Source organism: Anarhichas minor, unplaced genomic scaffold (genome assembly GCF_050575085.1).
Source record: "Anarhichas minor isolate MPS153535 unplaced genomic scaffold, ASM5057508v1 ptg000114l, whole genome shotgun sequence".
Lineage (NCBI taxonomy): Eukaryota > Metazoa > Chordata > Actinopteri > Perciformes > Anarhichadidae > Anarhichas > Anarhichas minor.
The window spans coordinates 153,018-225,106 of record NW_027466560.1 but is presented as its reverse complement, the minus strand read 5'-3'; the positions used below and the strand labels follow the sequence as shown (position 1 = coordinate 225,106).

At 40.2% G+C, this 72,089-nt stretch overlaps 3 protein-coding genes and 1 long non-coding RNA gene across 4 annotated transcripts; all 4 read right to left on the bottom strand.

Annotated features, from left to right (window-relative positions):
* Positions 1–11,450: 11,450 nt before the first annotated feature.
* LOC142940105 (uncharacterized) lies at positions 11,451–18,326 on the bottom strand. Its single transcript, XM_076083009.1, has 10 exons — positions 17,861–18,326; positions 16,497–16,587; positions 16,219–16,360; positions 15,918–16,022; positions 15,410–15,497; positions 14,928–14,946; positions 14,660–14,734; positions 13,244–13,346; positions 13,032–13,153; positions 11,451–12,149 (listed from the first exon to the last, which is right to left on the bottom strand). The coding sequence occupies exons 2-10, from the start codon at positions 16,571–16,573 to the stop codon at positions 12,014–12,016; spliced, it is 867 nt and encodes a 288-aa protein (XP_075939124.1). The 5' UTR covers positions 16,574–16,587; positions 17,861–18,326; the 3' UTR covers positions 11,451–12,013.
* Positions 18,327–19,739: 1,413 nt separating this feature from the next.
* LOC142940066 (uncharacterized) lies at positions 19,740–65,242 on the bottom strand. The gene is made up of 11 exons (XM_076082953.1): positions 65,232–65,242; positions 65,048–65,184; positions 64,747–64,919; positions 59,254–59,429; positions 48,527–48,621; positions 36,948–37,217; positions 24,510–24,779; positions 22,231–22,321; positions 22,056–22,116; positions 20,851–21,026; positions 19,740–20,736 (listed from the first exon to the last, which is right to left on the bottom strand). The coding sequence occupies exons 1-11, from the start codon at positions 65,240–65,242 to the stop codon at positions 20,664–20,666; spliced, it is 1,533 nt and encodes a 510-aa protein (XP_075939068.1). The 3' UTR covers positions 19,740–20,663.
* On the bottom strand, positions 25,629–27,275 carry LOC142940112 (uncharacterized). Its single transcript, XR_012950375.1, has 3 exons — positions 27,087–27,275; positions 25,865–26,218; positions 25,629–25,736 (listed from the first exon to the last, which is right to left on the bottom strand). It is a non-coding gene; the product is annotated as an uncharacterized LOC142940112 (long non-coding RNA).
* A 3,221-nt stretch (positions 65,243–68,463) lies between the features above and the next one.
* On the bottom strand, positions 68,464–70,469 carry LOC142940065 (B-cell receptor CD22-like). Its single transcript, XM_076082952.1, has 4 exons — positions 70,163–70,469; positions 69,975–70,053; positions 69,809–69,866; positions 68,464–69,714 (listed from the first exon to the last, which is right to left on the bottom strand). The coding sequence occupies exons 1-4, from the start codon at positions 70,467–70,469 to the stop codon at positions 69,628–69,630; spliced, it is 531 nt and encodes a 176-aa protein (XP_075939067.1). The 3' UTR covers positions 68,464–69,627.
* Positions 70,470–72,089: the final 1,620 nt, after the last annotated feature.

Genomic DNA, 72,089 nt, shown 5'->3' with positions numbered 1-72,089 from the left:
CTGTTGAAGACCTCTGCTCTAAGCTAAATGCTAGCGTCAGCATGCTAACATGCTCACAATGACAATGCTATTATGCTGATGTTCAGCAGGTTTATCTGTGTTAACAGGCTAACATTTGGTAATTAGCAGTAAACACAAAGTAAAGCAGAGGATGGATGTTGCATTTCATCATAAATCAAAGCGTATGAAGGATTAAATCAAAAGGCAGGGCATCACCAAAGTCTGTATGATTCATCTTCAAGGGACCACGAATGTCCGTAGAAGGTTTCATGTCATTCCATCAAATAGTTGTTGAGATATTTCAGTTTGGACTGAAGTGGTGGACCGAGTGACCCACCGACCGACATTGTTGTCCCTAATGCTAAGCCGCTAACATAAGAGCAGGGACGTATCAGAGAAGCAAACACTAAATGTACCGCTGTCCCAAAGGCGAGGCGCCAGTACAGTGTCGCGTTTTTTGATTTTAGCAGGCTGAATAAATAATGATTGATTAATATAAAAATATGTAATGATAATTAATAATTCAATTATGATTCATAAAACCATGAATTAGTACAAAAAATGAATAATGATGGTACTCGCCTTCTGCCATAAGACACACAAGTAACAGAATTTAACATTACATTAAATTTGGGACGCCACCCAACTATTGAAAAATAGGGAAAACTTATAATTAATCAGTTTAGTCTCAATCTCCGGGTTGCTACGGAGTTCTTGTAATGTTGAACAGTGACTTATTATTTTATATACACACAAATCAAATGATCAAGTTCTTTATAATGAAATATGTATTGGATTAACGACATAACTAAATTACTAAACAGAAAATAAATATATACCCAATAAATTAATAAGATTTATGGAATTAATAAAGAATATATTGAAGAGTCTCTCTTCTTTTACTAACACACACATACAGTATATACACACACTGGGCCTTTCTCAATATGCGTACTTCTCTGTACTTGTGAACTCGTGGACTTTTGAAACGTCATCAGTCTCAGCCCAAGTACTGTTCCAATTCAAAGTTCACATTAAGCCAAGCACGGTCCAAATGCCCGGATGTGGCTCGCTCCGCCCATTTGACCGGGTCTGCATCGGAGTTGACTTGTCTGTACTTGGGACAGCCAAATATCCCAGAATGCATTTTGCACCAGCAACAGGAAACAATGGCGGAGGAGAAATCACACAACTGGAAGTTGAAACTTTCTAAATACTACTGTTGTTAAGTCACAGAAAGTAATTTTAGGATGTTTTGAGGCGAGAAGTTAGTTGTTAAAGCATCAAATCTGTAGTCGGTTTGTAAAGATTCAGCCGATTTAAAAATATGCTCCGACGATTTCGGAGATGTGAGGTGTTGCGAGCGGGACCGGCAGTAAACCAGCACCGGGGGCTCAGCGCTCATGTTACCCGCCTAGAACAGCCTGATCTCGGCAGTAAACCCCGCCAGCACCGGGGGCTCAGCGCTCACGGTGCACGCCTAGAACAGCCTGACCTCGGCGAGTCTTTTTGAAACTTGCCGCTGGTATTGACGTCTCTGTAGCGTTTTCCTCGTCGGCAAAGAGTACAGCAATCCGGATCTGATCCACATACATATATATACATACATACAATTATTTATATATATATATATATATACACACATATATATACACACACACACATATATATATATATATATATATATATATATATATATAATATAATACACTTATATAATGATATATCATTTTTTATTTTAAATGAAAATGAAAACAGCAGGGTTGTCATATTTAGTTTGATTGTAAAAATACTTTACAGTAAAAAAAACGGATTAAACTCATAAGCAAGACCAGCTGAGGTGGTGATGTCATCAAGTAAGCTGCTGTTCCAATTGTCCCTACTGGTTCTCTGGACTTGTGAACTTGGGTATTGAGAAAGGCCCACTCTCTCTCTCTCCACAGATTGTTGATCTGAGATAGTAGGCTCCTAGTTGTATGGTAGTTGTTAGTTTTAGATATTATTTGACTTGATCAATATTATTGGAATCTAATAAACTCTGTTTTACTTTAACGAGCAGCTTTCTGTGATTACTTTGTGCATGTGTATTGTGATAATAGCTGGACATGTGGTCTGTGTTCGAATTCAAACCTTCACCGTTGTTATGATGTGGTGTGTTCATGGACCCAAATGCAGACACAGGACAGCAGAGTTCTTTCACAAACCAAGATATTTATTTCGCTCAGTCAGGAGGAAAAAACAGAAAATAGCAAAAGTCACTACGGAGGCGTCTCCACGCGCTCCGCACGGGTCCAACCGTTCACTCTGAATGTGGAATAGTACTTTGACTGTGGACATTGTGAGTGAACACTGTGATACTTAGGCCAGGCACCAGGATGAAGTGACTGAGGGGGCTGTTAAAAATTGCAAGGGCATCATTTATTTCATAAAATTAAATGAATTGATGTAACTATGCAATAACCTGAGAAACGTTAAACAACAACAACATCATAACGCTACTGATTAAAGAATACATTAAGATAAGAACGTAGCACTATACAGCGCTAAATATCTTTTACATTTTGAAACAGCTGTTAGCAGCTCCCTTTCTTTAACACCTTTGCTATATTTCTATAGATACAAGAAGCTTAAACAATATCCTTTGGCTTGTTTCAAGTACAACTTTTGACAAAAACAAATACAAATCAGGTTTTTCCGTTTCCTTTGGAGTTAATGCAGGTTTGCTTCCAGTGGTAAGTCACTACATTTAGGTTTACTTGATTATCTCGATCTTCTGCCACGAGACAATACTACACATCTACTCCAAAACCATTCAGAGGAAAATGTGGTACTTTTCACTCCACTACATTTATTTGATAACTTTAGTTACAAGTCAACTAGCAGATTCAGATTAATATTTAAAAAATACAATCAACAAATTTCTGAGAGGAGATGAGGATTTATTGATCCCAGGGGCAGAAATTCACACGTACAATTTGATGCAAATACTTTTGGACTTTTAAGCACATTTTTTGAATGCATGATTTTTACTTTTAGGTAAGTAAAAGATGTAAATACTTCCTTCACCACTGATACTACTGTAGTAGTAAACTCGTTAGCAAGACATGCTAATGCTTGCAGCCGACATTAGCACACAGTTCAATTCTGTCCTTGCACTGTTTCTCTGCAAACTCTTGAGATACCGAGTATCATCTTTACTGAATCCAACACTTGACCTTCTATAGTTACAATGGCTACGCTTTTTAAACGCTCAGTTGCGTTTCTATGCGTCACTTCATCTGCTGAGAATCTTGACAGACCGCGAAACGATACAAATCAGTGCAATCAAATCAATTTAAATAACTGCAGCCACAGGAGGAAAACAGTGTGAAATAACTACAAAAATACATTTTAAGGTGCTGAATTCCAAATTTAGAGCAAATTTATGATTGAGAGATTGGCTCCACGCGGCTCTCAACATGGCGACAACGATGCTACAACACTGCTAACAGTGCTGACAGAGCTAACAGCTTTTACCTGAGGGGGAGCCGGACAATGGTCGCTATGCTTCCATGACGTCTCCTCAGGTTGACATTACTCCACCATATCTTCACATAGATAATAGTTGTTTGATGCTATATTAATGCTCTGAATGTCCAATTTTGCACCTTTAACTTGAGAGAATAGTACTTAAACAAAACACTTACTTGTGATGCGCCGTAAGTAACAATTAAGAAAATGAGCAAAAGAATATTGGCAATATTTGACAACAACAAAAACATGTAATTCATCTAAAAAGAACAGCAGAGCAGAGAGTAGTGAAGACTGTTTACAGAGAAATGTACTTGATAAGATGCTTTTCTAGAACTGGCAGTAAGATATTACTCCTTAGTCACATTTTTAAGCTAATTCTGTATTAGAAGGCTATTTATAAATCACAAGCTGACCACCCATTGGTTCACTGATACTAGTTCTCTGCTGGAAGTCTTAACGATGGTTAATACAGTAAGTCAAACCTAACATTCATCCATGTGTGTTTAATCTGCTTCAACACTGTAAAGTAACAGACCGCAGATCCGTGATGTGTTCATGCTCTTGGTTGTTTGCTGACTGTGCTGTACAGTGCAGATAAATCACCCACAGCTTCTTGACATCTTGACCTGTGAATGAAAAACAGTAAAGCTCACAATATTAACTAAGAACAGGTTTAAACAGCAATAAAAGCAACGACCGCTGCAAACGTCGTGCAGCAGAGACAGATTGAACAGACTCACTCGTTGGCAGCACTGGCACTCTTAAAGTTGACCCTTGTGTACTCCACGTCCTCCTCTTCCTCCTTGCGTCTGTGGGGCCGAGCTGGCCTGATGTTGGAGTAGAGAAGATCTTCCTGGTTTCTAGAGAAGCTCACGCTGGCATAGCAAAGCTCTTCCTGCTGCTCCGCTGGTGAGCTCTGCACCAATAAACAAGAGTATTAAGCACCTATTGGATAAGTACATTTGTTGTTGGCCTGTAATACAAATGACCAAATAGTAAAACATCTGCAGGGTTAAAGGTGTGGGGGGAATTGTTCTGCAATTATTTCGTCAACATTCATTCAAAGTTCTCATGTTGTGGCATCAAACCTCAGATTCAAAGTCAAAAAGTGAAGCACAGGTCTTGAGTTCTCTTTTAGTCGTTGTAATACCTCCTGGTCACCAGCAGAGGTTCATGAAGTTTCCCTTCATCTACAAACTGTTAACATGTATCTGTGGATGGAGACCTGTAAATCCCCCAACAATGAAAGGGCCAAAGCCACATCACCTACAGTGTTGATAACAGTGTCTCTGTCTCAGCACCTTATAGTTTAAGACAGAGAAAGGCTGGATAAAGCCGGGGTGGACAAACTTCTTTGATTGTGGGTCGTATACAGAAAACCAGAAGGAGTCACAAGCCAAACAACAGTAAATGTGTCGTTTTCAACCAGTCACACTGCAAGAAAATCACTGATTCTAGACCAGAAAACAACATTTGTACAAATGTATGAAATGTGGGACTGATGTTTAGTTTTATAGTAACACACTTCCTCTTGACTTCAGTGAAAGAGTACTGACTTTACATCATTTTTGCCACTCGCTTGCTGTCTTCCATCTTTTTAGTTCCGCCATGTTTACCTGATAAACTGAAGTAAATGTTTTCATAGTAATAAATGTAGAGCAGTTGTTCAAAATGGCAGCGACATCTAGTGTTTAAACTAAGAAGGGCAATGTACACACAGTGTCATTTATTACAAATGTGCTCAAACCAAAGTCTAGTCTATTTCCAAAAAAATCAAGAAAACCAGGGTGTGACATGCACATATAGGTTCACCATTTTGGAAATGATGACAGTATCCAAATAGGGACATGAAGACTTGAAGAAGACATGATGACTATTCAAACATGCTTTAAAGTGAAGTCTTTGAGACACCTGAGCTCTTCTTCCTCACCTGAGCGCTGTTGTCTGGTCCGTCTCCAGACTGGCTGGTTTGTGTCGAGGACCTCTTTCTTCTGGAGAGAACAATAAATTAACAAACAAATGAATCATCAAATAAAGTTAGTCAACAACTGAGCGATTGTAAGATGCATTAATGCATTACTGAATATAATCACAGTAAAGCTGAACTGCTCACCTAATCAATAGGAAGGCAGCGAGGATTATGATAGCCAGGAAAATAGCAGTGGTTGATCCAACAGCTACTGTTGTCATTGAAACTGGAGAAACTGATCAAACAGAACAATTAGAAACTGATCATTTAAAATGATATTCAGACAGAAGCATTCTAAAGAAAGACGTATAACCTCAACTTGTGCTTGTTTTTCTTGCCCCATAATATGAAATGTATCTCACAAGGTTACAAGGGTTTTATTTGTCACTGTACGACAGGGTTGCACATTGAAATTTAGATTGTAGTCCAAATTTGCTACATAGGAAAGAAAACAAACAACAAAAAAACTATTATATATGGAAGATGAATTAAGGAGTTACCAACAGGACAAAAACAAGACGTTTAACAAAGTGTAACAGAATCTGCTCTATGCAGATGATAAACTTCTTTATCCATTTGTGACTTCCAGGGCGAGTGTGAAGCAGTTGGGTTGAACATCACATCATAGAAATAAAACACGAGTAGAATGGACATTCACATTCAAAACAACGTAGGTGGATGGTCAGACCGGCGGCCATTTGTATGTGTACCATTGCCTTTGCGACTGTTGTAGCGAGCTAACTTCAAAACAAACTGAACAGACTCACTGAGGTTATAGAGTAACAACCTAACACCCCCAAAAAATACACTCTTGTTACAGCGTAAGAAAGCACAATGCTATCAACGGATGAGTTACAACTTTGCTTTGGTCATTTTCTGTAACCAGTGTAGCATTAAAGCATGGTGGAATTAGCAAACAAGCTAGCTAACTAGCATACAGCTGACTAGTTAGCAAGCTTGCTAATTCCACCATGCTTTAATGCTACACTGGTTACAGAAAATTAGCTAAAGGAGGTGTTTGCTTAACTGGGTTGTTAAGATAATGTCTAAGTGAATACCCTTCATAGGATGATTTACCTGCAACAACAGTCAGATTTAAGGAGGAGTTACTACGTCCTCTCATGTTCTGGGCTTCACAGTAATAACTCCCACTGTGTTCAGCTCTGAAGTCAGTGATGTTGAAGATCTGTCCTGATGCTTTTGGTGAGTCTTCATGCTTCTTGTACCAGGTGTAGTTAGCTGCTGGGTTAGCATCACTGCTACAGGTCAGAGTCACTGAACTGCCCTCCACTATCTCAGCAGAGGGACTCACTGACACAGAGGGAAGCTTTGGAGCATCTGGAGGAGACGTGTTAACAGAGATTATTCTAGGTTAAGATTGTGTTCATACAGAAGAACAAGTGGAATTTGAATATAAACTGTGAATGACTGTGTGAAGCAGCATTTTAGACTTTGAAGGTGTTCTGACAAATGGAAGTGTGATGGTTTGAATCTGTGTCTCAAAACAGCATAAAACCCTAAAATGTCCTGAAGCTGCTCAGTGAATTACAGCAGACTGAATGTGAAGCAAGTAGAGCTGAAGAAAGTAGTTATGATCAGTGAACTCTTCTCCTGCAAAGACTGGACAGATTTAAGATGTTTGTTATCTTTAATAAACTGTTTCACTCACATTTCACATCAATAGAGATGAATTCAGATCTGTTCGTCCCCAGCAGGTTCTCAGCTCTACAGTAATACTGTCCAGAGTCAGAGGACTGGATGGAGCTGAAGACAAGCTGAGGTTCTCCACTGAGAGGAGGAGGGTCTGGATTTACATCCTCCTTGTACCAGGTGTAGTTAGCTGCTGGGTTAGCATCACTGCTACAGGTCAGAGTCACTGAACTGCCCTCCACTATCTCAGCAGAGGGACTCACTGACACAGAGGGAAGCTTTGGAGCATCTGTAAATGAATATAGATTATTATAAGTTGATCAATATCATCTTTATTTAGACACCACAGGCTTAATAAAATTTAACTTTTTAAAACTCAACAGTTTGTAGGTTTCTTGTTGAACATTTTAAGCCTAAACTCTACTTCATGTTTAGTGCTCCTTTTGATAAAGAGCAAACAATTTGACAGATTGATTGTGTCTGCTCCTTATTACCTGTATTTTACTCACATTTCACATGAACATTGATGTATTCAGACGTCCTCCATCCCAGCTGGTTCTCAGCTGTACAGTAATACCGTCCAGAGTCAGAGGACTGGATGGAGCTGATGACAAGCTGAGAATTGTCACTGAGATGGTATTGAATTCCAACCTTGTACCACTTGATGTAGTTAGCTGCTGGGTTAGCATCACTGCTACAGGTCAGAGTCACTGAACTGCCCTCCACTATCTCAGCAGAGGGACTCACTGACACAGAGGGAAGCTTTGGAGCATCTGGAGGAGAAAAGAATAAACATACTTAAAGATTATAATATGTTATCATAGAATATTTACCATTTTTATGAATATTTCAGTTTGTTTGTTTCAGACTATCACTATTATGTATCACAGCAGCTGTCCAGAGTGCTGATCCTGGAGCTGTCTCAGGTGAGACTCCTGCTGGTGTAAACTGACAATAAGAAGCCTTTAATCATTTGTAATGTTCAACAACTCCACACATTCTTCTCTTTAGATGCTGCTTGTGTCGTTAGCTGAGTCTGTCCTCTCACTTCTAGCTGTTGTAGGGAGTTATTGATTGTTTCTTCACCCAGCTGGCTGATCACTTCTAGTTATGTTCTGTACATAATTCAGCTGAGTCAGCTAAACAGACTGTATGAAAATCATATTATTTTATCCAGTTTCTGTTATTGTAGCAGCACTCATGTTTTCAGATTTATTACCACAAACATGATGAATGACGAACAGTTTCCATTCTGTCTCATTTAAACATGTTTAATTAACTCCAATAAAACACAAACAAAAGAAATCAAACAACAGACAGTTTATCTGATTATTATTTTTCTTATGTTTCTTCTACTAGTTCTAGTTTTTCTTTTGTTTCTTTTAATAACACCATTAATTCATAAATAAACAGCTGTGTCTACTTTAAGACTTAGAAGACTTCAGTGTGTTTACAGCTGTGATTATAATTGTATTCTTGTGTCAGTGTGTGTGTGACACTTCTACATGTAGACTGAGGGGCCAGGGATTGAACCACCGACCCTCTGGTTAGTGGACCACAGCTCTACCTCCTGAGGAATGTTGTGCTTCATACTTTTGGTTCCTCTAAAGTCACATACAGTGCCAGTCTGGTGCCGCCATATGAGATGTTGTTGAACCTCCACAGGCTGACACAGTGGAGTAAACTTACACACTGAAGGAGAACGCTGATCCTCATATCCGCTTACAGCACAGGAGTAGCTGTCTGATGAACCAAAGATGACGAAATGAGAAGATCCTGTCCAGATGTTCTGTCCATTCTTGTACGAGTAGTAGGAAGGATAACGAGGCAGAACACAACTGCTGAGACACTTCAGCTCCGACCTGGTAGAATCATATCTGCTCACCTCCACCTGGAGACCTGGAAGTGTGAAGAAGGATCAGAAATGTTATTTTATTCAACTGTCAACATTCACACAAGACATTTATATTCTAGTTCTCTAGATGTTGAACATTTGTAGATGATTAACATGTGAATTAACATGTTACCTGTGACGGACAGAGTGACTCCAGGTGAACCAGTATATTTCCCACCTTGTTTGTTTGTTATGAACCTGAACTTGTACTCAGCTGAGTCGCTCTCTCTCAGGTCTGTGATTCTCAGAGTGCACTTCTTCTTCTCAGAACATCTGTACTCCACACGACCTGAATACTCAGAGTCTGTTCTCAGATCCACAGGTTCACCATCTTTCTCTTTAAACCAGAATGTGTTGCTGATATCACGGTGCTGTATTCTAGATGGGTATGTGTAGCTGCATTGTATTTCTACTGTTGATCCTTTTACAGCACAGACCTCAGTAGGAGTGTAAGTCACTCCCCAGCCATCCTGACTCTGTATCACTGAAACACAGAGCACATCAGGAACCACAGTCAGACTCAGAGCAACATCAGAGGACACACTCTCATTAGTAGTGAAGTAAAGAAAGAGTCAACGATGTACACATGATCTCTGCAGTTGGAAGGAACAGCAATGTATTGAACCTGTCAACTTAAACACAGTGAACAAGATCAAACAGCTGAAGTTTAAATATTAGAAGGGTGCAGTTCATGAGATAAAGAGTCTTCTTTGCTCTGTGGTTCTCTGTCTGTGGTCAGCTGCTGCAGAGTGAATGGAAACTGTAGAGAGATGCAGAACACTGAGGTTTGAGAGAATAGTGTGATGTAGACAACAGATCACTGACAGTCAGAAGTCGACACAAACTTCAGATGTGAATTAAATTTCCAAAAATGTTTTTCTAAAACCCCAAAATCTGACTTTGCAGCATCTGTCAGTGAATCAATTATCTGTAACACAGATCAAAGCTACGATCATGGGAGCATCACTGAACGGACCCAAAGTGTCAGGGGCCCCTCTGGCCCTAACTTACAACATGTCACTCAAAGAGACACCAACCAGGAAGAGAATCACAATGAATAACAGCCTCTAAATGTGGTCGAATGAAACGAAACGCTGAACGATTAGAGGAAGTTCCAGAGAGAGATAATGTTAATGTTCATACAGTCATTACTTTCATCCACATAAACACAACTTTACTGTCTTTAATGGAGCACGATTCTTCAGTTCATACAGTTTATGATGTTAAGGTACAAGTGTACAGAGATGCTGCTGCTGTTAAAAACAGCTCTGTGTTGGTCGTCCTGTAAACACTTCAATCTAAAGAAAGAAAAGTCAATGTTGCACCACATTTTATAACATCAGATGTGTTTATGAACTGAAAACACAGCTTCCTCTGTTGTCCTGAGGAGCACTAACGGCCTCACAATATAAATGTAGATGTACAGTACCTTGTACAGAGAGAAGGAAGACAACAAATCCAGCGGCTGCTGCTGTTGAACTCATAGCTGCTCCTCTCTGTTAAATCAGCAGGTAGATCAGGAACACTTTATGTCAATAAGTCACCACAAACATTTCTACTTTAAAAAGGAGGGTGTTGTCTTTGAAGTCAGCTCGTGTCTTCTGGTGTTGGTTCAACGCTGCTGTTTAACACTGACCTGGCTTCCTTCCGCTTCACACTATTAGTATGCATGAACAGACCAATGACGGAAAACCCTCAAGTTGAAATGAAGAAATCATTCTTGCTGTTGTTTTGCAAACGATGCATGAACTTCTTGAAATTGTTGTATAAAAATTACAGTTAGAGATATAAACATATACATATATACATATGTATACTGTATATACGTGTTTTTAATCCTCCTGTGTCTGCTGTGACCAGAGTTTGGCAAATTATTTTTGAACAATCAACAGATCCAGCAGCTGAACAAAACCTGTACGCATCATAAACGTTTGTTTGTCACAGATTTTATTTTCTGTAATAATTCCAAAATCAAATGAGAGAATCCCATTGGCTGTTTGTTGAGGTTAACTTCCTGTTGGCCTAAAAAAATATGTCATCATAACAAAAAGAGTGTGATTCTGTGTGTGTGAAGTCAGGATTTTCGAGACTAACTGAAATGTGGGTTTTATTTATTTATTCTTTTGTCCAAATATTTATACATTTCAAATACTATATGAAAATGACTCTTGACTTCAGGACCAGTGTGTAGGGTTTAGTGACATCTAGTGGTGAGGTTGCAGATTGCATCAAACTGAATACCCGTCCGTTGAAGAACTACGGTTACCTTCAGGTTACATAAAAATGAACAAAGACTCTCTGGAGTCAGTGTTTGGGCCGTAGAAACATGGCGGAGTCCGTGAAGAAGACCTGCTCCCTGTGTAGATATGAAGCGCTCCTTTTAAGCTAAACGAAAACAGAGTAATTGCTAGTTTCAGGGGATTTTACACTAATGAAAAGATGGTTATGAATATTACATTTCAGTTAAAAGATCCCCCAAAATCCTACACACTGGACCTTTAAAGCAGTTCAACAGTGGTGTTCAAGAGATACAGTTTGTCACTGAGCTGGTTTTCCAATATGGTTCAACCAAACACATTCGTCCAAATAAACCCCTTCTGATGACAGATGACGTACTTCCCACAGATCAGGGATCTCCATGCAGACACCTGGAGTTCATCAGGGTTTTTAGGATCCAAATGGAGCTGAGAGACGCCTCACTTCCAATGAATTCAATTCCTTTGAGGACCTTCTTACATCAGAAGTTTTGCAGTATCATGTGACTTAGTCTTTTCTGAGCTTGAGCTCCGGGCGCCGTAATGTTCCTCATGGTGTCCGAGTCACAACCCCCGACGTCAGCGCTCACACACAAACCGTATCCGACTCTCTCCGTCTCACACGTTCAGCTGTCGGTGTTCTCGGGCCTCCCGTCCTCCCGTCCTCCCGTCCTCGTTCCTGCTTCCTTCTCCCATGAGCCCTGGTGCTGCTGGGGTTGGGAGGGGACACGGTTAAGGTTGCCACGGTTTCTTGTCTCGACCTTGTTGGTCTGCTACGTGTTTAAAGCGGCACTTGTCGCCGTAGAAACAGCCTGTGGTCTGCCAGTAGAAGCACTCGTCTCCGCTTATTGGTGCGCACCGTCTGGACCTGCGTGGACAGAACCAGAGGAGAGGACCCCGCGTCACATTCAGAAACAATGAACATCAATACATGATGCCAACAGTGCACTTCTGTGTTACACTGTGATTATAGTCTTTAAATCACTGATTGGTGTCGATGGACGTTGCTCCAAGGAAGTGGGATTTTCTGAAATGTAGTTTGAGTCACTAAATGAGGTTTCAGTTTAATTTGACCTTAAATGTAAAGAACAGTTCACTGTGCAAATGCAAAAAAGAGAGAAACAATGCTTTTATTTATTCAAAATCAGCATCAACTATTTTATTTATTATTCATTTTTCATGTTTCATGTTTAACTCCTAAAGCGTTGTTTTTTTTGGATGTCTATCTTGCGAGGATCATCAATGATCATAATCTTCCCAATACGTCACCTAAAATGTCTCACGACATGTCTAATCCTCACCTTAACGTTAACCAAAACTTAAATGCGGGTTCACCCCAAAATCAAAATCACATAATGTTCCTCTAACCCGCAGTGCTGTTAGTCAATCCAGATTGTTTAGGTGTGAGATGCCGAGTGTTAGAGATTTCTGAAAAGAGACATTGCTGTTGAGTTTTTCCAAATGTCTCTCAACTGTTTTCACCGCTTTAAGCACCACAAGCTGAGTTCCATCAACAAGAGGCAACTCACACCAAAACCATCTAGAAAGATAAATAACGCAACAGGATATGATTTTGGGGGTGACCGGTCCCTTTAATACTAATCTCTGACGCCTAAAGCAACTCAAAGACGTGAAAGCTGGTGATAGAATCCTCGACTTTGTAAGGAACCAAAGTGTTCATCTGCAGAGGGAGGACATTTCTGAAACAAAGCACCACAAAGATCCAGGTTCAGAGTGAGATGCTCGGTACCCTGCGGCTGCTGAGCTCTGCTGTGGTCCTGCAGCGTTGATCCTTTGCATGGGGGACACGGTGCGCTGGGTCCAGCGCTCTGGGTACCTCATCACCAGCTTGCAGCTCCCCAGCTCCACGCCCTGGACAGGAGGACACGGCACCGTAAAGTACACCGAGACATCGACGAGGACAAACGTCACGTCGGGTTCGTTCACCTGCACCTCACTCACCTGCAGCTTCTCCAGGGCTTTGGCAGCAATGTTGGCATTCTTGAAGTTGACGAAGGCACAGAAACGCTCATGAAGAACCCGGACGCTCTCTATCTCACCGACCCTGTAATCATGGAAACACAGAGCCTCTAAAACTACAGCAAAGCAGTGAGGCACAGATCTGCAGGAAACGTCCTTCATGTCCAGTGTTCACAGCTAATATTATTATGAGTACAGTAGTACACCAACCATTCTACTACTTATGGTAGAAATACCACTACAACTAGTAGTACTACTGCTACTCCTGCTGCTGCTACTAAAGCAAGTACTACTTTAACTACCTGTGGGACTATAACAGAGCCACTACTACTACAAGTACTACTTTCACTACCTGTGTGACTATAACAGAGCCACTACTACTACAAGTACTACTTTAACTACCTTTGTGACTATAACAGAGCCACTACTACTACAAGTACTACTTTAACTACCTTTGTGACTATAACAGAGCCACTACTACTACAAGTACTACTTTAACTACCTTTGTGACTATAACAGAGCCACTACTACTACAAGTACTACTTTAACTACCTTTGTGACTATAACAGAGCCACTACTACTACAAGTACTACTTTAACTACCTCAGTGACTAAACTAAAGCCACTACTATTTACCAACATACCTCTGTAACTACTACAGATACTACTACTACTTGGAAATGTTAAATATTGATATTTTTGCTGATAAATATAACTACTAAAGATTTCATGGTGGTTTTAGGTGATACCAGTTTTTCTCATTTCAGTGTAACACAATCGTGTTTCTTCATTGTTGAAGTTGATCAACCTGTGATGCTTCATGCAGATGTCTTAAAGCAATTATCTCAAATATAAGTCACCATCGATCGCTGAATGAGGTAACACACTGATGAAAGTATTGCAATATTTAAATATCTGCAGTATTACGAACTGGGTGTCTGTTGGGACATTAAGTTACTGCTAATGCAAACTGAACATTTCCTGCTGCAGCTTCACATTAAAAGCATTTAACTGGCAAAACAGTTGACATTTATTGTGAAGGAGTCACAGGAAATGCAATGTGTTTATCAGTGAGCTCGACACTGACTGATATCTATTTTGGTCATAAAAGCAGATCACAGCTGCTCACAGAATGATGGAAAAAGGTCAATTATGTCCTCACTTCCTTATTAAAACAACCAGAGTTTGTTCAAAATAAACAGAGTGTACAGTTGGAGCTTTTTATCACCCTTCATAGAACAACTTCATGTGAAGTCCATCTCCTTATTGCAGTGGTCCTGGAACAACTAGATGGGCCTCAGCTGACGGCTTTATTCTGTTGTTCTTTACCCCTAAAGACTGAATTCATGACTCCAGGCTAAACATGCAACGTGTCCTCACACATGTTCAGTGTTTTTACATTTTAAAGACGTCCAAGACGTCTTTCTCTGTCACTTCCAATGTGATGTTCCCGACCCACAGAGAGCGACAGCTCCTGGAAGACAGAGAGAGGGAAGTCAGCAGGAGAGAAGAAAGAAGTTCATGTTTACATTATATTATCATTTTTTTACTACACGCAGCGTACGTATGATAACATTTAAAAAGAACAACTATAAAAAGAAGAGAGGATTGATTTGCTTCATGTTTAGAATGATACTGTTAAACTACTGTCTATTACAGACACGTACCCACTCTGGTCCTTCAGTGCTGGAAGTAAAGAGGAGACAGGAAGTAGACATCATGGAAAGACAAAACAACAAAAACAGAGCATCAATGAGATGTATTTACAACGATGAACCACTGTGGTCTGCTGTAAAGTACACTAATGTGCTGACACAGCACTTACTTACTGTAACATCATATCAATAAACAATAAACTCCCACTGGACTCTACAGTTCATGCAGCATGTCTGCTTTAGTCCAGACTGCTGATACATCTTCATATCCAATATACTGAATATATTCTACTCTGTAAACTACATATTTCTCTGCCCCTTTCTTTGCAGCAGTGTGCTGTTCATAATAGATCGTTTATATCTTACTGTCCATGTATTTAATAATCTTTACACATAAGTGTTGCCGGTCTCTGCTGTTGATGTGTGACGTGACTGGAACAGAGAGCGGTGCTGCCCCCGTGTGGACACAAGCGGGGCTGCGGCTGAGCTCTTACTTTGGGCCTCTGGTGAGGTGACGACCGCCTGAACGGTGGTGAACTTCTCCAGCAGCGCTTCACTCTGCTCCTCCTCGAAGCCCAGCTCCTACAGGGAAAGTCAAGAGGTAAGAACATTAAAGTCACCTCATGGAAACGTCTCTTTTCTTTTTCAAATGCACTCAAGAACGACACGTCATCGACATTTAGACGAGGACAACGCTCGGCTCTAACCGACCGCCTCAACCTGGTCATCACAGCTAGAAAACAATCTCAGCTCTTGTATGTCCAGACTGTTGGTCCCTCTTGACCTGTTAACAGCCAGCTAACCACACGTCTGTATTCACCACAGTTCATTTGGTTTGGATTTAACATGTTGATATCATGTTCTTAAATCAATTATAAACACAAATACAAAAGAAAGAAGCCGGAAGCTGGAACTGGACTGATTTCAGCTCCTGGTTTTATGTGCACGCTTCAGTTCACTTCAATTCATGAAGTTCTTGATGGACGCCTCGGTTCTCCTCACCGTGAGCTGCAGGACGCGGCAGGAGAGGAGTTTACTGGAGGCTTCCTTACAGAGCTGATCCAACTTCAACACCCGCTCCATGGCCGCCTCTGCTTCACTGAACCGCTGGAATGCGCACACACACACACCCACACACAGACACACACACACACACACACACACACACATCGTTTTTTACACTACGCAGGTGTGTTTTAAAAAAATAAATATTGTTATAAGATACATTTTAAGTCCAAATGCTGAATCACAAACTGCAAAATCTAATGTTCTGTAGGAACGTATATGTCTGCTGTGAGCTGACCTTTAACCCCATCAGAGCACACCCCTTACGGAAGTACCCCTTCGGCCAATCGGGAGCCAGCTGAATGGACCTCTGAGCGTCTGCGAGGGCGGACGAGTACTGCTCCAGACACCAATAACAGTAGGAGCGGTTTCCATAGAACCTGTGGGAGTCGCGTAGAGACACTGATGTCAAACCAAAGTGAACGTGAGGAGGAGGAGGAGGATGAAGGTGGGGTGCCATCAGGAGAGGACAGGGTCACTGTCGCTGAGCTGCACAGGTTAGAGGTCATATGTCACCTGTGGTCCTTGGGGTTGCAGTAGATGGCTTCTGTGAACATGTCCACCGCTTGGATGTACTGGCCTTGCTCGAACATCTGAATGCCCTGCACTGGAGAAAGCACACACACACACACACACACACACACACACACACGCACACACACACACACACACACACACACACACTTTTAAACTATGAGGACTTTTTACCGACACTGTGTTCTGTGAATTATTCTTAGTAACCAGAGCTTTGTTCATGAAAAGGAACATCTTTCACAGCTTTGAGCGCAGAGGTATTATGGAATGTGAGAAAATATGTTTTTGTAATTTGGGTGAACCAGCATTTAAAACTTTGCATTAGCAGCAATGTCAGTAGACAATACCTGAAGTTATTCTGTGGTTTTATGTCTCAGTAAAGTTTTAACGACTAACTAACAACAGCTAACATCTATCCCTGATCTATTATTGAAACTTTGCCTCAACACAACATATTAAAGCTACTACGTGGAACTTTCATTTAGTGCTGATTCTGGCGACCCCTGTGGACAAAAGCGGTAGTGTTTCAGAGCACCAGGGTCCCTTTAGAAGTCCCTTTAGGTCTGACAGTCTCAGGTTAATTAACACTACTCATTCGTATTGGAGGATGAGATGAGAACTTAAAAAAGTCAGAATGAAATATGAAATTCACACAATATTTGGAATCTGATGGACTGAATTAACCTAAACAACGTAAATACGTGTTTATCTTCTTCATTAGTTATTAAAAGGGCACAACGTGTATCTAAAGGTCAGACATCGATTCACCTGTCAGAGACTCGCCCCTCCTCTTCATTTATATAATATATAGTTATATAGTATATAAAATTAGAATAGAGCATGAGTGAGTACAGAATTTCAAGCCGAATGCTCATTTCTCTGACCTCCTATTATGCTGGCCTGCTTCACTCAATCTAAGTCAAATGAGCTTAGAGAGACCACAACCCTGTTTGCTATGACACAGGAGTGTTTGTAGGCTTCACTCTGCAATAATTCCAAAAAAATGTCAATAAAAGTGCTGTTTTTTAGGCGAACCTGGAACTTTTTCAACTTCAGCTGTGCCATAAGTGTTCACAAGTATTAACCAGTAACATATACACAATATTTACACAATATTTACACATCTCACAAGTGTTACCTGTATAGACCATCAAAATTATTAAAATAGACCTTGTAGTTTGGGTAGTTTACTCAAGAGAGTAAAAGTATGCAATTTTCGAGCAGAGGGCTAAAAAATAGGGCTAGTAGGCAAAAGGTTAATGGAAACAAGCACATTTCAGAAAAATAAAATGAGAATTTAGTGCAAACAGAAATAGAGAAATACCAGCAGACCCTCATATTCCCACCTGCTCAGACGCGTCCTCCATCCTCTCCTCTCTCTCCAGCTTCTTCCGTTCTTTCTGCCTCTGAAAGGAGACATGCACACGGTGGCAGTGGGATGGAACAGAGACAAGTACGGACACCGGCGGAGAAGCAGACGGGCGGTCGGGTGTGTCGCAAAAAAAGGTAAAATAAATACGAACAGCTTTGAAGAGGGTGTGGACGAATACATGGAAGCAGGGGATGTTAAGTAACAACTGTGGAGTGGGTGTGAAGACAAGGTGGGTCAACAGGTGAGACGATGGAAGGTGCAGTGGAGGAACATATGAGACATATTCATGTTAGTTAGTAGAGGAATCAGAAACACATGAGCTGCAACATCTTATATTTATTCTCACGTTTCTATTTTTGTTACTTTGTGGATTTCTGTTTCATGATTTGGGGATAGTTTCATTATATTTCATTTCACTAAACTGTTGCACACATTGTAGTTTGTTCTGTGTTATGTTTCTAACTTCAGACCTTTTTAAAAATATAAAACACACAAAGAACTTCTAGATTAAGACGAGGATTTATCACCGATACTGTACTTCAGATTGAAATGAACCGTAGTTTAAAGTCTGTGTGATGCGACAACATGGAGCTAATTATATTGTGTGTTGAATTATATTGTAAAATGCTGTCCAGTTATCTGCTATTCCTTTATTACGTTTTTAATCTACAGTTTCCGGTAGCAGTCCATTGGTTCTGGTTCTGTTCCTGTGATGTTCTAGTATCTTTGGTAGATGCAGCTCACGAGCCTTGAGGTGTATTGAATCGTATATATAATATATTGAATTCCTGTTACTCACTTTCCTTTTAGCTCTCCTCCTCTCGGCTCTCCTCCTTGTTCTCTCCTCATCCTCAAACCCAACCCAAAGATCATGAGATGCATGACGTCATGTACTGTGACACACAACGCTTAATTCTGCATCATGTGATGACGACACAGACAAATAAGTAAATGTTGTAATTCTGTAGTTTCGTCAGTAAAGAATCAATTGTGTCTGTGTTTAGTTATTCCAAAATAAATTCAATAATAAAGCTATAAATTAATAATTATAAACGTTAACTTGCAATCTTGACGATCTTGCCTGAGGAGATGAGGCTCGAGGACTCAGTGATCTCTTTTAAATCACTTCTTAAAACTCAGTTTCACAGACTGGCTTCTATGTGACGTCGTCGCTTTTCTGTTTTATTTGTTGATTTTACTAAATTATTTTAATATATATATATAATTTATTGTATTTTGCTTTTGCTGCTTTGTCTGTCAAAAGCACTTTGTAAACTCTGTTTTCAAAGGTGCTCTGAAGTTATTATTATTATTATTATTATTATTATCTTGGATTATTTGTTGATACAGCAGCAGGCAGTCGAGTGAGTTGTAGTCCCACTGACTCACTCATGTTGAAACATCAGTTGAACCATGTTATCCCTCTAATCTCTCTAGTGTCCACCAGGGGGCGACTCCTCTGGTTGTATAGAAGTCTATGAGAAAGTGACTCTACTTCCCTCTTGATTTATTACCTCAGTAAACATTGTGAACAGGGTGAAAGATAGAAGGCAGCATCCTGAGAACTCCATCTGCTGAGACTCTCAACAGACCGCTATGACCTGCAAGGTGAGAGTCACATGACCGGTGGAGGCTTCAGTAGAGGCTAGTTTTGGGGTTTTCTCATGGTGTCTGATAACAGCTTTGCTGTCACTTAACATCGTGACATTCAGAGTCGATGGTTTCACACTTTTTTGAGATGTCAAACTTAAACTTTTGTTATGTTCAGGAGAGCTACGGTCTCTTATAAGGGAGCTGGTTCCCCGTAGTTAAACTTTTACCACCTAGCATAAACATGTTGACAGCTGGAACAATTGACTGACTGAATATCTTTATTTAATCAAATATCAAGTTATTTAAACAATACAAATCAGTACTATCACATACATTTAACAAACTGTAGCCAGAGAATAAAAGTACAAAACCACACTGTAAAAAAACATTTAAAGGTGCTGAATTACAAACTCAGAACAAATGTATGATTGAAGGATCGCCTCCGCACGCCTCTCAATATGGCAACAAGGGTGCAACAGTTCACACAACAACAACAGTGCTGACAGAGCTAACAATGTTTAGCTTGGAACGGTGTTATCAGCTGTAACCGCCGTTTGAGAGCAGTGCAGAGCGGTGCTGATTACTTAACCAGTGGGACGCGCTCAAATGCACTAAAATGCACTGAAGTTCACACCCTGCCGGCCCGGCTCGATATCAACACACAGAGAGAGAGAGTGACTTCATTCTCTGCTCAGGTTGACATTACTCCACTATATCTTCACATAGACAATAGTTGTTTGATGCTATATTAATGCTCTGAATGTCCAATTTTGCACCTTTAAGTTGAGAGACGAGTATTTAAACAAAACACTTACTTGTGATGCACCTGAAGTAAGAAAATGAGCGAAAGAATATTGGCAATATTTTAAACAAAAACATGTAATTCATCTAAAAAGAACAGCAGAGCAGAGAGTAGTGAAGACTGTTTACAGAGAAATGTACTTGATAAGATGCTTTTCTAGAACTGGCAGTAAGATATTACTCCTTAGTAACATTTTTAAGCTAATTCTGTATTAGAAGGCTATTTATAAATCACAAGCTGACCACCCATTGGTTCACTGATACTAGTTCTCTGCTGGAAGTCTTAACGATGGTTAATACAGTAAGTCAAACCTAACATTCATCCATGTGTGTTTAATCTGCTTCAACACTGTAAAGTAACAGAGCACAGATCCGTGATGTGTTCATGCTCTTGGTTGTTTGCTGACTGTGCTGTACAGTGCAGATAAATCACCCACAGCTTCTTGACATCTTGATCTGTGAATGACAAACAGTAAAGCTCACAATATTAACTAAGAACAGGTTTAAACAGCAATAAAAGCAACGACCGCTGCAAACGTCGTGCAGCAGAGACAGATTGAACAGACTCACTCGTTGGCAGCACTGGCACTCTTAAAGTTGACCCTTGTGTACTCCACGTCCTCCTCTTCCTCCTTGCGTCTGTGGGGCCGAGCTGGCCTGATGTTGGAGTAGAGAAGATCTTCCTGGTTTCTAGAGAAGCTCACGCTGGCATAGCAAAGCTCTTCCTGCTGCTCCGCTGGTGAGCTCTGCACCAATAAACAAGAGTATTAAGCAAATATTGGATAAGTCCATTTGTTGTTGGCCTGTAATACAAATGACCAAATAGTAAAACATCTGCAGGGTTAAAGGTGTGGGGGGGGGGGGGGGGGGGGGGGGGCTTGTTCTGCAATTATTTCGTCAACATTCATTCAAAGTTCTCATGTTGTGGCATCAAACCTCAGATTCAAAGTCAAAAAGTGAAGCACAGGTCTTGAGTTCTCTTTTAGTCGTTGTAATACCTCCTGGTCACCAGCAGAGGTTCATGAAGTTTCCCTTCATCTACAAACTGTTAACATGTATCTGTGGATGGAGACCTGTAAATCCCCCAACAATGAAAGGGCCAAAGCCACATCACCTACAGTGTTGATAACAGTGTCTCTGTCTCAGCACCTCATAGTTTAAGACAGAGAAAGGCTGGATAAAGCCGGGGTGGACAAACTTCTTTGATTGTGGGTCGTATACAGAAAACCAGAAGGAGTCACAAGCCAAACAACAGTAAATGTGTCGTTTTCAACCAGTCACACTGCAAGAAAATCACTGATTCTAGACCAGAAAACAACTTTTTCAAATGAACGAAATGTGGGACTGATGTTTAGTTTTATAGTAACACACTTCCTCTTGACTTCAGTGAAAGAGTACTGACTTTACATAATTTTTGCCACTCGCTTGCTGTCTTCCATCTTTACAGTTCCGCCATGTTTACCTGATAAACTGAAGTAAATGTTTTCATAGTAATAAATGTAGAGCAGCTGTTCAAAATGGCAGCGACATCTAGTGTTTAAACTAAGAAGGGCAATGTACACACAGTGTCATTTATTACAAATATGCTCAAACCAAAGTCTAGTTTATTTCAAAAAAATCAAGATAACCAGGGTGTGACATGCACATATAGGTTCACCATTTTGGAAATGATGACAGTATCCAAATAGGGACATGAAGACTTGAAGAAGACATGATGACTATTCAAACGTGCTTTAGAGTGAAGTCTTCGAGACACCTGAGCTCTTCTTCCTCACCTGAGCGCTGTTGTCTGGTCCGTATCCAGACTGGCTGGTTTGTGTCGAGGACCTCTTTCTTCTGGATAGAACAATAAATGAACAAACAAATGAATCATCAAATAAAGTTAGTCAACAACTGAGCGATTGTAAGATGCATTACTGAATATAATCACAGTAAAGCTGAACTGCTCACCGAATCAATAGGAAGGCAGCGAGGATTATGATAGCCAGGAAAATAGCAGTGGTTGATCCAACAGCTACTGTTGTCATTGAAACTGGAGAAACTGATCATTTAAAATAAAATAATATTCAGACAGAAGCATTCTAAATAAAGACGTATAAACTCAACTTGTGCTTGTTTTTCTTGCCCCATAATATGAAATGTATCTCACAAGGTTACAAGGGTTTTATTTGTCACTGTACGACAGGGTTGCACATCGAAATTTAGATTATAGTCCAAATTTGCTAAATAGGAAAGAAAACAATCAAAAATAAAAAAACTATTATATATGGAAGATGAATTCAGGAGTTACCAACAGGACAAAAACAAGACGTTTAACAAAGTGTAACAGAATCTGCTCTATGCAGATGATAAACTTCTTTATCCATTTGTGACTTCCAGGGCGAGTGTGAAGCAGTTGGGTTGAACATCACATCATAGAAATAAAACACGAGTAGAACGGACATTCACATTCAAAACAACGTAGCTGGATGGTCAGACCGGCGGCCATTTGTATGTGTACCGTTGCTTTTGCGACTGTTGTAGCGAGCTAACTTCAAAACAAACTAAACAGACTCACTGAGGTTATAGAGTAACAACCTAACCCCCCCAAAAATACACTCTTGGTACAGTGTAAGAAAGCACAATGCTATCAACGGATGAGTTACAACTTTGCTTTGGTCATTTTCTGTAACCAGTGTAGCATTAAAGCATGGTGGAATTAGCAAACAAGCTAGCTAACTAGCATACAGCTGACTAGTTAGCAAGCTTGCTAATTCCACCATGCTTTAATGCTACACTGGTTACAGAAATGAGCTAAAGGAGGCGTTTGCTTAACTGGATTGTTAAGATAATGTCTAAGTGAATACCCTTCATGTATGATTTACCTGCTACAACAGTCAGATATGAGGTGGAGTTACTACGTCCTCTCATGTTCTGGGCTTCACAGGAATAACTCCCACTGTGTTCAGCTCTGAAGTCAGTGATGATGAAGATCTGTCCTGATGCTTTTGGTGAGTCTTCATCCTCCTTGTACCAGGTGTAGTTAGCTGCTGGGTTAGCATCACTGCTACAGGTCAGAGTCACTGAACTGCCCTCCACTATCTCAGCAGAGGGACTCACTGACACAGAGGGAAGCTTTGGAGCATCTGGAGGAGAAAAGAGAGACAACTTATGAATCTTTGTGTAGAGGCCAGTTATTGTACTGTGGTTACTATGTGAACGTAGAAATCTAAAGAAAGCAACAGTAACCACTAATAGACCTGAACATGAAACACGTTTCCTCTTTGTGGTCTGTTTCTGTGGCCTCCCACATGCATCACAACAAAATGTAATTAAAAAATTCTTCTCAAATTGTGGACGAAACATTTCTTCTCCACAGTTTGTGACGCAATTTGTCGCTGGGACCTCACATTTTGGCAAAAGCAAGTGCAATGCTATGAAATCTTTCAACACAGTGTCAAGCTTGCTTGTTGACCTCCTGTGGTTTTCTACACACACAACTGATACGATATTAAACACATTTCAGGCTTTTTCAAAGCAGTTTTGGGGTTCTGTGTTTAAACTTTTACCCTGTTTCAGGGAAAAGTGCCCAAAGACATTTTTTATAAAATATATTTTGAGTTACTTTGTGTGACTCAAAGTATACATAATAGTGAGTATTAATATTCTAATGTTTGTACTCACACTGGACATCTATAACTAGAGATGAAGAGTCAATCCATCCATGTTTATTCTCAGGCTTGCAGTAGTAGATCCCTCTGTCCTCAGAGCTGATGGAGGTGAAACGATAGATACCTCCTTCTCCATGAGGACGTGTTTGGTTCTCCTTGTACCAGGTGTAGTTAGCTGCTGGGTTAGCATCACTGCTACAGGTCAGAGTCACTGAACTGCCCTCCACTATCTCAGCAGAGGGACTCACTGACACAGAGGGAAGCTTTGGAGCATCTGGAGGAGACGTGTTAGCAGAGATTATTCTAGGTTAATAGTTGAAAAAGTAAACAGTGAATGACTGTGTGAAGCAACATTTAAGACTTTGAAGGTGTTCTGACAAATGGATGTGTGACGGTTTGAATCTTGATCCCAAAACAGAATAAAACCCTAAAATGTCCTGAAGCTGCTCAGTGAATTACAGCAGACTGAATGTGAAGCAAGTAGAGCTGAAGAAAGTAGTTATGATCAGTGAACTCTTCTCCTGCAAAGACTGGACAGATTTAAGATGTTTGTTATCTTTAATAAACTGTTTCACTCACATTTCACATCAATAGAGATGAATTCAGATCTGTTCGTCCCCAGCAGGTTCTCAGCTCTACAGTAATACTGTCCAGAGTCAGAGGACTGGATGGAGCTGAAGACAAGCTGAGGTTCTCCACTGAGAGGAGGAGGGTCTGGATTTACATCCTCCTTGTACCAGGTGTAGTTAGCTGCTGGGTTAGCATCACTGCTACAGGTCAGAGTCACTGAACTGCCCTCCACTATCTCAGCAGAGGGACTCACTGACACAGAGGGAAGCTTTGGAGCATCTGGAGGAGAAATGAATAAACATACTTAAAGATTATACTATGTTATCATAGAAAATTTAGCATTTTAATATTTCAGTTTGTTTGTTTCAGACTATCTCTATTATGTATCACAGCAGCTGTCCAGAGTGCTGATCCTGGAGCTGTCTCAGGTGAGACTCCTGCTGGTGTAAACTGACAATAAGAAGCCTTTAATCATTTGTAATGTTCAACAACTCCACACATTCTTCTCTTTAGATGCTGCTTGTGTCGTTAGCTGAGTCTGTCCTCTCACTTCTAGCTGTTGTAGGGAGTTATTGATTGTTTCTTCACCCAGCTGGCTGATCACTTCTAGTTATGTTCTGTACATAATTCAGCTGAGTCAGCTAAACAGACTGTATGAAAATCATATTATTTTATCCAGTTTCTTCTACTAGTTCTAGTTTTTCTTTTTGTTTCTTTTAATAACACCATTAATTCATAAATAAACAGCTGTGTCTACTTTAAGACTTAGAAGACTTCAGTGTGTTTACAGCTGTGATTATAATTGTGTTCTTGTGTCAGTGTGTGTGTGACACTTCTACATGTAGACTGAGGGGCCAGGGATTGAACCACCGACCCTCTGGTTAGTGGACCACAGCTCTACCTCCTGAGGAATGTTGTGCTTCATACTTTTGGTTCCTCTAAAGTCACATACAGTGCCAGTCTGGTGCCGCCATATGAGATGTTGTTGAACCTCCACAGGCTGACACAGTGGAGTAAACTTACACACTGAAGGAGAACGCTGATCCTCATATCCGCTTACAGCACAGGAGTAGCTGTCTGATGAACCAAAGTAGACGAAATGAGAAGAATATGCTGTCCAGCTATAATGTTCATTCTTGTACCAGTAGTAGGAATGATAACGAGGCAGAACACAACTGCTGAGACACTTCAGCACCAACCTGGTAGAACCATATCTGCTCACCTCCACCTGGAGACCTGGAAGTGTGAAGAAGGATCAGAAATGTTATTTTATTAAACTGTCAACATTCAAACAAGACATTTATATTCTAGTTTTCTAGATGTTGAACATTTGTAGATGATTAACATGTGAATTAAAATGTTACCTGTGAATGACAGAGTGACTCCAGGTGAACCAGTATATTTCTCATCTGGTTGGTTTGTTGTGAACTTGAACTTGTACTCAGCTGAGTCGCTCTCTCTCAGGTCTGTGAGTCTCAGAGTGCACTTCTTCTTCTCATAACATCTGTACTGCACACGACCTGAATACTCAGAGTCTGTTCTCAGATCCACAGGTTCACCATCTTTCTCTTTAGTAAACCAGAATGTGTTCCTGATATTACGGTGCTGTATTCTAGATGGGTATGTGTAGCTGCAGTGTATTTCTACTGTTGATCCTTTTACAGCACAGACCTCAGTAGGAGTGTAAGTCACTCCCCAGTCATCCTGACTCTGTATCACTGAAACACAGAGCACATCAGGAACCACAGTCAGACTCAGAGCAACATCAGAGGACACACTCTCATTAGTAGTGAAGTAAAGAAAGAGTCAACGATGTACACATGATCTCTGCAGTTGGAAGGAACAGCAATGTATTGAACCTGTCAACTTAAACACAGTGAACAAGATCAAACAGCAGAAGTTTAAATATTAGAAGGGTGCAGTTCATGAGATAAAGAGTATTCTTTGCTCTGTGGTTCTCTGTCTGTGGTCAGCTGCTGCAGAGTGAATGGAAACTGTAGAGAGATGCAGAACACTGAGGAGTGAGAGAATAGTGTGATGTAGACAACAGATCACTGACAGTCAGAAGTCGACACAAACACAAACTTCAGATGTGAATTCAATTTACAAAAATGAAATTTGTTTTTCTAAAACCCCAAAATCTGACTTTGCAGCATCTCTGGCCCTAACTTACAACATGTCACTCAAAGAGACACCAACCAGGAAGAGAATCACAATGAATCACAGACTCTAAATGTGGTCGAATGAAACGCTGAACGATTAGAGGAAGTTCCACAGAGAGATCATGTTAATGTACGTACAGTCATTACTTTCATCCACATAAACACAACTTTACTGTCTTTAATGGAGCACGATTCTTCAGTTCATACAGTTTATGATGTTAAGGTACAAGTGTACAGAGATGCTGCTGCTGTTAAAAACAGCTCTGTGTTGGTCGTCCTGTAAACACTTCAATCTAAAGAAAGAAAAGTCAATGTTGCACCACATTTTATAACATCAGATGTGTTTATGAACTGAAAACACAGCTTCCTCTGTTGTCCTGAGGAGCACTAACGGCCTCACAATATAAATGTAGATGTACAGTACCTTGTACAGAGAGAAGGAAGACAACAAATCCAGCGGCTGCTGCTGTTGAACTCATAGCTGCTCCTCTCTGTTAAATCAGCAGGTAGATCAGGAACACTTTATGTCAGTAAGTCACCACAAACATTTCTACTTTAAAAAGGAGGGTGTTGTCTTTGAAGTCAGCTCGTGTCTTCTGGTGTTGGTTCAACGCTGCTGTTTAACACTGACCTGGCTTCCTTCCGCTTCACACTATTAGTATGCATGAACAGACCAATGACTGAAAACCCTCAAGTTGAAATGAAGAAATCATTCTTGCTGTTGTTTTGCAAACGATGCATGAACTTCTTGAAATGTTGTATAAAAATTACAGTTAGAGATATAAACATATACATATATACATATGTATACTGTATATACGTGTTTTTAATCCTCCTGTGTCTGTTGTGACCAGAGTTTGGCAAATTATTTTTGAACAATCAACAGATCCAGTAGCTGAACAAAACCTGTACGCATCATAAACGTTTGTTTGTCACAGATTTTATTTTCTGTAATAATTCCAAAATCAAATGAGAGAATCCCATTGTCTGTTTGTTGAGGTTAACTTCCTGTTGGCCTAAAAACATATGTCATCATAACAAAAAGAGTGTGATTCTGTGTGTGTGAAGTCAGGATTTTCGAGACTAACTGAAATGTGGGTTTTATTTATTTATTCTTTTGTCCAAATATTTATACATTTCAAATACTATATGAAAATGACTCTTGACTTCAGTACCAGTGTGTAGGGTTTAGTGACATCTAGTGGTGAGGTTGCAAATTGCATCAAACTGAATACCCGTCCGTTGAAGAACTACGGTTACCTTCAGGTTACATAAAAATGAACAAAGACTCTCTGGAGTCAGTGTTTGGGCCGTAGAAACATGGCGGAGTCCGTGAAGAAGACCTGCTCCCTGTGTAGATATGAAGCGCTCCTTTTAAGCTAAACGAAAACAGAGTAATTGCTAGTTTCAGGGGATTTTACACTAATGAAAAGATGGTTATGAATATTACATTTCAGTTAAAAGATCCCCCAAAATCCTACACACTGGACCTTTAAAGCAGTTCAACAGTGGTGTTCAAGAGATACAGTTTGTCACTGAGCTGGTTTTCCAATATGGTTCAACCAAACACATTCGTCCAAATAAACCCCTTCTGATGACAGATGACGTACTTCCCACAGATCAGGGATCTCCATGCAGACACCTGGAGTTCATCAGGGTTTTTAGGATCCAAATGGAGCTGAGAGACGCCTCACTTCCAATGAATTCAATTCCTTTGAGGACCTTCTTACATCAGAAGTTTTGCAGTATCATGTGACTTAGTCTTTTCTGAGCTTGAGCTCCGGGCGCCGTAATGTTCCTCATGGTGTCCGAGTCACAACCCCCGACGTCAGCGCTCACACACAAACCGTATCCGACTCTCTCCGTCTCACACGTTCAGCTGTCGGTGTTCTCGGGCCTCCCGTCCTCCCGTCCTCGTTCCTGCTTCCTTCTCCCATGAGCCCTGGTGCTGCTGGGGTTGGGAGGGGACACGGTTAAGGTTGCCACGGTTTCTTGTCTCGACCTTGTTGGTCTGCTACGTGTTTAAAGCGGCACTTGTCGCCGTAGAAACAGCCTGTGGTCTGCCAGTAGAAGCACTCGTCTCCGCTTATTGGTGCGCACCGTCTGGACCTGCGTGGACAGAACCAGAGGAGAGGACCCCGCGTCACATTCAGAAACAATGAACATCAATACATGATGCCAACAGTGCACTTCTGTGTTACACTGTGATTATAGTCTTTAAATCACTGATTGGTGTCGATGGACGTTGCTCCAAGGAAGTGGGATTTTCTGAAATGTAGTTTGAGTCACTAAATGAGGTTTCAGTTTAATTTGACCTTAAATGTAAAGAACAGTTCACAGTGCAAATGCAAAAAAGAGAGAAACAATGCTTTTATTTATTCAAAATCAGCATCAACTATTTTATCTTTTATTTTAACAAAGAGTTTTAAAAGTTTCATGTTTCATGTTTAACTCCTAAAGCGTTGTTTTTTTTGGATGTCTATCTTGCGAGGATCATCAATGATCATAATCTTCCCAATACGTCACCTAAAATGTCTCACGACATGTCTAATCCTCACCTTAACCTCAACCAAAACTTAAAGGCGGGTTCACCCCAAAATCAAAATCACATAATGTTCCTCTAACCCGCAGTGCTGTTAGTCAATCCAGATTGTTTAGGTGTGAGATGCCGAGTGTTGGAGATTTCTGAAAAGAGACATTGCTGTTGAGTTTTTCCAAATGTCTCTCAACTGTTTTCACCGCTTTAAGCACCACAAGCTGAGTTCCATCAACAAGAGGCAACTCACACCAAAACCATCTAGAAAGATAAATAACGCTACAGGATATGATTTTGGGGGTGACCGGTCCCTTTAATACTAATCTCTGACGCCTAAAGCAACTCAAAGACGTGAAAGCTGGTGATAGAATCCTCGACTTTGTAAGGAACCAAAGTGTTCATCTGCAGAGGGAGGACATTTCTGAAACAAGGCACCACAAAGATCCAGGTTCAGAGTGAGATGCTCGGTACCCTGCGGCTGCTGAGCTCTGCTGTGGTCCTGCAGCGTTGATCCTTTGCATGGGGGACACGGTGCGCTGGGTCCAGCGCTCTGGGTACCTCATCACCAGCTTGCAGCTCCCCAGCTCCACGCCCTGGACAGGAGGACACGGCACCGTAAAGTACACCGAGACATCGACGAGGACAAACGTCACGTCGGGTTCGTTCACCTGCACCTCACTCACCTGCAGCTTCTCCAGGGCTTTGGCAGCAATATTGGCATTCTTGAAGTTGACGAAGGCACAGAAACGCTCATGAAGAACCCGGACGCTCTCTATCTCACCGACCCTGTAATCATGGAAACACAGAGCCTCTAAAACTACAGCAAAGCAGTGAGGCACAGATCTGCAGGAAACGTCCTTCATGTCCAGTGTTCACAGCTAATATTATTATGAGTCCAGTAGTACACCAACCATTCTACTACTTATGGTAGAAATACCACTACTACTAGTAGTACTACTGCTACTCCTGCTGCTGCTACTAAAGCAAGTACTACTTTAACTACCTGTGGGACTATAACAGAGACACTACTACAAGTATTACTTTAACTACCTGTGTGACTATAACAGAGACACTACTACCACTACAAGTACTACTTTAACTACCTGTGTGGCTATAACGGAGCCACTACTACTACAAGTACTACTTTAACTACCTGTGGGACTATAACAGAGCCACTACTACAAGTACTACTTTAACTACCTGTGTGGCTATAACGGAGCCACTACTACTACAAGTACTACTTTAACTACCTGTGGGACTATAACAGAGCCACTACTACAAGTACTACTTTAACTACCTGTGTGGCTATAACGGAGCCACTACTACTACAAGTACTACTTTAACTACCTGTGGGACTATAACAGAGCCACTACTACAAGTATTACTTTAACTACCTGTGTGACTATAACAGAGCCACTACTACTACAAGTACTACTTTAACTACCTCTGTGCCTATACTAAAGCTACTATTACTACTACTAAAAGTACAACTTTAACGTTATCTGTGACTAAACCAAAGCTACAACTACTACTACTTAAAGTACTACTTTAACTATCTCTATGACTATACCAAAGCTACTACTACTATAAAAAGTACTTCTTTAACTACCTCAGTGAATAAACTAAAGCCACTACTATTTACCAACATACCTCTGTAACTACTACTACTACTTGGAAATGTTAAATATTGATATTCTTGCTGATAAATATAACTACTAAAGATTTCATGGTGGTTTTAGGTGATACCAGTTTTTCTCATTTCAGTGTAACACAATCGTGTTTCTTCATTATTGAAGTTGATCAACCTGTGATGCTTCATGCAGATGTCTTTAAGCAATTATCTCAAATATAAGTCACCATCGATCGCTGAATGAGGTAACACACTGATGAAAGTATTGCAATATTTAAATATCTGCAGTATTACGAACTGGGTGTCTGTTGGGACATTAAGTTACTGCTAATGCAAACTGAACATTTCCTGCTGCAGCTTCACATTAAAAGCATTTAAACAGTTGACATTTATTGTGAAGGAGTCACAGGAAATGCAATGTGTTTATCGATGAGCTCGACACTGACCGATATCTATTTTGGTCATAAAAGCAGATCACAGCTGCTCACAGAATGATGGAAAAAGGTCAATTATGTCCTCACTTCCTTATTAAAACAACCAGAGTTTGTTCAAAATAAACAGAGCGTACAGTTGGAGCTTTTTATCACCCTTCATAGAACAACTTCATGTGAAGTCCATCTCCTTATTGCAGTGGTCCTGGAACAACTAGATGGGCCTCAGCTGACGGCTTTATTCTGTTGTTCTTTACCCCTAAAGACTGAATTCATGACTCCAGGCTAAACATGCAACGTGTCCTCACACACGTTCAGTGTTTTTACATTTTAAAGACGTCCAAGACGTCTTTCTCTGTCACTTCCAATGTGATGTTCCCGACCCACAGAGAGCGACAGCTCCTGGAAGACAGAGAGAGGGAAGTCAGCAGGAGAGAACAAAGAAGTTCATATTTGCATTATATTATCATTTTTTTACTACACGCAGCGTACGTATGATAACATTTAAAAAGAATAACTATAAAAAGAAGAGAGGATTGATTTGCTTCATGTTTAGAATGATACTGTTAAACTACTGTCTATTACAGACACGTACCCACTCTGGTCCTTCTCTTCCTCTGGAAGTAAAGAGGAGACAGGAAGTAGACATCATGGAAAGACAAAACAACAAAAACAGAGCATCAATGAGATGTATTTACAACGATGAACCACTGTGGTCTGCTGTAAAGTACACTAATGTGCTGACACAGCACTTACTTACTGTAACATCATATCAATAAACAATAAACTCCCACTGGACTCTACAGTTCATGCAGCATGTCTGCTTTAGTCCAGATTGCTGATACATCTTCATATCCAATATACTGAATATATTCTACTCTGTAAACTACATATTTCTCTGCCCCTTTCTTTACAGCAGTGTGCTGTTCATAATAGATCGTTTATATCTTACTGTCCATGTATTTAATAATCTTTACACATAAGTGTTGCCGGTCTCTGCTGTTGATGTGTGACGTGACTGGAACAGAGAGCGGTGCTGCCCCCGTGTGGACACAAGCGGGGCTGCGGCTGAGCTCTTACTTTGGGCCTCTGGTGAGGTGACGACCGCCTGAACGGTGGTGAACTTCTCCAGCAGCGCTTCACTCTGCTCCTCCTCGAAGCCCAGCTCTCGCCCAGCTCTCGGCTCTCCTCCTTGTTCTCTCCTCATCCTCAAACCCAACCCAAAGATCATGAGATGCATGACGTCATGTACTGTGACACACAACGCTTAATTCTGCATCATGTGATGACGACACAGACAAATAAGTAAATGTTGTAATTCTGTAGTTTCGTCAGTAAAGAATCAATTGTGTCTGTGTTTAGTTATTCCAAAATGAATTCAATAATAAAGGTATAAATTAATAATTATAAACGTTAACTTGCAATCTTGACGATCTTGCCTGAGGAGATGAGGCTCGAGGACTCAGTGATCTCTTTTAAATCACTTATTAAAACTCAGTTTCACAGACTGGCTTCTATGTGACGTCGTCGCTTTTCTGTTTTATTTGTTGATTTTACTAAATTATTTTAATATATATATATAATTTATTGTATTTTGCTTTTGCTGCTTTGTCTGTCAAAAGCACTTTGTAAACTCTGTTTTCAAAGGTGCTCTGAAGTTATTATTATTATTATTATTATTATTATTATCTTGGATTATTTGTTGATACAGCAGCAGGCAGTCGAGTGAGTTGTAGTCCCACTGACTCACTCATGTTGAAACATCAGTTGAACCATGTTATCCCTCTAATCTCTCTAGTGTCCACCAGGGGGCGACTCCTCTGGTTGTATAGAAGTCTATGAGAAAGTGACTCTACTTCCCTCTTGATTTATTACCTCAGTAAACATTGTGAACAGGGTGAAAGATAGAAGGCAGCATCCTGAGAACTCCATCTGCTGAGACTCTCAACAGACCGCTATGACCTGCAAGGTGAGAGTCACATGACCGGTGGAGGCTTCAGTAGAGGCTAGTTTTGGGGTTTTCTCATGGTGTCTGATAACAGCTTTGCTGTCACTTAACATCGTGACATTCAGAGTCGATGGTTTCACACTTTTTTGAGATGTCAAACTTAAACTTTTGTTATGTTCAGGAGAGCTACGGTCTCTTATAAGGGAGCTGGTTCCCCGTAGTTAAACTTTTACCACCTAGCATAAACATGTTGACAGCTGGAACAATTGACTGACTGAATATCTTTATTTAATCAAATATCAAGTTATTTAAACAATACAAATCAGTACTATCACATACATTTAACAAACTGTAGCCAGAGAATAAAAGTACAAAACCACACTGTAAAAAAACATTTAAAGGTGCTGAATTACAAACTCAGAACAAATGTATGATTGAAGGATCGCCTCCGCACGCCTCTCAATATGGCAACAAGGGTGCAACAGTTCACACAACAACAACAGTGCTGACAGAGCTAACAATGTTTAGCTTGGAACGGTGTTATCAGCTGTAACCGCCGTTTGAGAGCAGTGCAGAGCGGTGCTGATTACTTAACCAGTGGGACGCGCTCAAATGCACTAAAATGCACTGAAGTTCACACCCTGCCGGCCCGGCTCGATATCAACACACAGAGAGAGAGAGTGACTTCATTCTCTGCTCAGGTTGACATTACTCCACTATATCTTCACATAGACAATAGTTGTTTGATGCTATATTAATGCTCTGAATGTCCAATTTTGCACCTTTAAGTTGAGAGACGAGTATTTAAACAAAACACTTACTTGTGATGCACCTGAAGTAAGAAAATGAGCGAAAGAATATTGGCAATATTTTAAACAAAAACATGTAATTCATCTAAAAAGAACAGCAGAGCAGAGAGTAGTAAAGACTGTTTACAGAGAAATGTACTTGATAAGATGCTTTTCTAGAACTGGCAGTAAGATATTACTCCTTAATAACATTTTTAAGCTAATTCTGTATTAGAAGGCTATTTATAAATCACAAGCTGACCACCCATTGGTTCACTGATACTAGTTCTCTGCTGGAAGTCTTAACGATGGTTAATACAGTAAGTCAAACCTAACATTCATCCATGTGTGTTTAATCTGCTTCAACACTGTAAAGTAACAGAGCACAGATCCGTGATGTGTTCATGCTCTTGGTTGTTTGCTGACTGTGCTGTACAGTGCAGATAAATCACCCACAGCTTCTTGACATCTTGATCTGTGAATGACAAACAGTAAAGCTCACAATATTAACTAAGAACAGGTTTAAACAGCAATAAAAGCAACGACCGCTGCAAACGTCGTGCAGCAGAGACAGATTGAACAGACTCACTCGTTGGCAGCACTGGCACTCTTAAAGTTGACCCTTGTGTACTCCACGTCCTCCTCTTCCTCCTTGCGTCTGTGGGGCCGAGCTGGCCTGATGTTGGAGTAGAGAAGATCTTCCTGGTTTCTAGAGAAGCTCACGCTGGCATAGCAAAGCTCTTCCTGCTGCTCCGCTGGTGAGCTCTGCACCAATAAACAAGAGTATTAAGCAAATATTGGATAAGTACATTTGTTGTTGGCCTGTAATACAAATGACCAAATAGTAAAACATCTGCAGGGTTAAAGGTGTGGGGGGGAGGGGGGGGGGGGGGGTGGGCTTGTTCTGCAATTATTTCGTCAACATTCATTCAAAGTTCTCATGTTGTGGCATCAAACCTCAGATTCAAAGTCAAAAAGTGAAGCACAGGTCTTGAGTTCTCTTTTAGTCGTTGTAATACCTCCTGGTCACCAGCAGAGGTTCATGAAGTTTCCCTTCATCTACAAACTGTTAACATGTATCTGTGGATGGAGACCTGTAAATCCCCCAACAATGAAAGGGCCAAAGCCACATCACCTACAGTGTTGATAACAGTGTCTCTGTCTCAGCACCTCATAGTTTAAGACAGAGAAAGGCTGGATAAAGCCGGGGTGGACAAACTTCTTTGATTGTGGGTCGTATACAGAAAACCAGAAGGAGTCACAAGCCAAACAACAGTAAATGTGTCGTTTTCAACCAGTCACACTGCAAGAAAATCACTGATTCTAGACCAGAAAACAACTTTTTCAAATGTACGAAATGTGGGACTGATGTTTAGTTTTATAGTAACACACTTCCTCTTGACTTCAGTGAAAGAGTACTGACTTTACATCATTTTTGCCACTCGCTTGCTGTCTTCCATCTTTACAGTTCCGCCATGTTTACCTGATAAACTGAAGTAAAGGTTTTCATAGTAATAAATGTAGAGCAGTTGTTCAAAATGGCAGCGACATCTAGTGTTTAAACTAAGAAGGGCAATGTACACACAGTGTCATTTATTACAAATATGCTCAAACCAAAGTCTAGTCTATTTCAAAAAAATCAAGAAAACCAGGGTGTGACATGCACATATAGGTTCACCATTTTGGAAATGATGACAGTATCCAAATAGGGACATGAAGACTTGAAGAAGACATGATGACTATTCAAACGTGCTTTAAAGTGAAGTCTTAGAGACACCTGAGCTCTTCTTCCTCACCTGAGCGCTGTCGTCTGGTCCGTCTCCAGACTGGCTGGTTTGTGTCGAGGACCTCTTTCTTCTGGAGAGAACAATAAATGAACAAAGATATGAATCATCAAATAAAGTTAGTCAACAACTGAGCGATTGTAAGATGCATTACTGAATATAATCACAGTAAAGCTGAACTGCTCACCTAATCAATAGGAAGGCAGCGAGGATTATGATAGCCAGGAAAATAGCAGTGGTTGATCCAACAGCTACTGTTGTCATGGAAACTGGAGAAACTGATCAAACAGAACAATTAGAAACTGATCATTTAAAATGATATTCAGACAGAAGCATTCTAAATAAAGACGTATAAACTCAACTTTTGCTTTTTTTGCCCCATAATATGAAATGTATCTCACAAGGTTACAAGGGTTTTATTTGTCACTGTACGACAGGGTTGCACATAGAAATTTAGATTGTTGTCCAAATTTGCTAAATAGGAAAGAAAACAAACAACAAAAAATATATATATTACATATGGACGTAGCTGGATGGTCAGACCGGCGGCCATTTTTATGTGTACCGTTGCCTTTGCGACTGTTGTAGCGAGCTAACTTCAAAACAAACTAGTTTTCCAGTAAGAACTTAAATAAATATATATATATACTTCATCGACACACACTTGCCAGTGTAGGAAAGAACATTGGGGCTCATTTTGTGTAGCAATAAAGTATGGTGGTTAGCCAGCTTGCTTATTTCTTGAACGCTACACTGCTACAGGTCAGAGTCACTGAACTGCCCTCCACTATCTCAGCAGAGGGACTCACTGACACAGAGGGAAGCTTTGGAGCATCTGGAGGAGACATGTTAACAGAGATTAAGAGTATTTCACCACAGAAACACAAGTGGTATTTGAAGAAATGTAAATAAATAAACTGTGAATGACTGTGTGTAGCAGCATTTTAGACTTTGAAGGTGTTCTGACAAATGGATGTGTGACGGTTTGAATCTGTGTCTCAAAACAGCATAAAACCCTAAAATGTCCTGAAGCTGCTCAGTGAATTACAGCAGACTGAATGTGAAGCAAGTAGAGCTGAAGAAAGTAGTTATGATCAGTGAACTCTTCTCCTGCAAAGACTGGACAGATTTAAGATGTTTGTTATCTTTAATAAACTGTTTCACTCACATTTCACATCAATAGAGATGAATTCAGATCTATTCGTCCCCAGCAGGTTCTCAGCTCTACAGTAATACTGTCCAGAGTCAGAGGACTGGATGGAGCTGAAGACAAGCTGAGGTTCTCCACTGAGAGGAGGAGGGTCTGGATTTACATCCTCCTTGTACCAGATGTAGTTAGCTGCTGGGTTAGCATCACTGCTACAGGTCAGAGTCACTGAACTGCCCTCCACTATCTCAGCAGAGGGACTCACTGACACAGAGGGAAGCTTTGGAGCATCTGGAGGAGAAACAAATAAACATACTTAAAGATTAGAATATTTTTGTCACAGCTCTGCCCCTTCCCTCCTGTCTTTTTATTTCTCACTCACGTCACTCACCTATCAACTCATTCAGTGCAGCTGTCTGCCTCCCTCATCATCAGCACAACTCCCCTCACCTTCAGCCACTGTATAAACCCCTGCCTCTAAGTCACTCACCGCCAGATCATTCCCATTTCTACCCGCCCGTTTGGCTCGTCCAGTTCCCGGTTTTCCAGTCTTCCTGCCCTGCCTCGTCCTGCCAGATTTTCCCCCTCATTTCTTGTCTTGTGCTTGGACTCCCTGTTGTGTTCTGGTAACGATTCTTATTTTGTTCAATACTCATTAAAACCTGTTTCTCATTACCTCTCGTCCTGCATTTGAGTCCACCACCACACCTCGTGACAATTTTATCATAGAATATTTACCATTTTAATTAATATTTCAGTTTCTTTGTTTCAGACTATCTCTATTATGTATCACAGCAGCTGTCCAGAGTGCTGATCCTGGAGCTGTCTCAGGTGAGACTCCTGCTGGTGTAAACTGACAATAAGAAGCCTTTAATCATTTGTAATGTTCAACAACTCCACACATTCTTCTCTTTAGATGCTGCTTGTGTCGTTAGCTGAGTCTGTCCTCTCACTTCTAGCTGTTGTAGGGAGTTATTGATTGTTTCTTCACCCAGCTGGCTGATCACTTCTAGTTATGTTCTGTCAAGTTTTTTGAGTTTAATTTTGGGTGAAAAAAGCTCTTATATATATTTTCATCGGTTCAAACTCAACAAACTCCCTCTAATATATTCTGATACTCACAGCTGTTGTATCATCAACTGTTTGCAAATGTTACCGGTCATTTCCATATTAATATTATACTATTAATATATATTATATTATCCAGCCTCTGTGGTTGTAGCAGCAATCCTGTTTTTCCAATTTATTACTACAACCATGAAGACCGTCTCTCTGTCAAGTCTGTGGAAACTGGAAATTCCATTTCTTTTTTAAAGTTACTAATTACTTGGTCTTTCACGCCCATCTCACCTGCAGCCCATTCTCTCATTAGTCCCTCAGTATTTACATCAGTCCACTTGCACTCGGTCCCTGACAGATTGTCTTGTGTGTTTCTGCCAAGCTCTCCAGTGTATTCCTAGCCCCAGTTTCTGATCTACCAGTTCTAACCCTGTTTGTGATGTTTGGACCTTGGATTTTCTGACTTTCTGCCCCTTTTGGATTTCTTTTCCTGATGGTAATTTTTGTTTTTAAGGAGAACCAAACCTATGGGGTTGGGAAATTAGCTGCATTTATATAGTGCTTTTCTAGTCTTAGCGACCACTCAAAGCACTTTATAACACAAGGTAGCGTTAACATATTCGCAGACAAACAGTCATACACTGGTGGCAGAGGCTTCCATACTTTTCAGTTACACAATCACAGCAATTTGGTGTTCAGTATCTTTCCATAGGACACTGCATGACGACTGAAGGGGCCAGGGATTGAACCACTGAGCCTCAGAGTAATGGAAGACAGCTCTACCTCCTGAGTTATTTAACAGTTCATTCATAATGATTTTGGTACCCCTTAATTTGTATGCATATGAGATGTTGTTGAACCTCCACAGGCTGACACAGTGGAGTAAACTTACACACTGAAGGAGAACGCTGGTCCTCATGTCCGCTTACAGCACAGGAGTAGCTGTCTGAAGAACCAAAGCGGACTAAATTTGAAGAAGATCCTGTCCAGATGTTCTGTCCGTTCTTGTACCAGAAGTAGGAAGGATGTTCAGGCAGAACACAACTGCTGAGACACTTCAGCACCAACCAGGTAGAATCATATCTGCTCACCTCCAGCTGGAGACCTGGATCTGTGAAGAAGGAAAATAAATGTTATTTTACATTCACACAAGACATTTATATTCTAGTTTTCTAGATGTTAAACATTTGTAGATGATTAACATGTGAATTAAAATGTTACCTGTGACGGACAGAGTGACTCCAGGTGAACCAGTATATTTCTCTGTTGGCTGGTTTGTTGTGAACTTGAACTTGTACTCAGCTGAGTCGCTCTCTCTCAGGTTTGTGATTCTCAGAGTGCACTTCTTCTCAGAACATCTGTACTGCACACGACCTGAATAATCAGAGTCTGTTCTCAGATTCACAGGTTCACCATCTTTCTCTTTAGTAAACCAGAATCTGTTGCTGATATCACGGTGCTGTATTCTAGATGGGTATGTGTAGCTGCATTGTATTTTTACTGTTGATCCTTTTACAGCACAGACCTCAGTAGGAGTGTAAGTCACTCCCCAGTCATCCTGACTCTGTATCACTGAAACACAGAGCACATCAGGAACCACAGTCAGACTCAGAGCAACATCAGAGGACACACTCTCATTAGTAGTGAAGTAAAGAAAGAGTCAACGATGTACACATGATCTCTGCAGTTGGAAGGAACAGCAATGTATTGAACCTGTCAACTTAAACACAGTGAACAAGATCAAACAGCAGAAGTTTAAATATTAGAAGGGTGCAGTTCATGAGATAAAGAGTCTTCTTTGCTCTGTGGTTCTCTGTCTGTGGTCAGCTGCTGCAGAGTGAATGGAAACTGTAGAGAGATGCAGAACACTGAGGAGTGAGAGAATAGTGTGATGTAGATAACAGATCACTGACAGTCAGAAGTCGACACAAACACAAACTTCAGATGTGAATTAAATTTACAAAAATGTAATTTGTTTTTCTAAAACCCCAAAATCTGACTTTGCAGCATCTCTGGCCCCTCTGGCCCTAACTTACAACATGTCACTCAAAGAGACACCAACCAGGAAGAGAATCACAATGAATAACAGCCTCTAAATGTGGTCGAATGAAACGCTGAACTATTAGAGGAAGTTCCACAGAGAGATCATGTTAATGTACGTACAGTCATTACTTTCATCCACATAAACACAACTTTACTGTCTTTAATGGAGCACGATTCTTCAGTTTATACAGTTTATGATGTTAAGGTACAAGTGTACAGAGATGCTGCTGCTGTTAAAAACAGCTCTGTGTTGGTCGTCCTGTAAACACTTCAATCTAAAGAAAGAAAAGTCAATGTTGCACCACATTTTATAACAGATGTGTTTATGAACTGAAAGCAGCTTCCTCTGTTGTCCTGAGGAGCACTAACGGCCTCACAATATAAATGTAGATGTACAGTACCTTGTACAGAGAGAAGGAAGACAACAAATCCAGCGGCTGCTGCTGTTGAACTCATAGCTGCTCCTCTCTGTTAAATCAGCAGGTAGATCAGGAACACTTTATGTCAGTAAGTCACCACAAACATTTCTACTTTAAAAAGGAGGATGTTGTCTTTGAAGTCAGCTTGTGTCTTCTGGTGTTGGTTCAACGCTGCTGTTTAAAACCGGCCTGGCTTCCTTCCGCTTCACATTATTAGTATGCATGAACAGACCAATGACTGTAAACCCTCAAGTTGAAATAAAGAAATCATTCTTGCAGTTGTTTTGCAAACGATGCATGAACTTCTTGAAATCATGTTGTATAAAAATGACAGTAAGAGAGTCAGTGTGCGTCTCTGACACAATTTTAGGAAGAATTACTCCTTTTTCTTTCCCATAGTTCATGTCAGGTCAAATGTATTAACAGCTCCAGTCTAACTGGGATACTGGGCTGGATGCTGGATAACTGGGCCATGAATAGAGACACGGGTAAAGCACTATGGTATGTGATGCTTAAGGAAAGTGCACAGAAGTTTTAATCAGTGTGCAGAGCTGATGATATGGTGAGGTCTGCATCTAGCACGTCACAGCTTCCTGTTTCAGCTTTGAGAGGTGGTCTAATTCAAAAGAACATCTGAAGTAAATCTAATAATAGAACAATCCAGCAACATAAAACGAGCTGTGTGAGGCTGCACTGAGGCACAGTGGTGCTCTAAGTCAGGGGTCTTCAACGTTTTTCAGGCCAAGGACCCCCAAACTGATAGAGAGATGGAGCAGGGACCCCCGACTATATGTATTGTAAAAAATTGTGTTTTAGCTTAAAATGGGCCTATAAACATACCTCTTTATTGTGCATTCAATACTAAGCTTTTCAAATAATACACAGGTTCATATATTCATGTTTTTATATTAAACATGTGCAAGGTACAGTGAGTAGGGAGGCCGTGTTACTGCCATGTATAAACACACCTTGTCAACTGATACCAATGCCAATATCAACATTGTCTGTCAATTACATGATAATCATGCATACAAGTTATTCAAAGTGACGTTTTTATTTTAAACATAAATGTGGAAATTGAAAATTAGAGTGCCACTGCCATGCAAAAACATACCTGTTATCTTGCATGGATGGATGGATGGATACAAAACTGAACTATTAAAATAATGGACAGATTCATGTTTGAAAAAATATATATATAAAATTAAAAAATAGTCTAAACAACCAAAAATTTTGCGGACCCCCTGTTGAAGACCTCTGCTCTAAGCTAAATGCTAGCGTCAGCATGCTAACATGCTCACAATGACAATGCTATTATGCTGATGTTCAGCAGGTTTATCTGTGTTAACAGGCTAACATTTGGTAATTAGCAGTAAACACAAAGTAAAGCAGAGGATGGATGTTGCATTTCATCATAAATCAAAGCGTATGAAGGATTAAATCAAAAGGCAGGGCATCACCAAAGTCTGTATGATTCATCTTCAAGGGACCACGAATGTCCGTAGAAGGTTTCATGTCATTCCATCAAATAGTTGTTGAGATATTTCAGTTTGGACTGAAGTGGTGGACCGAGTGACCCACCGACCGACATTGTTGTCCCTAATGCTAAGCCGCTAACATAAGAGCAGGGACGTATCAGAGAAGCAAACACTAAATGTACCGCTGTCCCAAAGGCGAGGCGCCAGTACAGTGTCGCGTTTTTTGATTTTAGCAGGCTGAATAAATAATGATTGATTAATATAAAAATATGTAATGATAATTAATAATTCAATTATGATTCATAAAACCATGAATTAGTACAAAAAATGAATAATGATGGTACTCGCCTTCTGCCATAAGACACACAAGTAACAGAATTTAACATTACATTAAATTTGGGACGCCACCCAACTATTGAAAAATAGGGAAAACTTATAATTAATCAGTTTAGTCTCAATCTCCGGGTTGCTACGGAGTTCTTGTAATGTTGAACAGTGACTTATTATTTTATATACACACAAATCAAATGATCAAGTTCTTTATAATGAAATATGTATTGGATTAACGACATAACTAAATTACTAAACAGAAAATAAATATATACCCAATAAATTAATAAGATTTATGGAATTAATAAAGAATATATTGAAGAGTCTCTCTTCTTTTACTAACACACACATACAGTATATACACACACTGGGCCTTTCTCAATATGCGTACTTCTCTGTACTTGTGAACTCGTGGACTTTTGAAACGTCATCAGTCTCAGCCCAAGTACTGTTCCAATTCAAAGTTCACATTAAGCCAAGCACGGTCCAAATGCCCGGATGTGGCTCGCTCCGCCCATTTGACCGGGTCTGCATCGGAGTTGACTTGTCTGTACTTGGGACAGCCAAATATCCCAGAATGCATTTTGCACCAGCAACAGGAAACAATGGCGGAGGAGAAATCACACAACTGGAAGTTGAAACTTTCTAAATACTACTGTTGTTAAGTCACAGAAAGTAATTTTAGGATGTTTTGAGGCGAGAAGTTAGTTGTTAAAGCATCAAATCTGTAGTCGGTTTGTAAAGATTCAGCCGATTTAAAAATATGCTCCGACGATTTCGGAGATGTGAGGTGTTGCGAGCGGGACCGGCAGTAAACCAGCACCGGGGGCTCAGCGCTCATGTTACCCGCCTAGAACAGCCTGATCTCGGCAGTAAACCCCGCCAGCACCGGGGGCTCAGCGCTCACGGTGCACGCCTAGAACAGCCTGACCTCGGCGAGTCTTTTTGAAACTTGCCGCTGGTATTGACGTCTCTGTAGCGTTTTCCTCGTCGGCAAAGAGTACAGCAATCCGGATCTGATCCACATACATATATATACATACATACAATTATTTATATATATATATATATATACACACATATATATACACACACACACATATATATATATATATATATATATATATATATATATAATATAATACACTTATATAATGATATATCATTTTTTATTTTAAATGAAAATGAAAACAGCAGGGTTGTCATATTTAGTTTGATTGTAAAAATACTTTACAGTAAAAAAAACGGATTAAACTCATAAGCAAGACCAGCTGAGGTGGTGATGTCATCAAGTAAGCTGCTGTTCCAATTGTCCCTACTGGTTCTCTGGACTTGTGAACTTGGGTATTGAGAAAGGCCCACTCTCTCTCTCTCCACAGATTGTTGATCTGAGATAGTAGGCTCCTAGTTGTATGGTAGTTGTTAGTTTTAGATATTATTTGACTTGATCAATATTATTGGAATCTAATAAACTCTGTTTTACTTTAACGAGCAGCTTTCTGTGATTACTTTGTGCATGTGTATTGTGATAATAGCTGGACATGTGGTCTGTGTTCGAATTCAAACCTTCACCGTTGTTATGATGTGGTGTGTTCATGGACCCAAATGCAGACACAGGACAGCAGAGTTCTTTCACAAACCAAGATATTTATTTCGCTCAGTCAGGAGGAAAAAACAGAAAATAGCAAAAGTCACTACGGAGGCGTCTCCACGCGCTCCGCACGGGTCCAACCGTTCACTCTGAATGTGGAATAGTACTTTGACTGTGGACATTGTGAGTGAACACTGTGATACTTAGGCCAGGCACCAGGATGAAGTGACTGAGGGGGCTGTTAAAAATTGCAAGGGCATCATTTATTTCATAAAATTAAATGAATTGATGTAACTATGCAATAACCTGAGAAACGTTAAACAACAACAACATCATAACGCTACTGATTAAAGAATACATTAAGATAAGAACGTAGCACTATACAGCGCTAAATATCTTTTACATTTTGAAACAGCTGTTAGCAGCTCCCTTTCTTTAACACCTTTGCTATATTTCTATATATACAAGAAGCTTAAACAATATCCTTTGGCTTGTTTCAAGTACAACTTTTGACAAAAACAAATACAAATCAGGTTTTTCCGTTTCCTTTGGAGTTAATGCAGGTTTGCTTCCAGTGGTAAGTCACTACATTTAGGTTTACTTGATTATCTCGATCTTCTGCCACGAGACAAGACTACACATCTACTCCAAAACCATTCAGAGGAAAATGTGGTACTTTTCACTCCACTACATTTATTTGATAACTTTAGTTACAAGTCAACTAGCAGATTCAGATTAATATTTAAAAAATACAATCAACAAATTTCTGAGAGGAGATGAGGATTTATTGATCCCAGGGGCAGAAATTCACACGTACAATTTGATGCAAATACTTTTGGACTTTTAAGCACATTTTTTGAATGCATGATTTTTACTTTTAGGTAAGTAAAAGATGTAAATACTTCCTTCACCACTGACACTACTGTAGTAGTAAACTCGTTAGCAAGACATGCTAATGCTTGCAGCCGACATTAGCACACAGTTCAATTCTGTCCTTGCACTGTTTCTCTGCAAACTCTTGAGATACCGAGTATCATCTTTACTGAATCCAACACTTGACCTGCTATAGTTACAATGGCTACGCTTTTTAAACGCTCAGTTGCGTTTCTATGCGTCACTTCATCTGCTGAGAATCTTGACAGACCGCGAAACGATACAAATCAGTGCAATCAAATCAATTTAAATAACTGCAGCCACAGGAGGAAAACAGTGTGAAATAACTACAAAAAAACATTTTAAGGTGCTGAATTCCAAATTTAGAGCAAATTTATGATTGAGAGATTGGCTCCACGCGGCTCTCAACATGGCGACAACGATGCTAGAACACTGCTAACAGTGCTGACAGAGCTAACAGCTTTTACCTGAGGGGGAGCCGGACAATGGTCGCTATGCTTCCATGACGTCTCCTCAGGTTGACATTACTCCACTATATCTTCACAAAGATAATATTTGTTTGATGCTATATTAATGCTCTAAATGTCCAATTTGTCACCTTTAACTTGAGAGAATAGTACTTAAACAAAACACTTACTTGTGATGCGCCGTAAGTAACAATTAGGAAAATGAGCAAAAGAATATTGGCAATATTTGACAACAACAAAAACATGTAATTCATCTAAAAAGAACAGCAGAGCAGAGAGTAGTGAAGACTGTTTACAGAGAAATGTACTTGATAAGATGCTTTTCTAGAACTGGCAGTAAGATATTACTCCTTAGTAACATTTTTAAGCTAATTCTGTATTAGAAGGCTATTTATAAATCACAAGCTGACCACCCATTGGTTCACTGATACTAGTTCTCTGCTGGAAGTCTTAACGATGGTTAATACAGTAAGTCAAGCCTAACATTCATCCATGTGTGTTTAATCTGCTTCAACACTGTAAAGTAACAGAGCACAGATCCGTGATGTGTTCATGCTCTTGGTTGTTGGCTGACTGTGCTGTACAGTGCAGATAAATCACCCACAGCTTCTTGACATCTTGATCTGTGAATGACAAACAGTAAAGCTCACAATATTAACTAAGAACAGGTTTAAACAGCAATAAAAGCAACGACCGCTGCAAACGTCGTGCAGCAGAGACAGATTGAACAGATTCACTCGTTGGCAGCACTGGCACTCTTAAAGTTGACCCTTGTGTACTCCACGTCCTCCTCTTCCTCCTTGCGTCTGTGGGGCCGAGCTGGCCTGATGTTGGAGTAGAGAAGATCTTCCTAGTTTCTAGAGAAGCTCACGCTGGCATAGCAAAGCTCTTCCTGCTGCTCCGCTGGTGAGCTCTGCACCAATAAACAAGAGTATTAAGCAAATATTGGATAAGTACATTTTTTGTTGGCCTGTAATACAAATGACCAGATAGTAAAACATCTGCAGGGTTAAAGGTGGGAGGGGGGGGGGGGCTTGTTCTGCAATTATTTCGTCAACATTCATTCAAAGTTCTCATGTTGTGGCATCAAACCTCAGATTCAAAGTCAAAAAGTGAAGCACAGGTCTTGAGTTCTCTTTTAGTCGTTGTAATACCTCCTGGTCACCAGCAGAGGTTCATGAAGTTTCCCTTCATCTACAAACTGTTAACATGTATCTGTGGATGGAGACCTGTAAATCCCCCAACAATGAAAGGGCCAAAGCCACATCACCTACAGTGTTGATAACAGTGTCTCTGTCTCAGCACCTTATAGTTTAAGACAGAGAAAGGCTGGATAAAGCCGGGGTGGACAAACTTCTTTGATTGTGGGTCGTATACAGAAAACCAGAAGGAGTCACAAGCCAAACAACAGTAAATGTGTCGTTTTCAACCAGTCACACTGCAAGAAAATCACTGATTCTAGACCAGAAAACAACTTTTTCCAATGTATGAAATGTGGGACTGATGCTTAGTTTTATAGTAACACACTTCCTCTTGACTTCGGTGAAAAAGTACTGACTTTACATAATAAAAATAATAATAGGGACATGAAGACTTGAAGAAGACATGATGACGATTCAAACGGGTTTTAAAGTGAACTATTTGAGACACCTGAGCTCTTCTTCCTCACCTGAGCGCTGTTGTCTGGTCCGTCTCCAGACTGGCTGGTTTGTGTCGAGGACCTCTTTCTTCTGGAGAGAACAATAAATGAACAAAGAAATGAATCATCAAATAAAGTTAGTCAACAACTGAGCGATTGTAAGATGCATTACTGAATATAATCACAGTAAAGCTGAACTGCTCACCGAATCAATAGGAAGGCAGCGAGGATTATGATAGCCAGGAAAATAGCAGCGGTTGATCCAACAGCTACTGTTGTCATTGAAACTGGAGAAACTGATCAAACAGAACAATTAGAAACTGATCATTTAAAATGATATTCAGACAGAAGCATTCTAAAGAAAGACGTATAACCTCAACTTTTGCTTGTTTTGCCCCATAATATGAAATGTATCTCACAAGGTTACAAGGGTTTTATTTGTCACTGTACGACAGGGTTGCACATCGAAATTTAGATTATAGTCCAAATTTGCTACATAGTAAAGAAAATATAAAAAATATATATTACATATGGAAGATGAATTAAGGAGTTACCAAAAGGACAAAAACAAGACGTTTAACAAAGTGTAACAGAATCTCTAGAACCTCAGGATCTGTTCTATGCAGATGATAAACTTCTTTATCCATTTGTGACTTCCAGGGCGAGTGTGAAGCAGTTGAGTTGAACGTCACATCATAGAAATAAAACACGAGTAGAACGGATATTCTCATTCAAAACAACGTAGGTGGATGAGACCGGCGGCCATTTTGGAGTAACAACCTACCCCCCCAAAAAATACTATAATACTTAATGCTTCATCCACACACTCTTGTTACAGCGTAAGAAAGCACAATGCTATCAACGGATGAGTTACAACTTTGCTTTGGTTATTTTCTGTAACCAGTGTAGCATTAAAGCATGGTGGAATTAGCAAACAAGCTAGCTAACTAGCATACGGCTGACTAATTAGCAAGCTTGCTGATTCCACCATGCTTTAATGCTACACTGGTTACAGAAATGAGCTAAAAGAGGCGTTTGCTTAACTGGATTGTTAAGATAATGTCTAAGTGAATACCCTTCATGTATGATTTACCTGACACAGCAACCAGGTATGAGGAGGAGTTACTACGTCCTCTCATGTTCTGGGCTTCACAGTAATAACTCCCACTGTGTTCAGCTCTGAAGTCAGTGATGATGAAGATCTGTCCTGATGCTTTTGGTGAGTCTTCATGCTTCTTGTACCAGGTGTAGTTAGCTGCTGGGTTAGCATCACTGCTACAGGTCAGAGTCACTGAACTGCCCTCCACTATCTCAGCAGAGGGACTCACTGACACAGAGGGAAGCTTTGGAGCATCTGGAGGAGACGTGTTAACAGAGATTATTCTAGGTTAAGATTGTGTTTATACAGAAGAACAAGTGGAATTTGAATAATAAACTGTGAATGACTGTGTGAAGCAGCATTGTAGACTTTGAAGGTGTTCTGAAAAGTGTGATGGTTTGAATCTTGATCCCAAAACAGCATAAAACCCTAAAATGTCCTGAAGCTGCTCAGTGAATTACAGCAGACTGAATGTGGAGCAAGTAGAGCTGAAGAAAGTAGTTATGATCAGTGAACTCTTCTCCTGCAAAGACTGGACATATTTAAGATGTTTGTTATCTTTAATAAACTGTTTCACTCACATTTCACATCAATAGAGATGAATTCAGATCTCTTCATCCCCAGCTGGTTCTCAGCTCTACAGTAATACTGTCCAGAGTCAGAGGACTGGATGGAGCTGAAGACAAGCTGAGGTTCTTCACTGAGAGGAGGAGGGTCTGGATTTACATCCTCCTTGTACCAGGTGTAGTTAGCTGCTGGGTTAGCATCACTGCTACAGGTCAGAGTCACTGAACTGCCCTCCACTATCTCAGCAGAGGGACTCACTGACACAGAGGGAAGCTTTGGAGCATCTGTAAATGAATATAGATTATTATAAGTTGATCAATATCATCTTTATTTAGACACCACAGACTTAATAAAAGTTAACTTTTTAAAACTCAACAGTTTGTAGGTTTCTTGTTGAACATTTTAAGCCTAAACTCTACTTCATGTTTAGTGCTCCTTTTGATAAAGAGCAAACAATTTGACAGATTGATTGTGTCTGCTCCTTATTACCTGTATTTTACTCACATTTCACATGAACATTGATGTATTCAGACATCCTCCATCCCAGCTGGTTCTCAGCTGTACAGTAATACCGTCCAGAGTCAGAGGACTGGATGGAGCTGATGACAAGCTTAGAATTGTCACTGAGATGGTGTTGAATTCCAACCTTGTACCACTTGATGTAGTTAGCTGCTGGATTAGCATCACTGCTACAGGTCAGAGTCACTGAACTGCCCTCCACTATCTCAGCAGAGGGACTCACTGACACAGAGGGAAGCTTTGGACCATCTGGAGGAGAAAAGAATAAACATACTTAAAGATTATAATATGTTATCATAGAATATTTACCATTTTTATTAATATTTCAGTTTGTTTGTTTCAGACTATCTCTATTATGTATCACAGAGTGTCCAGAGTGCTGATCCTGGAGCTGTCTCAGGTGAGACTCCTGCTGGTGTAAACTGACAATAAGAAGCCTTTAATCATTTGTAATGTTCAACAACTCCACACATTCTTCTCTTTAGATGCTGCTTGTGTCGTTAGCTGAGTCTGTCCTCTCACTTCTAGCTGTTGTAGGGAGTTATTGATTGTTTCTTCACCCAGCTGGCTGATCACTTCTAGTTATGTTCTGTACATAATTCAGCTGAGTCAGCTAAACAGACTGTATGAAAATCATATTATTTTATCCAGTTTCTGTTATTGTAGCAGCACTCATGTTTTCAGATTCATTACCACAAACATGATGAATGACGAACAGTTTCCATTCTGTCTCAGTTAAAAATGTTTAATTAACTCCAATAAAACACAAAGAAAAGAAAGCAAACAACAGACAGTTTATCTGATTATTATTTATTCTACTAGTTCAAGTTTATCTTTTTGTTTCTTTTAATAACACCATTAATTCATAAATAAACAGCTGCGTCTACTTAAACCAGAGGTAGCCAACACGGTGCCCGCGGGCACCATGCGAGTCGCCCGCAAGGCATGTTCTAAAAATAGCACGAGGTTCCCATGGAGCTCCGTCTAAAAATTGTGGTTTCTGTTCTTTTTGAATCAAAAACGCATTCATGTAGATTTTAAAAGGAAGAGGCCGCCGCACCGCACTAGGTTTTCAGGTTCTGAATAGCGGGCGCTTCCCGTTGTTACCGGACGCGCCGCCCCCGCCGCGATCACACATGTCGTCAGGTCCGTCAATCCTCGGAACAGGCCGCGGGGCAACAACTCGTGGGTGGCGGGGGTAGAGGCGAGGCAACGCAGTACGATCGAAAAGGCCCAGACTAGAGGTTTGAACGCAGGCGACCAACGACGCTCGCGTGCCTCGGAGGGTTGGATCTCCCCCCCCCCCCTCGGCTATAGACGAGACTTTTTACTAGTTTCTTCGTGGAGAAAAAGGTACCAAAAAAAAGCTGGTGACTACAGACTACAGGCCGGCATGCAGGCTTCATTGCGCAATGCAAAGTTGACCCAGATTTCCCAAAATGTGGTGATTAGTACTAATGTAATAGGATTCATTTAAACATGTGAAAGAGTTGATTTTTTTTATCTTACATAACTGATAATTTGTATAAACATGGGACAGAGTTCATGATTTGTTAAAAAATGTTACGAAGGTAGTGGTTAGTACGAACGAGTCATGATGTGAAGATGTGACAGTTAATGATTTCCTAAAATGTTTTAGAAGTGATAATTTTTACAAAAATATAACAGGTGCGATTTTGAACAAAATACACAATCATTGTTAATAATTATTGTGAGGAATTATTAACATTGACATGTGATCAGTTTCTTCACATATATTATTATTATTAAAAAGTGATCTGTGCAACTTTGTTATTCAGGAAGTTTGTATCAAACAAGTAGCCCTTCGTACTGCTGAGTACCGTTGAAGTAGCTCTCAGTTTCAAAAAGGTTGGTGACCCCTGTTCTACAGGATGTAGAAGACTTCAGTGTGTTGACAGCTGTGATTATAATTGTATTCTTGTGTCAGTGTGTGTGTGTGACACTTCTACATGTAGACTGAGGGGCCAGGGATTGAACCACCGACCCTCTGGTGGACCACAGCTCTACCTCCTGAGGAATGTTGTGCTTCATACTTTTGGTTCCTCTAAAGTCACATACAGTGCCAGTCTGGTGCCGCCATATGAGATGTTGTTGAACCTCCACAGGCTGACACAGTGGAGTAAACTTACACACTGAAGGAGAACGCTGATCCTCATATCCGCTTACAGCACAGGAGTAGCTGTCTGATGAACCAAAGTAGACTGAATGAGAAGAATATGCTGTCCAGCTATAATGTTCATTCTTGTACCAGAAGTAGGAAGGATGTTCAGGCAGAACACAACTGCTGAGACACTTCAGCACCAACCTGGTAGAACCATATCTGCTCACCTCCACCTGGAGACCTGGAAGTGTGAAGAAGGATCAGAAATGTTATTTTATTAAACTGTCAACATTTATATTCTAGTTTTCTAGATGTTGAACATTTGTAGATGATTAACATGTGAATTAAAATGTTACCTGTGACGGACAGAGTGACTCCAGGTGAACCAGTATATTTCTCACCTTGGTTTGTTATGAACCTGAACTTGTACTCAGCTGAGTCGCTCTCTCTCAGGTCTGTGATTATCAGAGTGCACCACTTCTCATAACATCTGTACTGCACACGACTTGAATACTCAGAGTCTGTTCTCAGATCCACAGGTTCACCATCTTTCTCTTTAGTAAACCAGAATGTGTTGCTGATATCACGGTGCTGTATTCTAGATGGGTGTGTGTAGCTGCAGTGTATGTACGCTGTTGATCCTTTTACAGCACAGACCTCAGTAGAAATGTAAGTCACTCCCCAGTCATCCTGACTCTGTATCACTGAAACACAGAGCACATCAGGAACCACAGTCAGACTCAGAGCAACATCAGAGGACACACTCTCATTAGTAGTGAAGTAAAGAAAGAGTCAACGATGTACACATGATCTCTGCAGTTGGAAGGAACAGCAATGTATTGAACCTGTCAACTTAAACACAGTGAACAAGATCAAACAGCAGAAGTTTAAATATTAGAAGGGTGCAGTTCATGAGATAAAGAGTCTTCTTTGCTCTGTGGTTCTCTGTCTGTGGTCAGCTGCTGCAGAGTGAATGGAAACTGTAGAGAGATGCAGAACACTGAGGAGTGAGAGAATAGTGTGATGTAGATAACAGATCACTGACAGATGGCATCTTTTAAGCATTTGACTGGTGATGGCTTTCAAAAGTCAACACGAACACAAGTGCTCTTACCAAAAATCTAAATTTGCAGCATCTGGCAGTGAATTCATTAATCGTAACACTTCCCTAATCCGCAAAAAGAAACAGACAAAAATAGTGAGAGAGTTCAGCTCCCGGCAGCAGAGCTCTCTGCTTGTTCTGTGTTTGCAGGTTGAACTCTTTAAGGTTCAAGTCTTTGTTGTTGTTGCACTAGAGTCTAATTGGTTGGAAGATCTGGGGGAATAGCCTGAACATCCTGCATGTTACACCTACATGGCTCCTCATTGACAGGTGCGTCTCTGCACGTATGTCCACACATTTGTTGTGTGTTTTATTTTTGTTTCAAACACAAAGTTTGTCAAAGCTACAATCATGGATGCATCAAAGAATGTGTCAATTGGGCACAGGCCCAGGGTTTGTAAGTGTCAGGGGAACCCTCTGGCCTTCACCTACAAAATGTCATTTGAAGAGACGTGAACCAAAAGAGACTCAAACTGCAAAGAAGGAAACACAAAACTACTACAAAAAGGTGCAAAACATCCACAATGAGACACAAAATGACTTCAAAGAGATGCAGCACAACAAGCTGTAAAGACAACATGGACATATTGTCTTATTTTACAGTTGATTTGGTCCTTATTTGCAAAACCAGCAGATACAGAACAACACAAGCATTTATTTAGATTTGTGTTTCTGGACATTTTATGAATGTAAGTCAATAATCACAGTCAACACAATAGTCTGCTATGAACATGGCTGATAAGAGCAGTGAGAATTAAATAAAACAGTCGAGTTGTGTGCCAAAGAGCTAAAACACACTAAAACACTGTAGAGCTGAGTTGAACTGTGGCTTTGTTACTACAGGAAACTCTTTTGTCATCATAAAGTCCTTTGACCCATTGTTTATATAAAGACTTTCATTAGTGCAACTTTAAGTTTTGTTGTCGACTTTGCAACTCCTACAGTGAGTATGTTGTGTGACTTGAAAGACATGATACGCACTCATGTTATAGTTCCTGTATTAAATATGCTATCAGAGAGCTAACAGCCTCTAAATGTGGTCGAATGAAACGCTGAACGATTAGAGGAAGTTCCAGAGAGAGATAATGTTAATGTTCATACAGTCATTACTTTCATCCACATAAACAAAACTTTACTGTCTTTAATGGAGCACGATTCTTCAGTTTATACAGTTTATGATGTTAAGGTACAAGTGTACAGGGATGCTGCTGCTGTTAAAAACAGCTCTGTGTTGGTCGTCCTGTAAACACTTCAATCTAAAGAAAGAAAAGTCAATGTTGCACCACATTTTATAACATCAGATGTGTTTATGAACTGAAAACACAGCTTCCTCTGTTGTCCTGAGGAGCACTAACGGCCTCACAATATAAATGTAGATGTACAGTACCTTGTACAGAGAGAAGGAAGACAACAAATCCAGCGGCTGCTGCTGTTGAACTCATAGCTGCTCCTCTCTGTTAAATCAGCAGGTAGATCAGGAACACTTGATGTCAGTAAGTCACCACAAACATTTCTACTTTAAAAAGGAGGGTGTTGTCTTTGAAGTCAGCTTGTGTCTTCTGGTGTTGGTTCAACGCTGCTGTTTAAAACCAGCCTGGCTTCCTTCCTCTTCACATTATTAGTATGCATGAACAGACCAATGATGGAAAATCCTCAAGTTGAAATAAAGAAATCATTCTTGCTGTTGTTTTGCAAACGATGCATGAACTTCTTGAAATTGTTGTATAAAAATGACAGTAAGAGAGTCAGTGTGCGTCTCTGACACAATTTTAGGAAGAATTACTCCTTTTTCTTTCTCATAGTTCATGTCAGGTCAAATGTATTAACAGCTCCAGTCTAACTGGGATACTGGGCTGGATGCTGGATAACTGGGCCATGAATAGAGACACGGGTAAAGCACTATGGTATGTGATGCTTAAGGAAAGTGCACAGAAGTTTTAATCAGTGTGCAGAGCTGATGATATGGTGAGGTCTGCATCTAGCACGTCACAGCTTCCTGTTTCAGCTTTGAGAGGTGGTCTAATTCAAAAGAATATCTGAAGTAAAACTAATAATAAAACAATCCAGCAACATAAAACGAGCTGTGTGAGGCTGCACTGAGGCACAGTGGTGCTCTAAGTCAGGGGTCTTCAACGTTTTTCAGGCCAAGGACCCCCAAACGGATAGAGAGATGGAGCAGGGACCCCCGACTATATGTATTGTAAAAAATTGTGTTTTATATTAAAATGGGCCTTTAAACATACCTCTTTATTGTGCATTCAATACTAAGCTTTTCAAATAATACACAGGTTCATATATTCATGTTTTTATATTAAACATGTGCAAGGTACAGTGAGTAGGGAGGCCGTGTTACTGCCATTTATAAACACACCTTGTCAACTGATACCAATGCCAATATCAACATTGTCTGTCAATTACATGATAATCATGCATACAAGTTATTCAAAGTGACGTTTTCATTTTAAACATAAATGTGGAAATTGAAAATTAGAGTGCCACTGCCATGCAAAAACATACCTGTTATCTTGCATGGATGGATGGATGGATACAAAACTGAACTATTAAAATAATGGACAGATTCATGTTTGAAAAAAAAAATATATAAAATTAAAAAATAGTCTAAACAACCAAAATGTTCGCGGACCCCCTGTTGAAGACCTCTGCTCTAAGCTAAATGCTAGCGTCAGCATGCTAACATGCTCACAATGACAATGCTATTATGCTGATGTTCAGCAGGTTTATCTGTGTTAACAGGCTAACATTTGGTAATTAGCAGTAAACACAAAGTAAAGCAGAGGATGGATGTTGCATTTCATCATAAATCAAAGCGTATGAAGGATTAAATCAAAAGGCAGGGCATCACCAAAGTCTGTATGATTCATCTTCAAGGGACCACGAATGTCCGTAGAAGGTTTCATGTCATTCCATCAAATAGTTGTTGAGATATTTCAGTTTGGACTGAAGTGGTGGACCGAGTGACCCACCGACCGACATTGTTGTCCCTAATGCTAAGCCGCTAACATAAGAGCAGGGACGTATCAGAGAAGCAAACACTAAATGTACCGCTGTCCCAAAGGCGAGGCGCCAGTACAGTGTAGCGTTTTTTGATTTTAGCAGGCTGAATAAATAATGATTGATTAATATAAAAATATGTAATGATAATTAATAATTCAATTATGATTCATAAAACCATGAATTAGTACAAAAAATGAATAATGATGGTACTCGCCTTCTGCCATAAGACACACAAGTAACAGAATTTAACATTACATTAAATTTGGGACGCCACCCAACGATTGAAAAACAGGGAAAACTTATAATTAATCAGTTTAGTCTCAATCTCCGGGTTGCTACGGAGTTCTTGTAATGTTGAACAGTGACTTATTATTTTATATACACACAAATCAAATGATCAAGTTCTTTATAATGAAATATGTATTGGATTAACGACATAACTAAATTACTAAACAGAAAATAAATATATACCCAATAAATTAATAAGATTTATGGAATTAATAAAGAATATATTGAAGAGTCTCTCTTCTTTTACTAACACACACATATATACACACACTGGGCCTTTCTCAATATGCGTACTTCTCTGTACTCGTGGACTTTTGAAAACGTCATCAGTCTCAGCCCAAGTACTGTTCCAATTCAAAGTTCACATTAAGCCAAGCACGGTCCAAATGCCCGGATGTGGCTCGCTCCGCCCATTTGACCGGGTCTGCATCGGAGGTGACTTGTCTGTACTTGGGACAGCCAAATATCCCAGAATGCATTTTGCACCAGCAACAGGAAACAATGGCGGAGGAGAAATCACACAACTGGAAGTTGAAACTTTCTAAATACTACTGTTGTTAAGTCACAGAAAGTAATTTTAGGATGTTTTGAGGCGAGAAGTTAGTTGTTAAAGCATCAAATCTGTGGTCGGTTTGTAAAGATTCAGCCGATTTAAAAATATGCTCCGACGATTTCGGAGATGTGAGGTGTTGCTAGCGGGACCGGCAGTAAACCAGCACCGGGGGCTCAGCGCTCATGTTACCCGCCTAGAACAGCCTGATCTCGGCAGTAAACCCCGCCAGCACCGGGGGCTCAGCGCTCACGGTGCACGCCTAGAACAGCCTGACCTCGGCGAGTCTTTTTGAAACTTGCCGCTGGTATTGACGTCTCTGTAGCGTTTTCCTCGTCGGCAAAGAGTACAGCAATCCGGATCTGATCCACATACATATATATACATACATACAATTATTTATATATATATATATATATATATATATATATACACACATATATATACACACACATATATATATATATATATATATATATATACACACACATATATATACACACACATATATATATATATATATATATATATATATATATATACACATGTATATATGTGTATATATATATATATACACATGTATATATGTGTATATAATATAATACACTTATATAATAATATATAATTTTTTATTTTAAATGAAAATGAAAACAGCAGGGTTGTCATATTTAGTTTGATTGTAAAAATACTTTACAGTAAAAAAACGGATTAAACTCATTAGCAAGACCAGCTGAGGTGGTGATGTCATCAAGTAAGCTGCTGTTCCAATTGTCCCTACTGCTTCTCTGGACTTGTGAACTTGGGTATTGAGAAAGGCCCACTCTCTCTCTCTCCACAGATTGTTGATCTGAGATAGGCTCCTAGTTGTATGGTAGTTGTTAGTTTTAGATATTATTTGACTTGATCAATATTATTGGAATTTAATAAACTCTGTTTTACTTTAACGAGCAGCTTTCTGTGATTACTTTGTGCATGTGTATTGTGATAATAGCTGGACATGTGGTCTGTGTTTGAATTCAAACCTTCACCGTTGTTATGATGTGGTGTGTTCATGGACCCAAATGCAGACACAGGACAGCAGAGTTCTTTCACAAACCAAGATATTTATTTCTCTCAGTCAGGAGGAAAAAACAGAAAATAGCAAAAGTCACTTCGGAGGCGTCTCCACGCGCTCCGCACGGGTCCAACCGTTCACTCTGAATGTGGAATAGTACTTTGACTGTGGACATTGTGAGTGAACACTGTGATACTTAGGCCAGGCACCAGGATGAAGTGACTGAGGAGGCTGTTAAAAATTGCAAGGGCATCATTTATTTCATAAAATTAAATGAATTGATGTAACTATGCAATAACCTGAGAAACGTTAAACAACAACAACATCATAACGCTACTGATTAAAGAATACATTAAGATAAGAACGTAGCACTATACAGCGCTAAATATCTTTTACATTTTGAAACAGCTGTTAGCAGCTCCCTTTCTTTAACACCTTTGCTATATTTCTATATATACAAGAAGCTTAAACAATATCCTTTGGCTTGTTTCAAGTACAACTTTTGACAAAAACAAATACAAATCAGGTTTTTCCGTTTCCTTTGGAGTTAATGCAGGTTTGCTTCCAGTGGTAAGTCACTACATTTAGGTTTACTTGATTATCTCGATCTTCTGCCACGAGACAAGACTACACATCTACTCCAAAACCATTCAGAGGAAAATGTGGTACTTTTCACTCCACTACATTTATTTGATAACTTTAGTTACAAGTCAACTAGCAGATTCAGATTAATATTTAAAAAATACAATCAACAAATTTCTGAGAGGAGATGAGGATTTATTGATCCCAGGGGCAGAAATTCACACGTACAATTTGATGCAAATACTTTTGGACTTTTAAGCACATTTTTTGAATGCATGATTTTTACTTTTAGGTAAGTAAAAGATGTAAATACTTCCTTCACCACTGACACTACTGTAGTAGTAAACTCGTTAGCAAGACATGCTAATGCTTGCAGCCGACATTAGCACACAGTTCAATTCTGTCCTTGCACTGTTTCTCTGCAAACTCTTGAGATACCGAGTATCATCTTTACTGAATCCAACACTTGACCTTCTATAGTTACAATGGCTACGCTTTTTAAACGCTCAGTTGCGTTTCTATGCGTCACTTCATCTGCTGAGAATCTTGACAGACCGCGAAACGATACAAATCAGTGCAATCAAATCAATTTAAATAACTGCAGCCACAGGAGGAAAACAGTGTGAAATAACTACAAAAATACATTTTAAGGTGCTGAATTCCAAATTTAGAGCAAATTTATGATTGAGAGATTGGCTCCACGCGGCTCTCAACATGGCGACAACGATGCTACAACACTGCTAACAGTGCTGACAGAGCTAACAGCTTTTACCTGAGGGGGAGCCGGATAATGGTCGCTATGCTTCCATGACGTCTCCTCAGGTTGACATTACTCCACTATATCTTCACATAGACAATAGTTGTTTGATGCTATATTAATGCTCTGAATGTCCAATTTTGCACCTTTAACTTGAGAGAATAGTACTTAAACAAAACACTTACTTGTGATGCGCCGTAAGTAACAATTAAGAAAATGAGCAAAAGAATATTGGCAATATTTGACAACAACAAAAACATGTAATTCATCTAAAAAGAACAGCAGAGCAGGGAGTAGTGAAGACTGTTTACAGAGAAATGTACTTGATAAGATGCTTTTCTAGAACTGGCAGTAAGATATTACTCCTTAGTAACATTTTTAAGCTAATTCTGTATTAGAAGGCTATTTATAAATCACAAGCTGACCACCCATTGGTTCACTGATACTAGTTCTCTGCTGGAAGTCTTAACGATGGTTAATACAGTAAGTCAAACCTAACATTCATCCATGTGTGTTTAATCTGCTTCAACACTGTAAAGTAACAGAGCACAGATCCGTGATGTGTTCATGCTCTTGGTTGTTTGCTGACTGTGCTGTACAGTGCAGATAAATCACCCACAGCTTCTTGACATCTTGATCTGTGAATGACAAACAGTAAAGCTCACAATATTAACTAAGAACAGGTTTTAACAGCAATAAAAGCAACGACCGCTGCAAACGTCGTGTAGCAGAGACAGATTGAACCGACTCACTCGTTGGCAGCACTGGCACTCTTAATGTTCACCCTTGTGTACTCCACGTCCTCCTCTTCCTCCTTGCGTCTGTGGGGCCGAGCTGGCCTGATGTTGGAGTAGAGAAGATCTTCCTGGTTTCTAGAGAAGCTCACGCTGGCATAGCAAAGCTCTTCCTGCTGCTCCGCTGGTGAGCTCTGCACCAATAAACAAGAGTATTAAGCACCTATTAAGTACATTTGTTGTTGGCCTGTAATACAAATGACCAAATAGTAAAACATCTGCAGGGTTAAAGGTGGGGGGGGGGGCTTGTTCTGCAATTATTTCATCAACATTCATTCAAAGTTCTCATGTTGTGGCATCAAACCTCAGATTCAAAGTCAAAAAGTGAACCACAGGTCTTGAGTTCTCTTTTAGTCGTTGTAATACCTCCTGGTCACCAGCAGAGGTTCATGAAGTTTCCCTTCATCTACAAACTGTTAACATGTATCTGTGGATGGAGACCTGTAAATCCCCCAACAATGAAAGGGCCAAAGCCACATCACCTACAGTGTTGATAACAGTGTCTCTGTCTCAGCACCTCATAGTTTAAGACAGAGAAAGGCTGGATAAAGCCGGGGTGGACAAACTTCTTTGATTGTGGGTCGTATACAGAAAACCAGAAGGAGTCACAAGCCAAACAACAGTAAATGTGTCGTTTTCAACCAGTCACACTGCAAGAAAATCACTGATTCTAGACCAGAAAACAACATTTGTACAAATGTACGAAATGTGGGACTGATGTTTAGTTTTATAGTAACACACTTCCTCTTGACTTCAGTGAAAGAGTACTGACTTTACATCATTTTTGCCACTCGCTTGCTGTCTTCCATCTTTACAGTTCCGCCATGTTTACCTGATAAACTGAAGTAAATGTTTTCATAGTAATAAATGTAGAGCAGTTGTTCAAAATGGCAGCGACATCTAGTGTTTAAACTAAGAAGGGCAATGTACACACAGTGTCATTTATTACAAATATGCTCAAACCAAAGTCTAGTTTATTTTTAAAAAATCAAGAAAACCAGGGTGTGACATGCACATATAGGTTCACCATTTTTGGAAATGATGACAGTATCCAAATAGGGACATGAAGACTTGAAGAAGACATGATGACGATTCAAACATGCTTCAAAGTGAAGTCTTTGAGACACCTGAGCTCTTCTTCCTCACCTGAGCGCTGTCGTCTGGTCCGTCCCCAGACTGGCTGGTTTGTGTCGAGGACCTCTTTCTTCTGGAGAGAACAATAAATGAACAAACAAATGAATCATCAAATAAAGTTAGTCAACAACTGAGCGATTGTAAGATGCATTACTGAATATAATCACAGTAAAGCTGAACTGCTCACCTAATCAACAGGAAGGCAGCGAGGATTATGATAGCCAGGAAAATAGCAGTGGTTGATCCAACAGCTACTGCTGTCAATGAAACTGGAGAAACTGATCAAACAGAACAATTAGAAACTGATCATTTAAAATGATATTCAGACAGAAGCATTCTAAATAAAGACGTATAACCTCAACTTTTGCTTTTCTTGCCCCATAATATGAAATGTATCTTACAAGGTTACAAGGGTTTTATTTGTCACTGTACGACAGGGTTGCACATCGAAATTTAGATTATAGTCCAAATTTGCTACATAGGAAAGAAAATATAAAAAATATATATTATATATGGAAGATGAATTCAGGAGTTAACAACAGGACAAAAACAAGATGTTTAACAAAGTGTAACAGAATCTCTAGAACCTCAGGATCTGCTCTATGCAGATGATAAACTTCTTTATCCATTTGTGACTTCCAGGGCGAGTGTGAAGCAGTTGAGTTCAATGTCACATCAGAGAAATAAAACACGAGTAGAACGGACATTCACATTCAAAACAACGTAGGTGGATGAGACCGGCGGCCATTTTGGAGTAACAACCTACCCCCCCAAAAAATACTATAATACTTAATGCTTCATCCACACACTCTTGTTACAGCGTAAGAAAGCACAATGCTATCAACGGATGAGTTACAACTTTGCTTTGGTTATTTTCTGTAACCAGTGTAGCATTAAAGCATGGTGGAATTAGCAAACAAGCTAGCTAACTAGCATACGGCTGACTAATTAGCAAGCTTGCTAATTCCACCATGCTTTAATGCTACACTGGTTACAGAAATGAGCTAAAATAGGCGTTTGCTTAACTGGATTGTTAAGATAATGTCAAAGTGAATACCCTTCATGTATGATTTACCTGACACAGCAACCAGGTATGAGGAGGAGTTACTACGTCCTCTCATGTTCTGGGCTTCACAGGAATAACTCCCACTGTGTTCAGCTCTGAAGTCAGTGATGATGAAGATCTGTCCTGATGCTTTTGGTGAGTCTTCATGCTTCTTGTACCAGATGTAGTTAGCTGCTGGGTTAGCATCACTGCTACAGGTCAGAGTCACTGAACTGCCCTCCACTATCTCAGCAGAGGGACTCACTGACACAGAGGGAAGCTTTGGACCATCTGGAGGAGACGTGTTAACAGAGATTATTCTAGGTTAAGATTGTGTTTATACAGAAGAAGTGGAATTTGAATAATAAACTGTGAATGACTGTGTGTAGCAGCATTTTAGACTGTGAAGGTGGTCTGAAAAGTGTGATGGTTTGAATCTTGATCCCAAAACAGCATAAAACCCTAAAATGTCCTGAAGCTGCTCAGTGAATTACAGCAGACTGAATGTGAAGCAAGTAGAGCTGAAGAAAGTAGTTATGATCAGTGAACTCTTCTCCTGCAAAGACTGGACATATTTAAGATGTTTGTTATCTTTAATAAACTGTTTCACTCACATTTCACATCAATAGAGATGAATTCAGATCTCTTCGTCCCCAGCAGGTTCTCAGCTCTACAGTAATACTGTCCAGAGTCAGAGGACTGGATGGAGCTGAAGACAAGCTGAGGTTCTTTACTGAGAGGAGGAGGGTCTGGATTTACATCCTCCTTGTACCAGATGTAGTTAGCTGCTGGGTTAGCATCACTGCTACAGGTCAGAGTCACTGAACTGCCCTCCACTATCTCAGCAGAGGGACTCACTGACACAGAGGGAAGCTTTGGAGCATCTGTAAATGAATATAGATTATTATAAGTTGATCAATATCATCTTTATTTAGACACCACAGGCTTAATAAAAGTTAACTTTTTAAAACTCACCAGTTTGTAGGTTTCTTGTTGAACATTTTAAGCCTAAACTCTACTTCATGTTTAGTGCTCCTTTTGATAAAGAGCAAACAATTTGACAGATTGATTGTGTCTGCTCCTTATTACCTGTATTTTACTCACATTTCACATGAACATTGATGTATTCAGACGTCCTCCATCCCAGCTGGTTCTCAGCTCTACAGTAATACCGTCCAGAGTCAGAGGACTGGATGGAGCTGAAGACAAGCTTAGAATTGTCACTGAGATGGTGTTGAATTCCAACCTTGTACCACTTGATGTAGTTAGCTGCTGGGTTAGCATCACTGCTACAGGTCAGAGTCACTGAACTGCCCTCCACTATCTCAGCAGAGGGACTCACTGACACAGAGGGAAGCTTTGGACCATCTGGAGGAGATTTAGAGAGACTCATATTTCACATTAGTTGGTGATACGTATTAAATGTAACATGGTGTTGTCACACGTTGCATTTTGGCTTAAGGGCATGTATCTTGTCTGTCAACTTAAACAAATAGATCACAGTCAACACTAATTTCAGATCACTCTGGTGATTGTCAAAACACGGGACACCAGATGTGATAATGTTTTCTACTCACACTGAACATCTACTGACAGAGACGTAGAGTTGATCTCTCCATGTGGATTATGTGCCTTGCAGTAGTAGATCCCTCTGTCCTCAGAGCTGATGGAGGTGAAACGATAGATACCTCCTTCTCCAAGAGGACGTGTTTGGTTCTCCTTGTACCAGGTGTAGTTAGCTGCTGGGTTAGCATCACTGCTACAGGTCAGAATCACTGAACTGCCCTCCACTATCTCAGCAGAGGAACTCACTGACACAGAGGGAAGCTTTGGAGCATCTGGAAATGAATATAGATTATTATAAGTTGATCAATATCATCTTTATTTAGACACCACAGGCTTAATAAAAGTTAACTTTTTGAAACTCAACAGTTTGTAGGTTTCTTGTTGAACATTTTAAGCCTAAATTCTACTTCATGTTTAGTGCTCCTTTTGATAAAGAGCAAACAATTTGACAGATTGATTGTGTCTGCTCCTTATTACCTGTATTTTACTCACATTTCACATTAATAAAGATGTAATTAGAGATCCTCCATCCCAGCTGGGTCTCAGCTGTACAGTAATACCGTCCAGAGTCAGAGGACTGGATGGAGCTGAAGACAAGCTTAGAATTGTCACTGAGATGGTGTTGAATTCCAACCTTGTACCAGGTGTAGCTAGCTGCTGGGTTAGCATCACTGCTACAGGTCAGAGTCACTGAACTGCCCTCCACTATCTCAGCAGAGGGACTCACTGACACAGAGGGAAGCTTTGGAGCATCTGGAGGAGAAAAGAATAAACATACTTAAAGATTATAATATGTTATCATATAATATTTACCATTTTAATTAATATTTCAGTTTGTTTGTTTCAGACTATCTCTATTATGTATCTCAGCAGCTGTCCAGAGTGCTGATCCTGGAGCTGTCTCAGGTGAGACTCCTGCTGGTGTAAACTGACAATAAGAAGCCTTTAATCATTTGTAATGTTCAACAACTCCACACATTCTTCTCTTTAGATGCTGCTTGTGTCGTTAGCTGAGTCTGTCCTCTCACTTCTAGCTGTTGTAGGGAGTTATTGATTGTTTCTTCACCCAGCTGGCTGATCACTTCTAGTTATGTTCTGTACATAATTCAGCTGAGTCAGCTAAACAGACTGTATGAAAATCATATTATTTTATCAGCCTCTGTTATTGTAGCAGCACTCATGTTTTCAGATTTATTACCACAAACATGATGAATGACGAACAGTTTCCATTCTGTCTCAGTTAAAAATGTTTAATTAACTCCAATAAAACACAAACAAAAGAAATCAAACAACAGACAGTTTATCTGATTATTATTTTTCTTATGTTTCTTCTACTAGTTCTAGTTTTTATTTTTGTTTCCTTTAATAACACCATTAATTCATAAATAAACAGCTGTGTCTACTTTAAGACTTAGAAGACTTCAGTGTGTTTACAGCTGTGATTATCATTGTATTCTTGTGTCAGTGTGTGTGTGACACTTCTACATGTAGACTGAGGGGCCAGGGATTGAACCACCGACCCTCTGGTTAGTGGACCACAGCTCTACCTCCTGAGGAATGTTGTGCTTCATACTTTTGGTTCCTCTAAAGTCACATACAGTGCCAGTCTGGTGCCGCCATATGAGATGTTGTTGAACCTCCACAGGCTGACACAGTGGAGTAAACTTACACACTGAAGGAGAACGCTGATCCTCATATCCGCTTACAGCGCAGGAGTAGCTGTCTGATGAACCAAAGTTGACGAAATAAGAAGATCCTGTGTTGATGTAATGTCCATTCTTGTACCAGTAGTAGGAAGGATAACGAGGCAGAACACAACTGCTGAGACACTTCAGCTCCGACCAGGTAGAATCATATCTGCTCACCTCCACCTGGAGACCTGGAAGTGTGAAGAAGGATCAGAAATGTTATTTTATTAAACTGTCAACATTCACACAAAACATTTATATTCTAGTTTTCTAGATGTTGAACATTTGTAGATGATTAACATGTGAATTAAAATGTTACCTGTGACGGACAAAGTGACTCCAGGTGAACCAGTATATTTCTCATCTGGTTGGTTTGTTGTGAACTTGAACTTGTACTCAGCTGAGTCGCTCTCTCTCAGGTCTGTGATTATCAGAGTGCACCACTTCTCATAACATCTGTACTGCACACGACCTGAATACTTAGAGTCTGTTCTCAGACTCACAGGTTCACCATCTTTCTCTTTAGTAAACCAGAATGTGTTGCTGATATCACGGTGCTGTATTCTAGATGGGTATGTGTAGCTGCATTGTATTTCTACTGTTGATCCTTTTACAGCACAGACCTCAGTAGGAGTGTAAGTCACTCCCCAGCCATCCTGACTCTGTATCACTGAAACACAGAGCACATCAGGAACCACAGTCAGACTCAGAGCAACATCAGAGGACACACTCTCATTAGTAGTGAAGTAAAGAAAGAGTCAACGATGTACACATGATCTCTGCAGTTGGAAGGAACAGCAATGTATTGAACCTGTCAACTTAAACACAGTGAACAAGATCAAACAGCTGAAGTTTAAATATTAGAAGGGTGCAGTTCATGAGATAAAGAGTCTTCTTTGCTCTGTGGTTCTCTGTCTGTGGTCAGCTGCTGCAGAGTGAATGGAAACTGTAGAGAGATGCAGAACACTGAGGAGTGAGAGAATAGTGTGATGTAGATAACAGATCACTGACAGATGGCATCTTTTAAGCATTTGACTGGTGATGGCTTTCAAAAGTCAACACGAACACAAGTGCTCTTACCAAAAATCTAAATTTGCAGCATCTGGCAGTGAATTCATTAATCGTAACACTTCCCTAATCCGCAAAAAGAAACAGACAAAAATAGTGAGAGAGTTCAGCTCCCGGCAGCAGAGCTCTCTGCTTGTTCTGTGTTTGCAGGTTGAACTCTTTAAGGTTCAAGTCTTTGTTGTTGTTGCACTAGAGTCTAATTGGTTGGAAGATCTGGGGGAATAGCCTGAACATCCTGCATGTTACACCTACATGGCTCCTCATTGACAGGTGCTTCTCTGCACGTATGTCCACACATTTGTTGTGTGTTTTATTTTTGTTTCAAACACAAAGTTTGTCAAAGCTACAATCATGGATGCATCAAAGAATGTGTCAATTGGGCACAGGTCCAGGGTTTGTAAGTGTCAGGGGAACCCTCTGGCCTTCACCTACAGAATGTCATTTGAAGAGACGTGAACCAAAAGAGACTCAAACTGCAAAGAAGGAAACACAAAACTACTTCAAAAAGGTGCAAAACATCCACAAAGAGACACAAAACATCCACAAAGAGACACAAAACAACTACAGAGAGACAGAAAATGACTTCAAAGAGATGCAGCACAACAAGCTGTAAACACAACATGGACATATTGTCTTATTTTACAGTTGATTTGGTCCTTATTTGCAAAACCAGCAGATACAGAACAACACAAGCATTTATTTAGAGTTGTGTTTCTGGACATTTAATGAATGTAAGTCAATAATCACAGTCAACACAATAGTCTGCTATGAACATGGCTGATAAGAGCAGTGAGAATTAAATAAAACAGTTGAGTTGTGTGCCAAAGAGCTAAAACACACTAAAACACTGTAGAGCTGAGTTGAACTGTGGCTTTGTTACTACAGGAAACTCTTTTGTCATCATAAAGTCCTTTGACCCATTGTTTATATAAAGACTTTCATTAGTGCAACTTTAAGTTTTGTTGTCGACTTTGCAACTCCTACAGTGAGTATGTTGTGTGACTTGAAAGACATGATACGCACTCATGTTATAGTTCCTGTATTAAATATGCTATCAGAGAGCTAACAGCCTCTAAATGTGGTCGAATGAAACGCTGAACGATTAGAGGAAGTTCCAGAGAGAGATCATGTTAATGTACGTACAGTCATTACTTTCATCCACATAAACACAACTTTACTGTCTTTAATGGAGCACGATTCTTCAGTTTATACAGTTTATGATGTTAAGGTACAAGTGTACAGAGATGCTGCTGCTGTTAAAAACAGCTCTGTGTTGGTCGTCCTGTAAACACTTCAATCTAAAGAAAGAAAAGTCAATGTTGCACCACATTTTATAACATCAGATGTGTTTATGAACTGAAAACACAGCTTCCTCTGTTGTCCTGAGGAGCACTAACGGCCTCACAATATAAATGTAGATGTACAGTACCTTGTACAGAGAGAAGGAAGACAACAAATCCAGCGGCTGCTGCTGTTGAACTCATAGCTGCTCCTCTCTGTTAAATCAGCAGGTAGATCAGGAACACTTGATGTCAGTAAGTCACCACAAACATTTCTACTTTAAAAAGGTGGATGTTGTCTTTGAAGTCAGCTCGTGTCTTCTGGTGTTGGTTCAACGCTGCTGTTTAACACTGACCTGGCTTCCTTCCTCTTTCCTCAAGTTGAAATAAAGAAATCATTCTTGCAGTTGTTTTGCAAACGATGCATGAACTTCTTGAAATCATGTTGTATAAAAATGACAGTAAGAGAGTCAGTGTGCATCTCTGACACAATTTTAGGAAGAATTACTCCTTTTTCTTTCTCATATTTCATGTCGGGTCAAATGTATTAACAGCTCCAGTCTAACTGGGATACTGGGCTGGATGCTGGATAACTGGGCCATGAATAGAGACACGGGTAAAGCACTATGGTATGTGATGCTTAAGGAAAAGTGCACAGAAGTTTTAATCAGTGTGCAGAGCTGATGATATGGTGAGGTCTGCATCTAGCACGTCACAGCTTCCTGTTTCAGCTTTGAGAGGTGGTCTAATTCAAAAGAACATCTGAAGTAAAACTAATAATAAAACAATCCAGCAACATAAAACGAGCTGTGTGAGGCTGCACTGAGGCACAGTGGTGCTCTAAGCTAAATGCTAACATCAGCATGCTAACATGCTCACAATGACAATGTTAGCATTTGTATCTGTTAACAGGCTAACGTTTGGTAATTGGCAGTAAACACAAAGTAAAGCAGAGGGTGAGTGCTGCATTTCATCATAAATCAAAGTGTTTGACAGATACAATTAAAAGTCAGGGGATCAACAAAGTCTGTAGGATTCATCCTCAAGGGACCACGAATGTCCGTAAAACTTTTCAAGGCATTCAATCAAATAGTTGTTGAGATATTTCAGGGTGGATCGACTGACCGACCGTCGACGTAGCCGTCCCTAAAGTCGCTGACTTACAGAACAACAGGGACCTAACAGCAAACATAACACTAAAAGTATTGTTCCAAAGGCGAGGCAGCAGTACAGCAAAGGTTCAATCACCTCTTGGTTTTAACAGTTTTAAATCAACTAAAAGGCCAAAACCAGACCTCCATCAGAGTCTGTGTAACCTAAAGCTTAGACAACAGAGTGCTGCAGGAATGAGTCCTAAAACCCAGAAATGAGTCTAAAGGTTCAGCACTTCCTGTTCCCTCGTCTCAAAGTCTTAGAGAAGGGTCAATTCAGTTTAATGAAACAAGAATTCCACCTTAAAACCTCCTTTTTCTGAGATTACCTCATTAAATATCTGCCCAGCAATGAAAAGAAGCCATAACAACCACAGTGTAGATAAAAAAAAAATGTTTCCATACTTCCACATTTGCTCAGCTACTACATAATAATTTAGGTAGCTTTTCATTTTGTTTTGTGTCCACCTCAGAAAACAACAAAACAAACATTTTGCCGTCTGTTTAACAGTCTGAAGTTACAGTTTGATTGACATGTTCAAGCACATATTTACACTGTTTCCTGTTCGCATAATAACTAAGAAATTCAAGGACGTAAATACAATTATTTGGGTAGTAACTGAAATGAGACTTAGGAGTCTAGAGCTATGCTAACATTAGCTGAAAAAAAACAATGACAATGCTAACATACTGTTCACCATGCATACAATCTTAGTTTAGCGTGTTAGCATGCCAACCGTTGCTAATTAGCAGTAAACACAAAGTACAGCTGAGGCTGATGGGAATGTCATTATTTTTCAAAAACTAAAGTGTTGGACAAAATTAAAGTTTTTATCGGATCATCGTGCCAGAAGATGAATTCATCCTCGCTGTTGAGCTACTTCAACAAAGATCACAAATGTCAACCTCATGGTGGCGCTACAGGAAACATCTGAAACATTGTAAGTCAAGAGAATGCGTCGTTTGGAAACCATGAATGTCTGTTCAAAATGTTACGGCAATCCACCCTGCAGTCTGTGAGATGTTTCAGTCTGGACCAAAGTGGTGGATCGATCGACCGATAAACAGACTTCACGTTGCCGTCCCTATAGCCACAACGCTAGCAGGGTGAACTACAATTACCGGTTCTTGGTTGTGTGCCTCCGCCAACCAACCAAGTTACTGTTTACATCCATGTCTGTCCAAAATGTCATCACGTCATCATTTTATGCTATTAGACATTGGTGTGAAGTTGTCATAAACAGTGACCTTGGACTTCTAAATTCAAACAATTCCTCCTTTGAGTCCAAGTGGATGTTTGTTCCAGATGCAGTAAAATTCCCTCCAGGCGTTCCTGAGATATTACATTCACAAGGATGGGACGAACGTGGGCTCACATTGACCACCAAATTAGAATCATTTCATCCGTGAGTCCAGGTGGACCTTGAAGAAACTCCCTCCTGGGGTTCCTGAAAAATCTCTTTCACAAGAAGGAGACGGACGTTGGCCTACGAACGTACAGACAGAAGACAACACGTCTGTATAAAAACAGCAAACCATGAAATGTGAGACCAAGACACATTGTTGAACTTTTCTTCTCACCTGTGAGATGCTGTGTAGTCTCAGTCTGAGCTCACGCCGTTGATTGGGAAACCCGTATCTTGTTGATAGGAGAGTGAAAGAAACAAATCATTGAATTCATCAATGTTTGTATCGAGCCGACGGCTGAATTATGAGAATTAGTTTATATGATTTTAGTGATGCTCACCTAATCCACAGGTAGACAGAGATGACGATGACAAACAGGAAGAGAGAGAGTGTTCTTCCGATCCTTGATCTCGATGCACCTGTAATCAGATAGAAGCACTGATGGTTCATCACCGAGTGTTTGAGTCCAAAAGATGTCTGTTCAGGTGGTTCATGTCATGATAAGTGCAGAAAAAGACTCATGAATACCGGCCAAAAAAAGCAGATGTAGGGTGGAGTTACTACGTCCTCTCATGTTCTGGGCTTCACAGGAATAACTCCCACTGTGTTCATCTCTGAAGTCGGTGATGATGAAGATCTGTCCTGATGCTTTTGGTGAGTCTTCATCCTCCTTGTACCAGGTGTAGTTAGCTGCTGGGTTAGCATCACTGCTACAGGTCAGAGTCACTGAACTGCCCTCCACTATCTCAGCAGAGGAACTCACTGACACAGAGGGAAGCTTTGGAGCATCTGGAGGAGCAATATAGGTAAATATTGTATTAATTTGAGCATGCATGGTATACACAGACTTTTGTAAAATGGGGAATACAATGAACCTTGTTAGTCACTTGACTCACACTGGACATCTATAACTAGAGATGAAGAGTCAATCCATCCATGTTTATTCTCAGACTTGCAGTAGTAGATCCCTCTGTCCTCAGAGCTGATGGAGGTGAAACGATAGATACCTCCTTCTCCAAGAGGACGTGTTTGGTTCTCCTTGTACCAGGTGTAGTTAGCTGCTGGGTTAGCATCACTGCTACAGGTCAGAGTCACTGAACTGCCCTCCACTATCTCAGCAGAGGGACTCACTGACACAGAGGGAAGCTTTGGACCATCTGGACATGCATAAATAAATAGAAATAAAAAATAATTGAACTGCAAGTTGCACAAATGCTACATACATGTGTGGCATATGTGAAATAGTGGAAAACAACCTTTTTCTGGCAACTGACCACTGTATGTTCCTTTATAAATTGGAGATTTTACTCACATTTCACATCAACATTGATGTATCTAGACGTCCTCCCCAGCAGGTTCTCAGCTCTACAGTAATACTGTCCAGAGTCAGAGGACTGGATGGAGCTGAAGACAAGATGAGGTTCTCCACTGAGAGGAGGAGGGTCTGGATTTACATCCTCCTTGTACCAGGTGTAGTTAGCTGCTGGGTTAGCATCACTGCTACAGGTCAGAGTCACTGAACTGCCCTCCACTATCTCAGCAGAGGGACTCACTGACACAGAGGGAAGCTTTGGAGCATCTGGAGGAGAAGATATGAACATAAATCAACTTTATTTATATATATATCGTGTTTTAATTGTTAATTTAAGTAATTAAGTTATAGATGATTACACTTTGTGGCACCGCAGACACATTTTAGAAATGATGGCGTCACTTCCTGGACTAAAGCTTTAAATCTCCTCGTGTGTAATTCACAGATTTGTTTTGTTACATATCACATCAATGAATCTTTTCATATTGAATTCTTAAGCAGCAAAATTTAATTTGTGTTGAACTGTAAAACTGAAAACCAATAAATACAATTTAAAAGATATGAGGTTTTCTCTCTTTTGGGTCAGAATCAATGAGGTTGGTTGATGAACTACAACGGTTGATCAGTGGACAAACATGTAAAAGGTGATCTAGGTGTTTCTGTCTGTTACCTTGGATTAACCAGATAACATCATATTAACCACACAGTAAACTCACACAGTGAATCAGAGCGGGACTCCTCGTGTCCTCTGAAAGCACAGGACACGTTGTCTCCGGGATAAAAGTCATCTGTGAAAGTAGAAGTTTCCTGGCGCGTGTTTTTCTCTCCGTTCTTGAACCAGACGTAGGAAAGACGAGCCGCTGGACTGCAGCTGCTCCGACACTTCAGCTCTGCCTCGGTGTGAGACTGGTGGACTGTTACTCTGGTCACCTGCACCTGGAGGGCTGGACGATATGAATGGTCACTAACTAACCACAGACATTAAGACAGTTAGTGTGGATCACTAGTGATCAGCTCATCTGTACCTGTGACGCTCACAGTTGTAGCAGGTAAACTGCTCCTCCATTCAAAGCTGGCTGTGTTGAATGTGAAGTGGTACTCGGATGAATCTCTCTCTCTCAGGTCAGTGATTCTCAGAGTGGA

Bases quoted from the DNA above. Each gene is read 5' to 3' on its own strand.
- LOC142940105 (XM_076083009.1), bottom strand. From the start codon at position 16,573: ATGTTCGAGCAAGGCCAGTACATCCAAGCGGTGGACATGTTCACAGAA. The intron at 16,361-16,496 runs GTGACATATGAC...CGACTCCCACAG, and splicing joins TGCAACCCCAAGGACCACAG to GTTCTATGGAAACCGCTCCT. The intron at 16,023-16,218 runs GTCAGCTCACAG...TGCGCATTCCAG, and splicing joins GTGCTCTGATGGGGTTAAAG to CGGTTCAGTGAAGCAGAGGC.
- LOC142940066 (XM_076082953.1), bottom strand. The intron at 59,430-64,746 runs GTAAGCGGATAT...TTATTGGTGCAG, and splicing joins CAGACAGCTACTCCTGCGCT to AGCTCACCAGCGGAGCAGCA. The intron at 22,117-22,230 runs GTGAGCAGTTCA...TGTTCTATCCAG, and splicing joins GCTGCCTTCCTATTGATTCG to AAGAAAGAGGTCCTCGACAC.
- LOC142940065 (XM_076082952.1), bottom strand. From the start codon at position 70,469: ATGCATGCTCAAATTAATACAATATTTACCTATATTGCTCCTCCAGAT. The intron at 70,054-70,162 runs GTATTCATGAGT...ATCTGATTACAG, and splicing joins ACATCTGCTTTTTTTGGCCG to GTGCATCGAGATCAAGGATC. The intron at 69,867-69,974 runs GTGAGCATCACT...CCTATCAACAAG, and splicing joins TCTGTCTACCTGTGGATTAG to ATACGGGTTTCCCAATCAAC.